This window comes from Ptiloglossa arizonensis, chromosome 8, assembly GCF_051014685.1.
Source record: "Ptiloglossa arizonensis isolate GNS036 chromosome 8, iyPtiAriz1_principal, whole genome shotgun sequence".
NCBI lineage: Eukaryota > Metazoa > Arthropoda > Insecta > Hymenoptera > Colletidae > Ptiloglossa > Ptiloglossa arizonensis.
Window position 1 is genome coordinate 12,194,631 of NC_135055.1, and position 72,089 is coordinate 12,266,719.

The following is a 72,089-nucleotide window of genomic DNA, read 5'->3' on the forward strand; positions in this document are numbered from 1 at the left end:
GATCGCGCTCGTCCTTGCTTTAAAAATCTCAGAAACCCAAAGAATACTTGTAGACGCCGTTGTTCCTCCCTCGAGTTGAATAATTTTGAAACACTTGCGAAGAAAGCTCAGTATTTGAGAGGATGGTATGAAAAGTGAACGCTTTACAGAATATATTTCGCTCCTTCCAAAATACTCGAGTACCTGCATTTAGTTAATGATTCTAGAAGAGCTCAAGTTGCAATTTCACCACTTTTGTCACGCTGTCGCCTTCTTTGGTTAACACACTTGTCAACGGGCACGGAAAATGGCTAGCTACGAGTCACCCAATTCAAAGTAACGAAAGCAAAGTGTCGGCTCTCGTCGTAACGACTATACCTAACCTCGAAACTTAAAGCAGTAGAGTCTGTCGATGTTGGTAAATCTTAATTTCTTGAGTGTCGACTGTTTCCATCAACGCATAACTTAAGCCTCGAAAATTGAATATTGTTCTTCGAATCTTGCATGTAGATATATAAAAATGTTACGTTAGGAAACTACCTTTGGGTAATTATTGTGAGTAGTAACAATGTAGCAAGTATTTTCATATTGTTTTTAACGATATTTTTATTCTTTTTGGAAGATTTTATACTTACGATAAATTGACAATTATAATATACAGGATATTCAGAAAGTTTGTATTAAATTTGCACCTGTGAAATAATCATTATCGATATTAGTAATAATCTTGCATCGACGACCTTGAGCCGATGTACTTCTGAATCAATTCTTTTATTTACATTCAATGTGTGATGGAGAAACTCGCGATATCGAATATTCGTGAATAATGAAAATTGATTTTACGTCGTGAAGATTTATCGTAAAATGTTCATTAGGCATTCTTTACTCCCCTCGGCGAGTACTATGGACTCTTTTTTTTTAAATGCCCTCTATATCAAGGATTTATTTCAATTTTGGTATAAATAAATTCTCCTGCAACCGGTTTACATGACAAAGTGTGTACACTTGTGTACATTTTACTGTAATTAGATTTAATGTGTAACAGATGGGGGAAACGGCCCAGGGTATTCGCAAACCATAAATTTAATAACATATATTTGGCTCACGGCTAACGCAAATAAAATATATTGCGTATAATATCGGTTAAATATTTAGTGTGTCAGAAAGTTCCAGTAGAGGGTGCAATAGTTGGAAATAATGGTAAAATTGCATACTTAAGGGAGTCGAAACTTGACGTATCGGTAGATAATGTAATCATTCGTGTTAGAAATATTCCAATTATTGTTCACATTTGCATACTGTTGCGCTGAAAGGATGTGACGTACCAATAAGTACATCATCGTTGTTTCGATAAAAGTAATTGGACAAAATAACAAATTTGGAACGGATTGTCACAAAGAGACTAAGAAGAGTGAAAAATCAAAGACTTGCTTGCGGTATCGATAAATAAAATAATAATTAGTAGACGGTAGCACGCTACATTTGTATAATAATGATGTATAAATGTTTCGACCATAGTTGTTGAGAGACGTCGCTCTGATTGCACTTCGACTTAACGAAGTGTAATGGTGTTGAGAAGGTGATTGAATCACGACCAAGTGTTTAACGTAAACTTTAATTTATTTACACGGTGGAAGTGGGAGATTGGTACATTAGAATGTTACATTAGACTGTAACATTGTGCGTAGAAAATATAATTTTTCGTTAGAAAAGTAAAGGTGACCTTAAACTCTCCTCTAAACTCTTTTCAAACACCTTATCAACCCCTTCAAACAAGTCCAAACCGTGTAATTCATTTTTCGTAACAACTATGTAAAATCGTCGAGTAATTAAATACAAAATATTAAATATTTGTTAAATACAAATAAATCGTTATCGTTTGAAATAATTACAACTGGAGAATCGACCGAAATATGTATATCGAATATTTTTGCTATACTTTCGCAAGGATTAATTGATTACTCCCCTTTCTCGTGAAAACGTTCCCAAAGCGAGAACCCTGTCTCGTGTAACTCACAACTAACAAGTTACAAGTATTTCATCTACAGAGCAGCCCGTATCGATGATCCGTGTATTACAAACGACCCAAGTTACTTTCACAACAGACGCACGCCCATTCTCGCGGATTCGTTACGACCGTCGCGAACAGTGTCGATAAATCATCCGGATTCGTAGTTTTTCCCAATACGTGGTATCGCTCAGGGATACAGCAGCGACGTAAATTTCACGACGACCCAAATATCTTTTACTCGGCCAGGGTGCATCTGCCGCGACCCAATCCCGTGCCAAATAAAACGCGGCCCGACCGCACGGACGTCGAAAGAAAAGAACGAGCAAATGGGTAACGATTACGGGACCAACTTATCTCTAGGGACGATGCTTTTCAATATTCAGCGAATCGTCCGCGATTAATCGGTCGCCGATAATTTTCCAATTTCGAGTCGCCCCGAAACATTGGTACGGTTTGTTCAAACACGACACACCTCTTAGTGGAAAAAGGACCGCGGAAGGGCAACGTATCGCCGACACTCCAATCGTGGATATACGAGGTCGGTAATTCTTTTTCTTTTCTTTTTTTTTTTTTTCATTCCTTTCCACTTTCTCTCTCTCTCGATCGCCAACCCTCAGCTGGAAACGCAATCGAGCCGCTTTTCGATTCACTTAACGGACGGTATTAACTCACGTAACGTATTATGTCGGGATGTAAATATACAGTAAAGTATCTTTACGAGCATTCCCGCAAGTTTGCTCTTATCCGGGCGATAAAATTTACAGCGTCTGGCAGGCGGTTCCAGTTCCAGTCTACCATTGTGCGCGCGCTTCTCGCGGCCGCGTTTGCATCCCCGCGACTTCAACGTCCCTCGTCTCGTCCGGTACCGGTTGTTGTTTTTAACATTTCCGCGCCTATCGCCCGCGTTGGCTACGTCCCGGACGTGACGTCACGCCGTGGACTCACCGTGATTTCGTCGCCGATTCGGGTTCTCCGTTGTGGTCCCTTTCGTCTCCTCGAACGGGGCGAATTTCTACTTTCGAACATGGCATTTCTATATAATGGAACGAGTTACAGGGTCACTTGAAAGCGACCAATGGAGATTTACGGATTTGTTCGTACGCGACGAACGAACATCGGAGATTTAATTGTGCGTTACGAGTGTAAATTGTGGATTCGGTTACACGTAACGAGTGGAAATCGTTGATTCAGTTATACACGATGGGGTAAAGGTTATCGATTTGTTTGTAAGCAACGAATACGAATTTATGGATTTGTTCGCGAGCAATGAACTAAAATCGTCGATCTTGTTGTGCGTGACAAATGGAAAACGTAGATCGATGAATTAAATATACAGATTGGTTTGTAAATAAGAAATAAAAATTATACGTTTAGGTGTTCTTAACGAACAACAATTACGATTTTATTTGTAAGTAATGTATATATTTATGTTCTATATGCGGGGTACATATGTGGCACGTGTACGTGTGGTGTTAGTGTACTTTGTGTATAACATACGTATATGCTCCACGTGTAGTGTTTGATATTTAGGCATAGTGTGTAGAATAATGTGTACATGGTATTTGTGCAGTGTGAGTATAGTATCTGCACAGTTTGTGAAGTGTGACATTTGTAAAATGTGCGTTTGAAATATCGTTTATGTAATGTCTGAACCAAATTCCTATCTCGAACAAATTGTTGCTCCCCACATTTATTCCTTATCCGTCGTTCGAATAAAAATTTCATCGTATACGATTTTAGTACAGATTTACTACTGCATTCGTGTCAGACTTGAACGTTACTCGAATAAACATTCGGATAAAGATTCATTCGACTAAATTTTTATTTCGACGAAATATTATTCGTTATTCACGAATGGTATTCAGTTTATTCGATACTTAACGCGAGATTATTCGAATAAAATTTCATTCGAATAACACGGATGGAATCGTAAAAGTTGCCGAGAAGTGTCATCGAATGCGAATCGCTGTGTCGACGTGGCCCTGGAATCGCGGTTTTAGGGCCATGAAAAAATCGGTGAATCTTCAAATGTAGCAAATTTATATCGCTTCGACGACAATACGAACGCAGCCTCGCAAATCTCGACAAGAAAACGATCCTCGAATTGAATCTCGATACGATGCTTTCTTCGAAGAGAAACGAATTTGGAATAAGGATTTATCTCAATTCCTCTTGCTCCGGTACACAGGATACGGCCGAATTCGCAATAGAACCTGGAGAGGACGACTTATGCGAAAATAAGTCGCAAATGTGGAAGAAAATTTTTCGTAACTGGCTTTATTTCGGGGAAAACAGCTTGGAAAGTTCACCGGTTTCGTGTGCACGTACAATTAACCAAGTTTTAGTTCATCGAGCCATATTTAAATCCTCGGTGAAATTCATAACTCTAAAGAGAGCTCTTGTTAGGAAAAAAACATAAATTCCTGATCATTTCTACCTACGGTTTTTTTTATTTATTTCTTGTTACAAAAATCTTCCTAATATATTAGGTTGTTCGGAAAGTCATTTCGTTTTTTTGATAAAAATGAAACACGATTTTTTTTAGAGTGTACAAACATTTTATTAAATTATATATTTTCCATTTTGGAAAACGAAATGACTTTCCGAACTATCCAATATTTCTTGACCAATGATCGCAGTAACATTTGCTTCAGCTCGTAACACGTATTTACAAATATATATATTATTAATTGGTATTCACCAATTTGATATTTACCAATTATACAAGGTGATTGAAAAATACATGTTCGTACTTCAGAGGGCGAATCTACGACGTAAGAGAAGTAAACATGCTGTATGAACTTATGTCCTATATACCTTAGTTCTTGACTTGTGGATGATCGAAGAAAACATTGAAAGTGTCCGATTCGTTCTTTGATATTTTTATTTCAGGACTACTTAGGAACCATCGTGTATACAGCTGAAGCTGTGTAAAGTTAAGAAGTTGATCTCTGGAAGAAATTTAGGATCGTGTCCAGAGATCTGCAGCCAAAACTAAATAAAAGTTGATACTACCCTCATTCCTCGATAACATGGTGCTACATTCACCTTAAGGGCGTATTGTGGTAATCCGACCTAAAAGAATCCATTTCTTTTTACATCTTTTCAATCGTCCATAACTCGAAAAGTAAAGCACCCAGGACACACGCTCGAAGAATATTTGTTACCCACCTTAGTGCTTGGATTCAACCCCCGAAGTATAAAGATATATTTCCGAATCACCCTGTACATTACGTACCGCGAAACTGTTCATTTTAATATTACGCACACTGGTGCGTTACTCGCAACTCCAAATGGGTCGATCGGGTCGTATACGTACTTCTGTATCGCTGTCAATTATTTTTCACGAAAATACTCCATCACTTGCCACCCCAAAATTGCGTTCGAGAGAAAGACAGGGCGAACAACGAAAGTAAAAAAAAAAAAAAGAAAACGAAAGCGTGTTCAGCACAAAAGAAACTTCGAAAATCGAACGTCATCGTCGTGAGAAAGGAACTGTCGGATAAAGGAACAGGGTGGACGTTGTCGGCGAATGAGGGGGGGCAGAGTGGGAAGGGGAGGGGCAGGCATCGCGTTATTAGATACCAGATCTCTGTTCGAGCGTGCTCCCAAGCAAAACGCGCCGCCAGCAGAACGGCGCGAGTTAAGTTCCGGGAAGAGGCGCGAGTTCCAGGAAGAGGCGCGAGTTCCGGCTACGCAAGGTGTTCGACTCGGTATAACGTGTACAAATACGAGTACCGTGCAGTACCCGAGGAATGGTTTCAGGTTGGCCCGCTGACGACAAATGTAAAGCTGCGTTCCAGGAGTCGGATTTATGCTCGGGAATGCTATTACAGCTTCGACGTCTACTTCGTGGACTTCCACGTGTTGTTCTACGCGGGTAGCATCTGCGCTTCTGCTTTTCTCTTCGTTGAGTTCTCGACGCGACGATAACGCACGAAAGAAATTTTCATTTTCCGCGTATTTTTCATACATTGTTTCGACTATTTCGAAGATACTCGATATTAGCGAAAATAACGAACAACGCGCCGATCCTGTTCGGTGCGCGGACGAAATTTTGGTTCGGTATTGAACGAACGAACGTTTTGAGGTTATGTACGGTGAGTGGCTAAAATCTACGAACATATTCGTTTAATGCGTCATGAAAAGTTTGAGTAAGAATGTAGGGTATTGTAGGACTCTTATAATAAAGACTCTTGTGTTTTTGCTTGGTCTTTGAATTTTTAACGTGACGATAAATATATAAATGGAATGTTTGTTTCCTGTGGTATTGTTTTAGCTGTTTGAAGATACTTGGGTTTAACGAAGAAAAGAAACAAACAGTGCGCTGATTCTATTTGGTGCACGAAATTTTGATTCGATATTAAAAGAAGACGAAAGTTTTAAGGTTATGTATGAGTGGTAGAAGTTTAAATAGATTCGTTTAATACGGTGTGAAAAGTCTAAGTAAGAATGTAGGTTGTTACAGGATTGTTTACGTACTATAATAAAGGGCATTAAGTGTATCGATGAAATAACAGTATTCAACATTTTAAAATAGTAGGTCACCTCATAATTTAAGTAATAATACTATATTTAAACGTTATGATCTTTCGGTTTACTTTAGTGAAATTGGTAGCTTAAGGTATTAAATGTTACTGAAATTAATAAAGTACGCTGTAATCTTTAAAAAAATATAGTGCAATGATTTCTCGTGTACTTTAATGTCTACTCTGTTTCCTTTAAAAAAAATCGAATGTCATTAAGAAATTTCAAAATCACCCAAATTGTACGTTTCTTTAAAAATACGTATAATAAAATGTATTATTCCCGTTTCATGAATTAAACGAAATTGTATCTATAAAAAGCGATAAAAGGAGAAAAATATTTTATGTAGCGTAGTGAGATGTTTAACCAGGTAGACGGGAATGACTGTACGATTTCTTTCAATTTTCTGTTGTCTAATCTATATCTTATTGTCTGTCCAATTAGTGCGTTCTTTTATCTACGCCAGCTTTCTCCAATTATTATTCGCTGGCGTTAACAGTAGTTTTTAAAGGAACGTCTGCCGTGGAATTCTTAGAAATGAAGGTTTCTTTTCCAAAAGAAATCACTTTCAAGAGTCGACTACGTTCCGAATCGATGATCTTCACTGTTCATAGAAATTCTGTTACACTTTGACTACTATTTTCTCATTACGAAGCCTTATTATTATTATTATTATTATTATTATTATTATTATTATTATATATACATTCTTTTATTTGTAATAATTTCTTTAATGGAGTATACTTAAGTATGTACAGAAGCACCATCAAAATCGAGCTTACCTGGAATTTACCTTTTCATTTAATTTTATTTAGCTTAAGAAATTGGGCAGTAGATGTTAACAGCGTTGTTAACGATTGACGAATCTTTTAGTGAAAATACTTTATGCTTAGATATTTGTTCTCAGAGTAGTTTCGTTAAGATAAAATTAATAGAAAGTTATAAAGTAATAGGACAAATTATATTTTATTTCTGATAAAGTATAATATACTGTATTCGTTAATTTTTCTTTGTAACTATCTTTTGTTCAAATCTTTGTATTATACGATTGTTGTTTTTCGTTACTCGAATTCTTTTTCACTAGAATAGCGACCGTAGTTTATCGACTATAATAATCCGTCTATTAGAAACGTGCAAATACTTAATAAATGCAGTTTGACCCATCGGTGAACGTGTTAATATCGTTTGCTCTTTCAAACGTAACATGGATTAACCTGAGATTCGATACATAAATTTACATTCGATTCCCACAGTCTTCTTTCCGTACATAATTTTCATTCGAATAAATTTTTGATAGAAAATTTTATTCTGGAAATACTCATCTTTCAATTACAATACAAGTTTCTATCGAAGACAATTCGTGAATACAAAACAGATTCGAATTTAAGTCACTACAGTTTCAATAGTAACATTTTGTTTATATTTAGGGGTCGATTTCTTCAAATACTTTAAAGAAAGTATTCTATTAATTTATCAGTAAGCAGCTTATAGTTTAGACACAATTATGCATGTTCGAAAAAGACTTCTGTTATGGTTGCACTTAAGATAATAAACTATTTTTTTTGGAACCCGATTTTTTGGAACCAATTTACTCTCGTTAAATATACTTCTTTGAAAATTAAAAATTAACCCGAAGAAGGTCAGAATAACAGTAACCGAAACGTTTCCACTTAAAACAATTTTTTCTCCGAAAGATCACGTTCTTTTCATTATCTCAATTCCCGAGAGCGAAAGAATTTATCAACTTTTTCTAAAAAGCTTGAAAAAGTATTCTCGAAACGTTCACCAAATACGAGTAACCTAAATATTTCCAATTAAAACGATTTTTCTTCCAAAAGATCACATTCTTTTCAATATCTCAAAAATTCCCAAATGCGAAAGAATTTATCAACTTGTTATAAAAAGCTCGAAAAAGTATTCTCGAAATGTTTCCAATTAAAACGATTTTTCCTCCAAAAAATCACATTATTTTCAACATCTCAAAAATTCCCAAATGCGAAAGAATTTATCAACTTGTTATAAAAAGCTCGAAAAAGTATTCTCGAAATGTTTCCAATTAAAACGATTTTTCCTCCGAAAGATCACATTCTTTTCAACATCTCAAAAATTCCCAAATGCGAAAGAATATATTAACTCGTTACAAAAAGCTCCAAAAAGGATTTTCGAATCGTTTATCAAATACGAGTAACCTAGACTTTGTTTCCAATTAAAATGATTTCTCCTCCGAAAAATCGCATTCCTCTCAACATCTCAAAAATTCCGACGACCTAAGAATGTATCAACTCGTTACCAAAAAAAGTGAAAAAAATATTCTCGAAACGTTCACCGAATCGGACTCCAAATCTCTACGAAAGTCACCATACTTTCCTACAAACGTACGAAACCAGGGTAAACCGCAAACAGCAGCGTAAAGGTATTTTCGTGTCTTCCGTTCTAACTTAACGAGTGTACCGACCTAACCAGCCATAACCGAGGAAAAGAATTCACTCGAATTCCCATCCGCCTATTCTTCCTGATTTAGTAAGTTCGCCCGAATAGCGCGGCCGGGTAGGGGCGGGGCGGAGGGGTGGCGGAGACGAAAAAAGAAGAAACGAAGAAAAGAGAGGAAGAAATCTTTCCCCGATTAGGTACCCGAAGGAACGCTGGATGAATTCTCTCTGAAACGGCAATTAAGCCAGCCATGCATTTTCTGGGGCGCTCAGCCGGCGAATTTCAGCTGCGCCTTCTCCGAAAGCAACCGGGCCACGCTCGCGACGCCGGACGAGCAGGAGCAGGAATTCCTGCAACGTAAGTGGAGACAAGGAATTCGATCGAAGGAGTGCGTCTCTCTGGCGCCGTTGCGTCTCTGCGTAGTCGAGACGGTAGTCTGGGAACGTGCCGTTCCGGGGCGTCCGTTTACTTAGTAGGAAAAAAGAAAGGATAGATGGAACAGATAGATTGCACGGAGGGGAATCTTACGAAAATGTGACCGCGATCCGTGGGACCGAGATAATCTACGATGTCACCTACGTGGCACACCGGAACCAAACGAAACCCCTAATAAACCTGGTCAGAATCGCCGATTACGAAATTCTTCCCGTAAACCCCGATTACGAAGCTATCGGGGCGAGTACTCGCGTGTTTAATTACGCGGACATTTTCTTCTGTACCGTTCCGATTTTAACGAGTTTTTAGAGAACGGTAGAGGAGGGGTCTCTGATAGGATTCGTGGAACATTAGACGTAGATGCTCGATCATTTTAGAGGAACGGGTAATCGGAGTTTGATGTACCGTGAGTTCTAGGATACACTATCGTTCGCACATTTGGGTTTACTTTGGTTTTTGTTCGATTGCATTGTGTAATTTGTGGAAGGTAATTCGAACGATTTTGTTATTTTAATATAGAATCGAGCGGGGTGGATTACTTTCTTATCGTTTTCTATCCGTGTGTATTTTTGTTTATAAGTGTCCGTTGAGACTACCAAGGCTTGTGTTCGACTGGAGAATATCAATGTCGGAAGAATAGTTGTAGAAGTTGTTAAATTAATATTGGAAAAACACCACTGAAGATATTTACGATTGAAAAATGAATTCAAAGGATGCCTAGAATCGAGCGACGAAGAAATCAAAAGGATACGAAATTATTCTATAACGTTGACTCGCGCGGGAACTATCCGTGCCAAAATAATATCGAATCTTTTAAATAATGAAACAAATCATTTTCCATCATTCTTGGGCGATGATCCGAAGCATTTGACGAGCTATTATCGAGACTGCGGCGATGCAAATTGCGTAATCGTAGCGGTGAAATTTATAATACGGTGATGAGAAATTCATGGAGAGCTACGTTCGCGACAAAGAACAACATACTTTTCTACTGTATTAAATAACATCCTACATCCTGTTTCGAAGAGAGATATATTCTCGATGTACATCCCAGATCACATTGTAAGCAACAATTCGTATCTTTACAATTATCGCGTATCTACGCTGAATATTTTACAGAGTGCAACCGGGAGCTGTATTCCATCGTCCTGCAAAAGCTCGATGAAATCGAGAGGGGACGGTCGAGTACTATCCTCGCGAGTTAAATTGCTCGTTACAATTGGAGAAGATAATTTATTACGCATCGATGTTCGTTTAATTTGGCAAGGATCGTCGTCGTAATCATTTTGGAAATTCCGTTGAGCCATTTGGCAGGGGGTAATTTCGAAAGGAGTACACTCCGCTCGGTAGGGCGTGAATCGGGGTCGCGCGGCGAGGCGAGGCGAGGCGAGGCGAGGCGAGGAGAGGAGGTCGGCGCGCCACGGATTCGCCGACGAGGCGAGTACGCATCGACGGAACCTCGAACGGGAGCGGGAAAATCGAGCTAGGCTCGTTCTTAGAATTCTGCGACGGAGATAATATCGAGCATTCGGGACGCGGATTTCCCGGGAGGAAGGAGCACGTTCAGCGCTAAAAGGTACACGCCGATCGGTCCGTAGATTCGACGTCTGCTCCCCGGAGAATCCGGGAAATCTGGCCAGAACGAAGGAGAGACCGTTCGAGGTAGAACGAAGAGGTAGGAACACGGTTAGAGGATGATGGAAAAACGAAGAAAAATGTGGAACATTGAACAGAAGAGAGGAAGCGAAGAAAGTGAGAGCGTAGTGTCTAGAGGTAGGACGATCGTGGAACAAAGAACAGGGAGGATGCACAAGCGGAGAAAATGGAGGAGGATCGAGCGGGTAGTAGAACGGGTCGGGAAAACAAAGCGAAAGACCGACGGGAAAGAAAAGAGGCAGCCACGAAGGGGAGATCGGCACCGAGAGTCCGAGAGGAATTAGATTTGCTCGCTGCTAGCCAAGCGCGACGGACAGAATGCAACGCGATCCGCCGGTAATTCGAAACGCGTTCCTCGGAAACACGGGGAATTATTCCTTTGCCGCTGTTCCCGCTATTGCCACTGATGTTCCAGACACTATTTCTGCTCCCGCCACTCTATTCGTCGTTGCTTCCTTCGCATCGCTGTGTCGCGAAGATGCTCACCAGGAACGTTTAAACGAGTCGTTCGTCGCTCGCCCGTGACAAACAACTTGCGTCCGCGAGGATTCATATTTGTTTTCAGCCTCAACGAGTCGTTTACGAAGAGAGATAGCTTTTTTAGCGAAACAGCTCGATCGAGGTGGCATTGTTTCTCCGATTCGTAGCGATCTGTGTATAGCGAACACCTGGAGAGAATGCCCTTAGATGAAATTTAGGCCTTTAGATGGATTATAACTTGCGTAGTTCTAGGGGTCTTACCCCTAGCTTTTGTCAATGAGGATTCACATTTGTTTGAAGCATCAACGAGTCGTTTACGAAGAGAGATATCTTGTCAGGTCGTTTTTAGCAAAATAGTTCGATCGAGGTATTCTGATTCGGTTTCTCTGATTCTTAGCGATTTGTGTATAGTGAACACCTGGAGAGAATGCCTTTAGATGGAATTTAGGCCTTTAGATGGATTATAACTTGCGCAGTTCTAGGGGTCTTACCCCTAACTTTTGTCAACGAGGATTCACATTTGTTTGAAGCATCAACGAGTCATTTATGAAGAGAAATATCTTGCCAGGTATTTTCTAGACTATCGACTTTCCATCGTGAAATAATTGGATCTAGGTAGCATTGTTTCTCTGATTCTTAGTGATTTGTGTATAGTGAACACCTGGAGAGAATGCCTTTAGATGGAATTTAGGCCTTTAGATGGATTATAACTTATGCAGTTCTAGTCTCAACGAGTCGTTTACGAAGAGAGATATCTTGTCAGGTCTTTTTTAGCAAAATAGTTCGATCGAGGTACTCTGATTCGGTTTCTCTGATTCTTAGTGATTTGTGTATAGTGAACACCTGGAGTGAATACCTTTAGATGGAATTTAGGCCTTTAGATGGATTATAACTTGTTCAGTTCTAGCTGTCTTACCCCTAACTTGTGTCCACGAGAATTCATATTTGTTTCGGGGCTCAACGAGTCTATCTTGCCAGGTCTTTTTGATACTATTCGATTATAACTTGTTCAGTTCTAGGGGTCTTACCGAACTCGTGTCCGCGAGGATTTATACTTGTTTCGAGGCTCAACGAGTCTATCTTGCCAAGTCTTTTCGATACTATCGACTTTCCACCGCGAAATGGTTGGATCGAGGTAGCATTGTTTCTCTAATGGAACGCTTCCGTAGTGGTCTGTGTACAGTGAACAGCTGGAGAGAATGCTTTTAGATGGAATTTAGGCTCAACGATCGAAATTTTCGAGAAGGGTTACGTCACTATTGGTCAAGATTTTTTATCGTGTGTACAGGTTGGCCAATGAAAGACCGAAGGGTTAGATAAAGTCATAATTTGTTCATTTTCAATAAATTGACGATATTAAATATTTTTTTTCTCAAACAGAATCTTACAAAATGTAAAACAATTTAGTTACCGAGAGATTGAGTTAATTTTCGGTTAACGTTTTCAGGAGGAGAAACATTGCATGAAATTTGATAAAGAACGAGAAGGGTATTTAGTCTCTCAGTGGTCATCCCGAAGTAATTTGAATTATTATCGTCACAACGCAATTTATGGTCCTAGTGACAGGTTCCTTCTGCAGGAGAATATTACTCAGATGCATTCTTTGTAGCTGCTTTCAATACATTCGCAATCTCGACCAAACTTTCTTGCAACGACAAGTATTATATTATATTTTATTATAATCTAAAAGAGAAGCCTTACTTGCTTTGGCCGGCAAATTATTTTTATAAAAAGAAATTGTCCAATTCGAGCTTTCTTGCTGTCTTCTTTTGTAAGTTTCCATTGATTTAGAACGAATTTTTATTTGTGTCATTTCCGTACAATTTTATGCAGAGTAAAATAACTCACAATTTGGATCAATTGTAAGTACAATGTACACAGTATCTTGTCCTAGTAGATAGGGATCGGTTCTCAATGAAAAAGTAAATCGAAACTGTACAATAAGAATTTGTTGTGCAAGGCATCATTATCGAGGAAATCAATTTTAAAAATTGACGGGGGTACGAGTGCGATTCAGTCCATTATTCATTATTTCTATTTAGGTTGGTGTTTGTCAACTTTTGTGGCGGTATGGTATTATATATTTTGACTGATTCCAACTGATTAAAAGATAATACCACAGCACCATCAATGTTCACAAACACCAACGTAATTAAAAATAATGAGGAATGCCAGCCGCGTTAGCCAAGTCGTACTTAATGCCAAGCACGCCCCACGGATTTTCAACATTGATTTTCTCGAAAACCTGGATTCGTACGAAAAAACTTTTTCTACATTTTTCATTCGTTCTTTTATGAAAAATTACCCATTAGCCGTTAACACTATATTTCAAGGGATATCCTGCAAATTAACGTACACATATCTGAAAGACTGATAAAGTACAATTTAAACTTTGAAATATATATCGAACAAAGAGATAAATATTTTAACCAGAGCAAAATTATCAATCGAACAGATTTCGGGATATAATTTTGTATCCGTGGATATCCCTTTTCTGCGTGTCCAAGAAATAAGATTGCAACGGTACGATTACATAGTTGAATTATAATTTTTATTTTTATTTTTATGCATAAAACACGTTGCTTCGTGACGCTTCGTATCGCACGTCGATCGCGCGATTACTCGTTATAGAAGTAATTAATCGTAATGTTACACACTGAACTATAATTTTGATATATAAAAATGTCATATCACCTATTCCTTCTACGTAGCCCGTTTCACGAGTAATTAAACAATGTTTCGTGAATATTATATTGTAAATTGGTGCTTTCTGAATTTTTCACGTCACATATTCATTATGCAATTTTATAAATTGCACCGTCCATGATCGATTAAACCATTTTTACATATAAATCGGTATACTAGAAGTAACAATAACGGTAGTACTTTGTACCGTATAGTTGTCGCACTGTTTTAGAAGTCACTCGTTTCGCGAACAAGTGTACAAAATTTAACTGCAAAATATTACGTGTAAATGCTTGATGAATGCTTGTGAAACGCTACTTTGTGGCTTTCTTTCGCGTGGAAATAAATGTGTCTTACAGTAAAATAAAACAAGCCAGAGCTTGTCACCTTGGCTGTATTAAAAATTCGACCGAGTGACTTTTGTTTCCAGAGTGAGTAAGTAAGTAAATAAGTAAGTACCGCGACTCTTTGTTCGCGATCGAAGGAAATTTTTTCCCATCGGGATCGGCGGTGAATAAGAATGCCGTGTTCTTGCATTACGTTGCTATTTATCGTCCCGATTCTATCGTTCCGTGTAAATCGCGGTGCGTTTCTCAAACATTGTAATTCATTTAACGCATCGGTTACACGTACAACAAATAGTTTCCCTGATAGATGGTAATTCCAATATTGATTTGTATTGCTGCAAATAACGGAGCTCGAAGAATAAATACTCGCCGAGGAATCGCTGACGTTACTAATAACGCCACGGTTCACAATTTACAACCGTCTATGTCGGAAAGTAACGTAACAGGTATATTTGCGCTTAAAGAACCCTACTTACCATTAAATACGCTACGCGTATTTATTACCAGCGAGTGGGTAATAGGTGTTTCCATAAAAATTTACCTTTTTCGGTACTTTTGACAGAAATATAATCGTATTACTGGAAACTTAACGCCCGTCATTATTTTAGGGTAAAGTAATGTGGAATCATAAATGAGGTTAGATTTAAAAGCAGCCTCTACGAAATTACACTCTGTTACGATGTATGTTTCCTTTTACTTTGTTTAATTAAGACCTTACGATGCTACTGTAATTATTACTATTATTAATAATAATAGTAATAATAATAATAATAACGAATAGAAAATAATTCTAATTAGCGATTAATCATTTTTGTTTAATTAAGACGTTACGATACTACTGACAGTATTACCACTGCTGTTACTACTACTAATAATAATAATAATAAATAGAAATAATTCTAATTAGTGAATAGTAATTTTCTTCTTGAGACATTTAAATTCAAAGATGACAAGTCTTAATTTTCACGTAACATTCAATCCTAAATTTCGAAAACGAGATAATGGTTAGGAAGGTAATTTTGAAATTCGAAAATTCAATTAATTATAAAACATTGGCAATAGATGGACGTTATTCCGTAAACAACGAGATAAAATCAATCTTTGAAAATATTTCCGACAGTATCACAAGTCCATAGCAACGGTCGTAATATATTTCTCCGCTTTTAATCAACCATTCTATAGCCACGTAAATAAATGACGACCTTTAATAAAACAATACGTTCGCTTAAGCAAAGGAATTTTTTACTACAAATTGATTCGTATCTCCTACCGTCGAGACACAATAAAATTAAACACAAAGAGCAGCTTGATCTTCGAGAATCGATTTTACCACTTTAGAGCTATCAGAGACAAAATAGTGTACCGTTTAAAAATGTTCTCCAAGTCTCGTAACTTTTTAAATTTCCCCAATTACAAATCCAGCGTTCACAGAATCTTTGTGGAATTCTATTGTCGTAGAATTTCGAGTAAGAAGTGTCCAATTCCTGCCACCGTGTATCTACTTAACCCTAAGCATTCTAAATCTCGATAAAGAGCGAAACAAAGCACCACGACCGCTATTGTAACCTTTAGCCACGATCACTGGCTTCATCGATAAATGCTTATGTTGTTGCAGATCACCACGGAGACAGGAAATGGTCTTTAAACGCGATAAACGTCCTCTGTGCAAGCCCTTGATTTACAACCCGTTCGGCCTACATCGTCGCCTTTGTACACCGGAGTTCCATGCACGTTGCCCGATACTCAGGATCTACGCACGTAATCAGGTTCGATAATGACTAATTATTCGATAAAATTAAGCCTGTCTGTCCGTTCGGTCGTAAATAAGGTAACCTAACCGTAAGACTGTTATCGTCATACCCGACTGTCCTTAACTATTCATTACTTCGGTATCTTCAACTTAAGGTTACAACGCTATTGGGGTTCGCTTTACTCTTTGTCGATTTGTAGCTCTCGAGTGGTGAAAACGTCTCGCTATCTTTACAGGTTTTATTTTTCTTTTAACCATATGTATATACTATGTGAACGATTTTGTGTTTTTATGAGAAAGGTGAAGAATCGATTTTATGTAAGTTATCGGGAACAGAGTAGACTTCGTCTTTGGGAAAAATTTGACTTCTAAAGATGTGAAGGAATGAAACGATTTAAGGAAATGTCAATAGTTCGGAGATGCAGTGTGTGTAACCGTAAAGGAATAAATATCGAGGTTATTGTAGGTTAGGTTTCAAATTGTATAACATATAAAGTTGATATTATATGTGCTTCATTTTTAATAAGATTAAATTATGCATAAACGATAAACTTTTATTTTTACAATCGTACAAATATTTATATGTTTTAATTTATTTTTAAAAATTGCGTTTCAAAGCTTCGTAGTATTTTGTACTTGAACTTCGAACTTAGTAGGTGTTCATAAAAAATCCATGGACTAGAGAGCATGGATTGGCAATATTGAAATATTCCCTCAGAAAATTAAACAAGGTTTTCAGCAAATGCAAGCAATATCTGGACCTGTTGAAAGTAAAAGATCAGCAATAAGAGATATCAAAGTTTTCATCGAACCGCAAAGTAATCAATTTTGAGGTTAACTTTTAACACAATGGCGACACAATTAGCTACACCTTGTTTATTACACATTTACCTACCCTTGTTTTACTTTTATTTTTTATATCTTCGTATTTTCGTGTTGTTTTAGTAACCATACATGTTTAATAAAAACATTCGATAATAATAATAATTTTACGAAGGTAAACAAACACAATTTACTACACCAAAAACTTCTTCAACTCCAAAACATGATCAAAACGAACATACATTTATACAAACTGATTTCATATTTACCAAGTGTTAAATTCATCCAATTCAAGATTAGGACAGCAGTTTACTTAACAATAATTACAACTCGTGAAAATTCATATTTCGAAATTCTATATCAACGAATACCCAACACCTAGAGTCCAAACGTTCCAATAATTCGCTTGTTCGGATTTAGAATAACGATTGCAATCATTGAAAAATTATATTTCTTACATTCATCCCCAAAATCGAAGTCCACTTATCGCGAGACATCCGATAGTCTAGCGACAACAATAATTCGCTGTTCGGATTTAAAATAACGATTGCAATCATTGAAAAATTATATTTCTTACATTCATCCCCAAAATCGAAGTCCACTTATCGCGAGACACCCGATAGTTTAGCGACAACAATAATTCGCTGTTCGGATTTAAAATAACGATTGCAATCATTGAAAAATTATATTTCTTACATTCATCCCCAAAATCGAAGTCCACTTATCGCGAGACACCCGGTAGTTTAGCGACAACACGACATCGAAATCATTTGCTTACGCAATCTCGAAGCTCCACGGGGCCAGTAAGAATGCGAACTTAATTAGTTCAGCGGGTAACTTTGCATCGGAGTTTATTACCGTCGTGAACTTGAGAAATACGTAACGGAACGCGATTCGAACGATACCCGCGTCTCGTTCCTGGAGAAACAGGTTTGACTCCATTACCGATCGAAAGACGTCGTCCCCGCGTGCAACGATTAAGTAATTACCGCAAATTGGCCTCGACATTTAGCCAGGCCCAATATTAATCGCTAATTAGCGTCCACCGGGCTTAATATTAATCGGCAATTAATTGATCGCCGGCATTCGCTCTGTTAATATCTGGCCGTTTATCTTAACGATTTCGATCTTTGGCACCGGTGGCAAGAGAACCGCGCTTTGCCGGGGCGCTGATTAAATCTCCCGCAAGAATCTTGCGCCCGATTTCTATGAAGGCTGTTATACATGCTCGTAGCTGTCACCGGCGACCGGTAACTTGAGCAGTCAATTTGTTTCTTCGACCAAATGAAACCTCCCGGTTAATTTCAACTGGTAACAATTTTCTTTCTTTTCCACGAGGAACACCATAAACAATGCACGAGAAATCTTAGCGCGTTCAATCGGAATAGTCGAAGGTGCTGAGTAAAGTTTCCTTTATCGTTTCGTTGCGTTGTTCGTTCTATTTTTGATCGTCGAATTTAAAAATTGGAAAATTACTTTGGAAAGTAGACTTCCGAAGATTAGATTCCTTCCACGTGGACGTCGAATATATTATTCAATACGGCTAAGATATTGGAGATAGAAGGTAGTTCGCGTAAGAGTATCGTAATTGGGTGTTTAGAGCTTTATAGCGGAATTAGAAATATTGAAAAGGAAGATTTAGAAAACAAAAAGGAGCGTTCTGTACTTGTAACGAGTACTGCGCGATATTTTGAAGAATTTTGAAGAATGAGAAAGGTATATACAGTGTCTATGGTACATTTAGTACTACTTGGATGAAATTAGAATCGAATTAGTCGTAAAGAGAAATTACGATGGAATTGAAAGTTTCGTTTCGTTTCGTTATTAAAAGTAACTTAATATCTCGCCGAGTTTGGTATAAAGATGCAATAAAACAATATCTACGGTGAATGTATGCACTCTATTAAATCGATGAGAATAAAAAGGGAACCCATCCACTGTTTATGGCCGAAGGAACAGCGATAAAACAGTCGAATTTGCGCGAAAAGTAGACTTTTACGACTTTGTCGCACGAAAGTAAAATGCATAAAGAAAAGTGCTCCGTAATCGCTCTGAAATGTATTTTGAGATTTAAAGCAACGCTTTCATTCGGAAGAGACAGCCACGAGTTTGCGACAAAAGGGATAGATGGATTATTAAAACAAAGAATGGTGTTTTATCAGTGCGTTGTAACTTCATTTTGTTTTTCCCAAAAGGCGGACGGAACTAAATTTAGTGACCACTTTTTACGAATATTCACATCACTGGATATCTCATTTAGTTCCTTTCCGAGCAACTGGTTTCCTACTGTAGCCGCAAACTGGAACCTTTTTGTGCAATAAAACAATGTACCAAAACCACCGTGAAAGTATGTATTTACTGTTTATATTCGTAAGAGATTTAATTTTAATTTCTAGCAAACATTGCGTACAACGCTCACGTGCAACGCTTACAAGCTGGCTTTCTACATATGTATTTCCACGAAAAGAAGAATACGTAATTTTTAAAATCACACTCCAGATGTGAAAATATTTGGCAGCGCAAAATTCGTTGCAACGTGAACATTTTTAACAGTGAAACACGCGTATTGATTTCGCCGTGAAACTTGTAACCAGTGTTGTAAATAAATATGTTCCGTTCAAGGAGCGCGTAAATTATGTTTAAATACGGTGATGATTGGAAAGTTACTAGCGATGAAAATGTAATATTGGAATAATCAAAGCGTTCAATTTTTAGTTCTTCAAAAAGCAACGATGTTACTTTGTATTTTCTAAGACAATAACCGAACGACTTAAATCTCTGTTACATATATTTTTCAATCGATACATAATATGGATAATTTAAAAGTGTATTCCAATGCAGACGCGGAGAAAGTAATTTTTTATGCAAAAATTATTTCAGATACCAGATTGTGTTATTAACAAAAAACTCGAAAATATTAATTTGTACAAGTTGGATTATAGTCTGGACTGGTAGAAGTTAAAGATATAAGAAATTAGCACCAATCTACTGGAGCAAACAATTTTTAAGATATTAGAAACTAAAGACCTTATTCTTTAGAAATATAACGTTCTCTCCTCGTTGTTTTTTTTAGTAACCTTACTTCTTTAACGCAGTAACAGCTGGTGTCCAATCTCAACGTGACTCCACCCTCATCCCCACCACAGTCAGACCACGCCTTCGGAGACCGTTTCTAACTAGTCAAACTATAGCCCATTGTAATCTGACATTTCTTCGCATTTTGATGAAATTTTTCAGGAGCACACATCCAGGATTCTAATTCCAAAAAACACACAGAATATGTAAACTCGATTTTTCTAAAGTGATAGACCGCTCCCTCAGAGACCTTTCCTAACCTGTGCTCCGTAATTTTTACAAATTCCAGCAAAATCCTTCAGAAATACAAACTCAAGTCTCTAAATTCCAAAAAACGGACAAACATAATTTTTCCAAAGTGATCAGACCACTCCCTCAAATATCTCTTTTAACCTGACGATACCTGTGTTCCGTAATTTTTACAAATTCCAACAAAATCCTTCAGAAATACAAACTCAAGTCTCTAAATTCCAAAAAAAAAAAAAAAAAAACACACACACACAAAGTAGACAAACCCGATTTTTCCAAAGTGAACAAGACCACCCCCCAAATACCTCTTTCAACCTGTCGATACCCGCGCTCCGCAATTTTGACAAATTCCAACGAAAGATCTTGGAAGCGGCACACACCGAAGACCAAGCCCCGTAAAACAGAGGGAAATAGGCAAACACAATTTTTCGAAAGTGTCACGCTAGACCACCCCCACGACCAATCAATCAGCAACGCATCGATGTGTCTCAAAACACTCGGCGACATTCCATCGCACAACAGGGGCTCGGAACAACGAGAGACGCGCACAGTATTTCCCCTTCCCCCGTGCGACACCACGTCACAGCATCCAAGCGAGATAAATGGAATAGCGTGCAGTATCTCGCGATCTAACCGGCGCTCCCACATTTTGTGTATTTTTACACCGTAACCGCGTGTTGCACCGCCGTCTCTACGGTGTGTCTCACCGGCCTCCACCCCTCTCTCTCTCTCGTACCCTCTGCCCCTCCCGCCCCTCTGCCCAATGTGTGTCAGGTAATTGGGTGTGAAATGAAATCTAACGAAAACCCTTTTAGGCGTGTGCACAGTCGCTCGCTTGTGGACAGAGTAGCCCGGCCCATCCCTCTGCACCTTTCACCACCGCCCCTCTTCCACCTAGCTACCCCACCCATACCCCTCTGGCCGCCACCGCCGCCGCCTCCGCCGCCGCGCGCGGAAACGAGTGTACACCGCTTTTTCGCCTCCGTCCTGCCTCTCACGGCGTGTGTGTATCGCTATCACAGGCAGCCGCGCGCGTATCGTGTGAGAGGTGGTTCACGATCAAATAGTTTCCATTTTTTGTCAGCGCCATCAGCCGTCCTTTCTCGTCTGCATGCCGCGGCGACGGGAATATTACGGGACGATGGTTAAACTCCTCGTTCACGCTCTCCACTCTTTTGTTCTTTGTTGCTTTCTTTTGCCCCCGTGCTCGCCCCCGCCCCCCAGCCCGCCCGGGCTTTTCCTACTCGCGCGATAGAAACCATTTTTACCGGGGCGAATTCGGCCCCGGCCTGGGATCGGCGGGGGCTTGTTTGCTTTATCATCCAGAACCAACAAGTTTCTGTTTCTCCTACTTCTTCGTTCCCCACTTTTTATTCTTAACCGCGGAACGAGCAATTACGAACCACCGTTGAAATATTATTGAACGCCACGAACTTAACACGATGGCTGATCATCGTCGGGACGATTTCACTCCACCGTTCAACGCGATTCGACGGTTTACCGATCGTCGCGGTACAAATTCAACACTTTGCGATCGTGTGGCGAGTCACGGTCTCCGAGTAACCCATAGGAATCTTTTTGATTTTTTTCATTTCCAAGGAAATTTTCGTCCATTGAGGTGAAATTAATGCTTTGCACGATACGCGTAGATACGAGATCCAAATTTGTTCTACGATTCTTACTTTCGATTTAAACCATCTCTCTCCGAGGTTTTTAGTTCTTCGTGTGAGTTCTTCGCGAGCAAAGGGTTTAAAGGATTCTTTGGATTTTGATGATAGAGTACTGTTTCTGTTCGTCGATCTTTCTGTGATCGAGTAACAAGAATTGAGAAAGTATTTGTTGCTTCGGCGCGAAGTGAACGAGTCAAGGAATTATTTTGGCGTTTCAGGAAGAATTGTGGACACTTTGTTAATCGTTGAGCGATTTTTACGAATCCGCGCAATATTTGAACACGCGATTAGTGGTGCATCTTCCAATATTACATACAGGTCCCTTGTAACTTGACCACCTCGAACGTCTCGCTTCTTTTTCCAAGGGGAAACATATTCGAATTTTTGTTCCAAAAGTCATATAAATATTTCCATGTCATTTTCATCATCGCGGAAGCACCATATTTATCGTAACCTTCGCCACAGAAACTCTGTAAACGTGTAGACAAGGAACTATCATAAATAATCACGACAGTCGTTTCAAAAATTATTTTTACGGTTCGAGATTTCAATATTATGAAAATGAATGTTGCGATTGTATCTCGAGCGTTGGTATCTACTTTCGAACATTCTTCGATCGATTCAGCGAGACTCGGTTTTCAAAAATTCACTTTAACCGCAAACTTGAACTTCGTGGTCGCGTCTGCGCGTCACGGGTGTCCGCAAGTATGGCTGTGTACTTAGTTAGTCGTAACGAAGCGATGAATCGAGGAATTTCAGGAACGATTATCCGAAAAGCTTTTAGTGGCATTGCTTGAAAGGCACAGGCTGATGTTTATACGTGTCGTGTTTTACGCGCTTGCGGGAAACTCGTAAAAGTTTCCTCGGAGATGCACCGTCAATATGCTTGGCCATTTTTGGGCGAATCTCCACTAAGCTTCTTAGTATACCGTATGCACGCGGACCGTGTAAAATGCAAAAAGCTGAGCTCAGCCATGCCCGTTATTATTATTACGTTAACCGGCTGAGGCTAGATTGCGTTTTACGCTCGTAAATCGTGACGCTGCGCACGTAGCTAGCCACGACGATTTTTGGCATCGTACCGGGGGAACGAGCTACGAGATGGAAGGTTTTTCGAAATTCGAGCTTACTCGATGCTCGACAGTCGTTCCCAGAAAATTATTCAGCGTTTACTCGTTCCGCGTTGCTACCTTTCCCTGCCTCGTCGTTTTGCTAGCGACGCCCGAGGTTGTAAAACTGAAGTATATACGAGGTGAGGTAATAATAATTATTACGTTCGAGGTCTACGAGAGCGGAAGAAAAAATTGTCCAACAGTGGTCGAATAACGCAGAAAAGGCTAGTCTTCGAATAAATTAATGGAACGATATTATTCTGGTTGATACCGGTACCTATCGATTCTCAAGCATCGAAATAATGAATTGTCATTGGTATTGGGAAGATGTGCTTGGTGAGATTCTTTCGATTACTTTAACAAGATAACGATTGTAGCTGGTCCATCGTCAGAATTGGACTTTAGTGGAATAACTTTGAAGATATATTTGCTTAAGTTATGCGAGTAATTTATTCAAATAATTATTATTCTTCGTTTGTAATTCCACGATAGACACTGTATACGAAAATTCATTGAATCTTCTGCTACAAAGAACTAATCTGCGGTAACGTGCCCCACATTTATTAACCTGATTTGGAATGTCGTAAGAAACGAAGGAAGTCCACAATCCATGGTCTTTAGAGTTTATAGAATTTATAATAAAACTCGGGTAGAAACAAACGGTTGTTGCAAACATTGTATTAACAGGAGACGAAGAAATTGCACTTAGTAGTTGTGGGTTAAGAAGAAGAGTAAATTTAATCTACCGCCAGATGATACTTTGTAGACATTAGTTAACCTCTTCAGGGATCTGGACACATTGTTTAGAAGCGTTTGATAATTGATTCGGTCGAGATAAATTTATTTTTAGTTACCGAACGAAAGTAGTCGCATCGTTTAACTTACAAAACTACGTATTAAATTTTCTTAGCATCCATCGGTACATACTTAACCTCATTTGCGTAACATAACCTAATTCTTCTTCTTACAACACAATTATTTCCGAATGCATTTTCCAAAATAAAGAAACTGCAGTAAACTTCCGAATAAATATTTATAATTAAAATTCCCAATGATACAACTTCGCAACAACGTCGCAAGATTGTCAGGTGTCGTTGGTTAATATCAATTTGAGATTTTATTTACTTGGAGCAAAGTAATTATTAATTACTTATTAGAAATTGTAACTATTTGATCGATAGAATCTGCGTTTCTTCCAAAGTAGATCTCTGTAGCTTTCATTGGTAGATTCTCTGCATAATTTACATCATTTGCGTAAGGTAGCTTTAATTTTTCCTCTTGGAAAAGAATTACCTCTCGACAGACTCTCCTAAAATAAAGAAACCGCGGGACTCGGTTCAGCAGCGTACCAAAAACAATATATCTCTCTAGACGGAAGTAAATGAGACATGGTACCTAGAGAAAACTTTCACCCGCGAGGGAGGAAAAAATGGCGCTCAAAAACCGAGTAAGGTTGCGATCACCAACAGACAGAATATAATCGCGGCGTTTACGATTCGAGCGCGCGCTGACTAGCGATGCGTGTTAATTACTACGATTTTATCATCCCAAGATGTAATAACAACTAAAACCCCCAAGGGGTTTCGGTAATTAGAAGCTCGATAAACAGAGCGAGTATCGTTTTTGCAAAATCTGCATTATGCGATAACGAGCGCGCGCGTGGAAAAACTGAAAATCGTTAACCGGATTTACGAGCGGCCCTACTACGTCGGCCATGACCGTAATCGAAACTTTTTCAACTATCCGCACTTATGACGCGTGCATTAGATCGCGTACCGTTGCTTAAGTGGTCTCCTGTGATTGTAATAAAATTATGATAATTTTCTTATAAACTGAACGGGCCTACTTTGTGGCTATAAATCGCGGATTTCTAATCAAAATTACCACGTGATCGTGTTCTGTTTATAATTTAATTTCTACTGCATCTGTTAGGATTGGACGAATACCATGTCAGGTAACGATTGCGTACAAAAGTAATGGAGAGATTTTAAATTGAAAGGTTTCGGTAGAAAATTGGATAATTTTTCAAGTATAACAATTTTAATTCGCGTTTCAAAGACAGTATGGCGCACAAATGATTCTACACTCTATACTAACGAATGTACCCAGGATAGAACCTCGATACTTGCGCGCGAACCTCGTTTGTTGCAGCACGTTAGTAAGTGGATAGGTCATTTAGGAACAGACATCATTCCTTTCGTTCGAGAGAAAAACAGATTGTTGGAAACATACCAACGATTTATGACCAAACCTAACCAATGACATGGTCAGAGTTGATCAAAGTACAATGATACCAATGTACAGCGAGTCTAATCGCTGATAATTAGTAACCAATAATCACAAATAGCCAATAACAGGGGTAATATTAAACAAGACTCTAAGAAGATTAATACTGAACGTTACTTTCGATTACGATCGATTTGTATAAAAATATAAAATACTCTTATGAAGAATGGCTGACCGAATAATTTGATCCACTATAAAATTACTCGAAATTAATCTTCGGATTTCTGAATCAATGTTTTCCTAACCTTGAATCTCTTACAAAAAATAACATCCAGCTTCTTTATTCATTCTCTGAACGTATCCCAAAAGTTACAGTGAAGAAACACTTGCTACCCTTCGAAGCTACCCTCTTTACAGCTACAGAGGTTAGAAAGTGTAAGCGACACTTGTTTTTAGAATCGGATGCCGCCATCCAGTCGATTTCGTCACAACTGCGTACACAGCTTTAAGCAAACCCATAACACGACATCATGGCTGGGTGAAGCGTCTTGTCTTGACTCCTCTTTCGGTTTGTTTTATTGGCTCGTAAACGGTGGTAGTCTCGGTTGAGCGGAAGTCAGCAGCCCTTCTGTCTCTGTGAACACGTATTCTGTGTCTGCTCACAGCCTTTCATTTCGGTTTCGACGAGGATGCCAGGGTAATGCAAGAAAGAAGAGGTAAAAAGTAGAGGAGACGAGCGTTTAATCGTCGATATACGGGGTGTATCAGAACTGTGGTTAAAGTTTCAACGAAAGGAAATTACAAAAACGAACAAAAGGGTGTCGAGTAAGCGTAGATCCGTAAAGTAATTGTTTTCAGGATATACAACTTTTTATTTCCATGTTAATAACTTTGTATAATTACACACATCGTATTTTGTATATTGAAAATGTAAGTAAGTGATGCATGTCGAGGTTACTTGTAATAAATTATCAATATTGTGTACTCTCAATATTAGTTTGCGTACCTACGTTTAATTAGAATTTTCTCTTATTTTGTGAATTAATAAAGATTTTACTTCCAGTTCTGATACACTCTGTATATAGATTTTTAAACAAAGGGTTCAGAATTTGAAGACAAAAGTAAATGAAAAACAGATAGGTTGAAAAAGTAAGATTGTTAGAATTAAAGGCGATTTTTAGAATTAAAGAGATTCAATTTTATGAATTGTATTCAATTACTATCAGAAGTATTATTCAATACAATAATTTTTAATTATTTTTTGCTCGTGTCAGAGCTGCTCAAATTTTATTTCATCTTTTCGGAGCGACAAGAAAAATGATATTGTCGTACATCTTACGTTCCAATTTTCTTTCATTTTCAATTTACACATTATAAATTATGTAATTCCAAATACAATTGACACGAATATAAAATTATATCTGCAACTATGTCGCATATACAATTCGTATTAAGAGTATAGTTACAATCTGTATTAGAAATAAAATTACTATCTGGCAATGTTGCAAATAATTATTATTATCCTATCATCGTTCTCGAATAAGTGTCGAGGAATTTGAACGAAACCCAGAATTTTCGAAAGAATACGCATTTTCGCGATACTGAATTAATTCCGTGTGTGTAAATGGAAGTACACTTGCAAGAACATCGTTTGTACAGGTCGAAGCACGGACACGGTGAGATAAAAACCATTTATTTATTAAACCGATTTATGCGTTCGGTCACACCTCTGTAAAATCGAATCGTTCTCGCACGCTTCGTCGCGTTGCGATGCAGTAATACCGAACAAAGATCTCGAGGGCGGCCTTCTCGCTTTTACGCGATGACCAGCGCGTGAAACCGCCTGCATTCATCACGAAAAAATGACCCGGTCACGCCAGATTCCCTCCGAATCTCTCTTGACGCTGATCTTTCATTAAATTTAACGCAGCTATGCATTTACACCGTCCGGTTCTTATTGTTTCTTTGCATCAATACCTGTCGGATAATTTTACGTTTAAGAATTTCAGTATAACGAAAAAACGTTTCTAAATAGCCACGATCTGAAATAATTGTACAGAGAATAACGGAGGAACGTGAGAAATATTTCGTCCAGAATCTGATGACGCTGGAAAAGAAATTTTTATTTTGTTTTCATTTTGAACGACTCGAGTCACTGTAACGAAACAAACGCTAGTTCGAGTACGCGAAATCATGACGCATAATATAGAAAGCACGATGAAAGAGCGAGATACGGGGAGTCGTTTTCCAACCGTAGTGTTTAAGGTTTTCAAGATCGTGTGAAGGTCAGAACTTGTTCTTTTCTAAGCTGTGAGCTACCATTTTGTCCTTTCGTCCGCACGATGACAGAAAAGAAAACGTAGAATTCGAGACACTTCGAAATAATGGAAAGAGTTTAATACCCGCATGAATCGAATTTTTTGCTACTTTGTTTATTTTGTGTAAAGAGTGTCCTCGAAATTTGCATCTTCGGCTCCTGAAACCTCACTGTTGTAGTTTGTTATTATCGTATAACACGATCGTGCTGCGCCTAATTATGCATTAATAGCAAGGAGGACAGCTAAACGATACGTTCCCAAATCGATGGATCGGACGTGGGGGACCGATAAATTGGGCGGTGGGATCACCAGACCTAACACCATTAGGCTGCTTTTTATCTCGGTACCTATAAAGTTTTTGTACTTATTTGGCTTCTCCCCTTTATATTTATATTTTCATTATTACACGCTTTTTCTAATCATCTGACGTGTCTATTGTTCTCTTTGCTCTCACTCTCTTTTCTTATTGTCGTATGGTGACAATATGTTCCTTTTCGGTCAAAAGTTCACTATTCTTGTCTGAATCGAACGATGCGAAACTGACTGGTAGAAACCTCCCAAATGAATAAACAAATAGCTCGTCCAAGACTGTTAAAAGCTCTCGTTCGTCAAATGGCAACCAGAAACCACTTTAGCAATTGTAGAAAGGAGAATGCACAATGCAAATGTAACGAAACGGATAATCACTTTCGATTACTTGCTAAGAAACTATAACATTTGCCTTTAAATGAACAATTTTTTCGAAAGTTGGAAATAAAAACACATATGCATATTCACATACATATACATACATACTCATACACGTAAATGCATAGAGCTACCAGAGATGATTTTTGTCGCATCACCTTTAGACGGTATTGTAAATTCAAACGTAACGAAACACATAAAAACGATAAATAAATACCTCGGAGTGCCGCAATAGTATCCGTTCGACGATTAACACGGCAAGGTGAAAATTAAAAAAAAAAAAGTTAACACCGAGCGACCGAGATTTCGATATCCCTCGATACTCGGAACAAAGAGCTCACAATTAGTCCAAGTAATTGTTCGAATATCGTCAACGCGTAATCGTATCAATCCCATCCCTGTTCACGGTTCCTTGTATCTTCCCTCGCGATCCGACAAAAGCTTTCGTAGTTCCATTTCCAAACTCCATTCCACCCACTCGTTATCCATCGGCTAACAACCGTATCAGCTTCTCAATTACACCAATTATAAATCGCATCGTTCAGTGTTCCCCCATACTCTTGTTCGTCAAAATCTCTTTCGCTCGCAACGGCCCCGCGTCGCGGATCGGCGCAATTAAGGAGAGTCAAGCATGTGCAGGAACCCGACGTTTCATTTAACGAACACAGACGCGGGCTCAAAATCCGAGAGGAAAAATTCTCGTCGCGGGGCGGCGGCCTCCGCGTCGCAATTTCGCGTTTTTCGAAGAATAAGGCGGTGTCCTTTATCACCGGCGTCGTCGTCGTCATCTTGTTGGCCTCGCCGCTAATAAACTCGAAACCTCGATCGATCGACAGAAACGTCCCCCTTCTCTCTGTCCCTCGTCCAACCACCCCGTTTCTCTTCTTCCGGACAGCTTTACCGGCTAACAAGCCTTCGGTCCTTCTCTCCTCTCGCACCTGTTCCGCGAAGAAATCATCACCGTTTCTGATTACGTTCGTCGTGACAAACGGAAATAAAAGCGGACCCGATAATATTCTCGTTGGATTCGATCCACCGCCGTCTGGAAACGTTACTCAGACACGTGGAAAAAAACCGTGCGAATTTAATACGGAGATTCGACGGAAAAGCGTTCCTATTCGATGATTTTCGAGGGACCGAGTACTCCGAGCGAAAGGAATTTTCGAAATAAGTTTCTTCCGGGGAAAACGATACTCGATGCGAGTGGATTTGGATCGAAAGTTGTATTCAAGCGAAAGTATACCATACAAGAAACCGTGACAGTGATCAGGTCTTGTATTTTATGCACTCGGTAAACTCTCTGCTTTCGGTTCTCTTTACTCTCGATACGTGTCTTCATTTCCTGCTCTGGGTTTTACGTACCGAAGATGGTTGGATTGTTAATCGATGAACTTTCTTTTCTGGTTTACCCAGACGTCTCTTACGATTATTGCACACCCGTTCTTTTCTCTGATCGCCACTCGCATACAGTGGATCAAGAAAGTGTACACTGTATTACGAGGAAATTCACCTGATCTGCAAATCTGATTTTAACGAAAGTTTGTGTGCATGTAGAGCATACTGGATCGCGTGTGACAGAATTTTTTTGTCGACAAAAAATGTTCTCCAGAAGATAAAACTAAGACTCGAAAATTCAACACTTCTTCGTTGTTTTGATACAATTTTTCTTTTTTTGGAGGGGCGGACTTTTTTCACAGTTAAACGATAGAGCAATAAATCTGAACATTTTTTCGAGAAAATTTTTGCTGTATCTCGTACGATTACGAAGTTATAATAAAAAAATGAATTCGTTGCAAGCTCTTTAATTGTCTGAAATCGGTTAAAATCAGATTTTGCAGTGCCACTTTCTCTTCGATTTTTCAAATACAACCTCGTAACAGTGTGAAATAGAGCAAAACTTTTCACATGAAAAATGAAACTAATTATTATGCTCTACGTGCACACAAACTTTCTTTAAAATCAGTCATACAGGTAAGAAGACTTTCTGTACAACACAGTGTGCAAATACTTTTTGGAGCCACTGTATATTACATTTAATAATACAACAAATCAGAATACTTGCATTTGTTGGCTCTCACATCATCTTACACTTTTTGGAGCCACTCTATGTTACATTTAATAATACAACAAATCAGAATACTTGCATTTATTGGCTCTCACATCATCTTACACCTTTCTAACCTCTAAACATGGAAAACCAATTCCATATTTAACATCCGACAATTAGGTTTCGATCGTTAAATATTACCATTAAGAAAGTACCGTTAAAATAATTTGTAAAGAAAACCCAATGAAATAAAAATCAAAAAAATATAAGTCCACAGTAGTTAACGTTAAAATATAAATGTTTTACGTTACGGTGAGGTAATTTAAGTTTTGGATAATCAAACTTTCGACTATTATGACCTTTATTGGAGCGAAGAGGAGAGTAATGAATAAAAAGGATAACTTGTTACGTAATCGTGGACAACGTGATATAACCATTGCCATTACCGAGATTAGATCAAGATATAAAAATAGATTAAGGTTATGCTTTAAAGGACGTGCCGTTACGTCAACGGTATTCAGCGTTACCTCAAAAAAAAACATCTAATGTTACGTCAACGTCTTCAAACATTTCATAACAAAAAATCGTATTCGTATGTCGTGTAATTGTTGGCATTAAGTGACTATTAAAAATTCAACTAACGCGACTTATTGCTCGCAGTATTCGAGTTACACCCAAATTACCAGTTCATCTAAATATTTTATCAAACGTTTCTTATACACAGTTTGAGTCCTCTTCTTCGAAAATCAACGTAACATTAATTAACCCAAAATATGACCGAAATTACCGATTGAGAACATTTAGTTGGCAATGAAAATTATATAAAAATTTTCCAAGAATATTTTCATTCATCTTCGAGTAACCATGATATTTAAATCTTAACGTTTCTGACCTATTTTCCAGGTAATTTCGTACAGAAAACCATGCTCCGAACGACAGGAAAGCAAAAACATTCCAAATACTACACGATTGTACAACTTCCATCGATCGTTGTAACTTCAATATCTAATCCACGTAATTTACACAACCATCGAAAACTTCAAATTATTCTTCCGCTCGTTGAATCGAACATTACCGTAACGCGTGTTGTTTCTTTCACTGCGTATAATTTTGTTCGCGCATTACCAATTTAAATATCACCATATTATTCTTCCAAGAAGGAAATTCTACTCGAACCTCGATATAAGTTTCCTCGAGAAGAAGTAATTAAGCTCCACGATCGTTCGTATTTACCTAATAGAATACCCGTGCTAAAAATCCAAGATATGAAAAATTCTCGTCGAACTTTTTCCGCGCTGTCGAAAACCTCTGTGTGCACAAACATACATACATACGTACACCGACCGGCGTAAAAGCACCGAACGAATTTTGCGATTGCAATTCACGTTTCGAACCATTACGAGGCGTCCGCGGTCGTTATCAACCGGGAGCAGAAGAAACGGCGGTCGTCGGTGTATTTAAAACGCATTAAGTAGAACGAGATTCGTTGATTGCTCGAGCTGCCAGGGACGGTATTCTCGCGCAAGTACGTGGCATCGTAAACGACGCCTATGCTCTCTCCTCACCGTCGTGAAGCGGGGGACAGAAGAGGAGGAGTAGGAGGGGCACGATAACGGGGGAAAGCGAAGGCGAACAAACGACGACTGTCGGGGCCCCGTTCTCCGCTACGCCGTCGACGTTTGACGAAGCTGATACGAACGACCACCCTGAGTTCGCGCGTATCAACGTGGTTGCAGAAAAAAAGAGAAGAAAGAAAGAAAGAAAGAAAGAAAAAAAAAAACTCCTCGTGCATTCCAAACATGCAATACGCGTTGTATCTTTACGACCCGAGCGGCGAGAGCAAGGGTGTATACTCTGTCTATCGCGAGAGGGGGACGGAGAAGGTGAGACGGTGATGTGGTAAAAATCACGAGCGCCGCCGTTTAATTTATTAAATTAGATATCTGCGTAATTGTAACGCGGCGATAGCTGTGCCGCCTTAATGGTTTAATTCGAAAGGAACGGCGCCACGGAACAACGTTTCCGCAGCGGCCATCGGTGCCCCGCCGTCTGACGTAATAAACGTCCGAGTGGCAGAGTTATTGGAAAATAAAGAAACACTCGCGGCCTGTGAAACGACGTTTTCTTTTTTTTTTTTTTGTAGCTCGGTGAAATGTTCCCGTAAAATTTGTTAACGTTTTACGCGGTACGGGGCCCCCGATACCGCGTGCCCCTCTCACCACGCGGAGATTGATAAGGATACCAACCGAGAGGAACGGAACGAAGGTAACGACACGACGAGTCCTATCTGGAGCAACCCTTCTCGAGGTTCTTAATTGATCAGCTGCCCAATTAAAAGCACCTGGTCGGTTCACTCGATCGATCGTGGAATCGAACCGTGCCTTTCTCGAGATTCGAGAGTTATACGTGTTCAACCGCGGACGTTGGAGCTGCGCGGATGTCTCTGCATCGATATCTGAACTTATCAATTTGCTCGTAAGTATATAGAACTTGTGTGTAAATAACGTAGGGGGCTGGAACCTATTTGCACAGTTAACGATGGGAGAATTTTTATTTCTCGAAGTTATTTCCCGGTTGAAAATACCTTCGTGTTATAGACTGTTCTAATAGCCGAATGTGTTTCGATTTGGTTATTTCATCGTGAGTATATAGAACTTGTGTGTAAATAACTACAGTGTAGTACTACACTTTTCGATCGAACTTGTTGAACAGTACAGTGCCAGATTTCTTAACGGTACTACATCGAACGGTACCATTCGATAAATTTCATCGAACGACGAAACGTATCGAACGACCTATTGCAATTCTATGTAAGAAAATCGGTTGTGCAAAGTGCATCGCAGGGGTGCAGCGCAGAGTGCTGTTTTACGATGCTGTCTGGCTCGTTGGACGGCCAGCTGCTCGCCAGATTTTCGAAAAATGAAAGTTCGTGTATTTACGAGGGGGAGTAGCAATCTTGTCCCTTGGTACTTGCGACGGAAGACGATCGTAGCTCTACGTTCTTCCTGGGCACGAAATTGCACGCGGAACGGAGACGTCTTCGTTTCTTATCGTTCGGTATCACCGAGACGTTCGGTGGTCCTGTTGTCAAACGACGATCGGTGGTCCAGCGAATATTTAACAGCGATGATAAACGGCCTGGTCGATTAAAGGTAATCCTCGATCGGCGAACTCACACCTGTATTCCCGGTAATAGACGGTTGTCCGTCCCTGCGGACAAGACCGGTAGCCGAGCGTACACGCCCATCGTACGAAGCTCGTTCCCCGCGCGATACAACACGGGCATACTATATACACGGGGCCGCGGCGATAGGGTGGCATGCGAGGTGGCTCACGCTTATGCATGCTCGCAGCATCTGTTGCTACAAGACAGACGTTCCCGGCATTACGTTACGACGTTACGATCCCGTAGCCTCGAGTGGGCCACATATGCTGCCACCTAGCACGTGTGCTGTGCCCGCCAGATCCCGCTCACGGACCGCTCGCTATCCGAGCTCGAAAACTGCCCTCTGGTTCCTTCGGTCGTTTATTTCCTTCCCGTCTCGAAGAAGGTCTCTGGGTGTACCGAGATAGTCGACGCGTGGAACAAATATCGAGATCCCGTGAAACAACCTGGAGACCAAGTTCTCGAGGATGTTCGCAGCTCAGGGGCGATAGGTGTCAGGTGCTGAAACTTGACATTAGTATTTCGGTACTTTGTACTTCGCTCCTGGTTTTAGGCAGTATCTTAGATGTTCAGTGGTGTTTGGTCTTTGGAATAGATATTACGATCCCGTGGAACCTGGAGATGAAGTTCTCGAGGATGTTCACAGCTCAGGGGCGATAGGTGTTAGGTGCTGAAACTTGACATTAGTATTTCGGTACTTTGTACTTCTATACTGGTTTTAGGCAGTATCTTAGATGTTCAGTGGTGTTTGGTGTGTGGAACAAATATCATAATTCTGTGGAACCTGGAGACGAAGTTCTCGAGGATGTTCACAGCTCAGGGGCGATAGGTGTCAGGTGCTGAAACTTGACATTAGTATTTCGGTATTTTGTACTTTGACACTCTCGATTACACGTTGGTTTTAGGCAGTAGCCTAAATGTTCCGTGGTGTTTGGTGTGTGGAACAAATATCATGATTCTGTGGAACCTGGAGATCAAGTTCTCGAGGATTTTCGCAGCTCAGGGGCGATAGGTGTCAGCTGCTGAAGCTTGACATTAGTATTTCGGTACTTTGTACTTCGATACTGGTTTTGAGCAGTATCTGTGTGTCCTGAGGGGTTCAGTACGTGGAAGAAATATCGTAAACCTGTGAAACCCTGAGACAAGGTTCTCGAGGATGTTAATAGCTTAGGGACGATACGTGTCAGGTGTTGCAGTTTGAAATTATTAATTCGGTACTTTGTGTTTTGATACTCTCGCGTATCCTCTGGTTTTGAACCATGTCCTGGGTAAACTTAGTCGATCATTACGAAGGACTTGGAGCATTTCGAGTTTCGTTCAAATTTGAGATGTACTCGATAGATTTCTGGAATTTGTATATCATCTGAATGGAAGATCGTTGAGAGTGATTGAGAATTTTTATATTAAATAGAGAGTTAATTCGTCGAAAACAAATTCTATCTTTGAAGTTACTTTTCTGAGCTACGTTAACCAAGTTTGAGTATTTGTATCCGAGTCAACGAATGTGTATCCTCTAAGTTTCGAAAAAATTCAATATATTATGTTGCTGATTATTGGTAAATTCGATTAGACACGTTTAACTTATCTTCTTTTTGTAAGAAGGTACTTTCTGCGAAAACGTGTCTTTTATTATTTTTACAGACTAATTTCATACTTGTACTTATACATTGAGGACATGATCTGTAAAGTTTGTTACATCCTGAAGTGGTAACAGACTTGTCACAACTTCATCTTGCCCATAGCTCTATAAACTAAGAAAATTCATTCGACAAATAAATCGTTAAAATAATTATTACTTCTTTCTTTTCGATACTTGTATTATTTATCGTTCCAACTCCACGATTATTACTCTACCAAAAATAATAATTTTCCATTTTTCTTGGCATTTATTTTAATTTATAATTTCAATCCCTTGATTATTATTCCATTAAAAAAGTAATTTTCAATTCTTGTTTAGCAGTTACGCACCGTTCCAACTTTTCAATTATTATCGTTTGGACGAAACACGGGATTTAGATTCGACGACAGTATCAGGGACACCAGCAGTCCCACGTGCGCGATCATGTAGCTGGCATTAGTGCGTCATGAAGGGTGCTGCACACACAGATCGGTGGGTAAACATCGCTTGAAATCTGAATCACGGTAGCGGGAACGAGCATCCGAGTTCGTTTTGTGACGTGGATCGGCAGACGCGTCACGATTTTCTTTCCTTTCCTCTTCACATGTTTTCACACGACCGTCTTTACCTACTTTTTCTCTAGATACCTTTTTGATCTCTGCTATTTTTCCACCCATTCCGGTAACTACCTCCGGATAGTATATTTAGCGTGCCCTTGTGAGTGTTTATTTCTTCGCTCTCGGTTCTTTTTCTTTCATCGAGAAAAAGGCAGAATTGTATAGCTCGTGCGCATGAATCCGTGAGCGAGGATCGAAGAAAACCTTGCCGTGGCAAGATACGAATAACCATTACCGGTCGTGACAACTGAGATTGGTAACGAACCGAGTTCGGGACAATCGAGTGAAGTATTCGTAATCATATTTCGTACGACAAATTTTCACACGTTTCGTATATTTTTAAGAACTTTCGTTTTCTCCGATTCCGTTCCACTGGAAAAGTAGAATCCCACTTCGGTGGAGGTAAAGGATACCAACGAGTAGGAGGTAAAGGATACCAACCCATCGATAAGAACGTTCGTTCCATATCTGAGAGTAACTTTTTCAAACGCGTTGCCTTTCTATGGACTCTGTTTACTTTTCCTGTTCCACTTGTCGATTTCTTGCTCATTTTACACCCTCGTACGTAACGCTAAACACCAGTGGAAGGGTTCGGGGATTATAAAGGAATGGACACGCTCTCCGAGTTCGGAAACACGTGTAACCATATGTGTAGATTCCATAGGCGCAATGCGGAAACGACGTCACGATACACTGTTGGCGCGTATATATTTTGGATTTATTCGATGTGTGACGCGCGGATGACGCCACGTAGTAAACGTTCAGACCACAAATTGGCAGAATTGAGTTACTGCGATGCGTAGCTAAGGGCTGCTCCATCGTGCCATAACTCACCAACGAGAACGGTTTTACTTGTTTTCGCGTTCCCTTTCGACGTTCCGTGTATTCTGGAACTTCGAATTTCCGCTCCACACTTGCGATTCCCATAGCGATTTAATTATTTAATTCGTTTTTAGTCAAGGAAGTACTTTCGTGCAGCGAGAACAGGCAAGGAAAGAGAGGAAGAAAAAGAAAGGACGGGAAATAAAGGAAACAAGTAAGCGTAGAAAAAAAAGGGAACGAAGAGAGAGGGAGAAAGAGACAAAAAAAGTTCTTTTTTTTTTTTTTTTGAAAAACAATGGCGCTGAAATTGTATATGAAAAATAAGCATGAGTACCGTATTAAATTTCTCGACATTTTAACACACAGGTAATTTACGGTAGTCTATCTACTGTATACTGTTATTTTTCCGAATAACGTACATTAATGAACAAAAAAGAGGTCCCTTATTTGACATTCATAAATGTTGCTCTAGTTAGTGCACGTGTAACATATTGTTATTGTTTTGTCATTCTCGTATGCCGATCACACAATCGAAAATAAATCAAAAAGAAAAAAATTGTGATAAACTGGAACAAAAAATTATAAATTTATCGCGTTCAATAAAATTCATTCGAAATTGTAACTTATACGAATTTATCACTTCGTTTCAATCTAACAGAGTTGACGTAATAAATAATTCGCATATTTTTGGTAAACTGTGAAGAAAAAAGTTTCTATATTTATCATATTTACTCGTGGTTTTTTGATTGTGAAAGAAACATATTGAATATTTTATTTAAGAAGAACAAGTAGTAAGCGTTTTGAAAAAAACGTAAACACAAGCCATTCTCGACTCCTTTTAAAGAATATTTTGATATCGAGTAAAAGGTCAACGATCTGTGCAATATTTATCAATATCGTTAATTCGAGATACGTTTTCAAAAGCTTAATAATTGTCGTATAACTAAATAACTGAATTAATTCGGGTAGAATATTTGTCAGATAAACAAGTGAAAATATTTTTTTTCAGCTCTTTCCAAATCAACGGATTGCCCGAGAGTAAACAAACTTTTAATTTAAAAATGATAAAAAATTGAATATTAAGGAGTAACATACAATTCAGAGCGTAAATTTTTATGTATATTTTCCTAATTGCTTTTTCAGATCATCTACCGAAAAAAACTCGACGGAGAAGTGATTGATAAATTAATTTGATAAATATTGACGCTGAATAATCCAAGATTTCCCAGAACGCGTTCACTGTATCGATTTCAATAATGTAACAATTACGCTACGAGAGTTCCCCGGTGTGTTATTTTGTTGGATAAAGAAATTGTGTTTTTATGATAGCTGGTTGTAGTCGGTACACTTTGTCGTTTGTTGCGAAATAAAAAAAGAATCTTTATTGTATTTGATGTTCTCGCGCGTAAAGCTTTACGAAGATTTAGCTCGAAGTCGGGATCAAGATTTCACTTACAACAGCGTTGAAAGATCGTTTAAAAGGTTCAGTTTCAATGGCAAACCGAATAAGAATGGGACGTGATACAATTTGCTCTCTTTGGAATTTCATTTTGCGAACAATAAAAGCTTTCGAGGAGGAGCAGCAGCAGTAGCGCGGCTTTTTTTTTATTATTTGTCACTTCACCTGCGGATATCGATCCTGCTATTCATCGGCGCGCTGCTTATATGCATATCAATGATGAAAGCTTCGTTCAAACCGATCGTCGAGCGCGAAGAATACAATTTCGATTCGTTTCGACGTGAATTATTGGGAAAAAATTTAACGACTGTGCATTGAGTCATCGTAGAGCTGCTTAACGCGCGTCGCTTGGAATCGATTTTTCCGCGAGAAAGAAAATACAGAAAATTGACGAAAAAGTGTACGCAACATTTTTGAAATTTCCTTTCATCCGAGTGTCGAATATTTGATCGCGTAATTAATTCGTGTCTGTATCGTCCCTTAATTCTGCAGGTAAATTAAGAATCAATGGCGGGAAAATATATTTGAAAAATTCTTCAAACGTGTATTCTAAATGTATATTTAATTTCGGTAAAAATGCATATTCCAATCTGTTCCAATTTAGAGTTTATCGATAAAATGAAAAAAAAAAAAAAATGTCATATTTTATCAGCATTGCATTTCATAATGAAATAAAAAGTTTAAAATATTTAGAAATTTGCTGTTTTCTAATACATAAATAATTATAAAAAATTACCAATTGTGCCATTACTGTTGAAAACATGCAATGTTTCGATGCAGATAACGCGAATAAAATATTTAATTTATAAGACGCGTACACATAATTGTATCTGTATATATTCTCGTAGAATTCAAAGCCTTCAATAAGTAATTAAATTGAATACGATAACAGGTGGAGGGTCGCTAAATTGTATCATGCAAACTTTCGAAGGTTGTATTACCTGAAGTGACAATACGGTCGAGTCACGGACTCGAAACAGTTTTTATTACCTGGGAAATTATTTTCACTTTTCCGTATTATTTCCACGCGCCAGCTGTAGCGTGTTTACAAGCTGTTGTGTATTACTTCGGGGACCATTTAATAACAAAACTTTTTTTCAAATGTTCGCGACATTCTAGATATCGTGATCCCACTTTTAGCTATGGTAAAGTTTGTCATTACGTTCCCGGAACTCGAGGCTTTGTATTAAAAATTTTTACGTTTTTCTTTAAATGTTTAAACGACAATCTACTAAAAATTACTAACACGGTGACACTAAAGATAAAGTTTTATATAGTACTCTTTGCAAACTTTATAAGATTTTAGACATACAATTTCGTTCTTCTTCGATAAAGAATATAATAATCCGTAACATAATTTTGTAATATATTGTGCAAGGAATATAAAATTAACATTATTCTACAATTCTTTTATTTGTCATCAAAATACTTAGTACCTCTATAAATAATAGATTCTTTTTCTGTATATTGTGTGATATTCAATATAATGCAATTCAGCTCGAATTAAGTTGGGCATATATAGTATTATTTTTTTATATTATTAGATCACAATTTTTCAGAATTAAATACACAAAGTTTGTGAATTTTTCAGAATTAAATACACACGTTTCGTCAATTCATGTTCCACTAATCTACATTCCACGAATCCACATTTTGTTAATCCACATTCAGTTAATCGACGTCCTACTGTATCTCGATCTCCAGCTTATCGCGTTTCGTAATTTTGCATCAACGTCCGCCCCCGAGATCCTAGAAAACCAATTTTCTCTCCGATTGAAATATTTTCGGAACGAAACTAAACCGATAGATTTTCCTCGGGTAAACATTTCGATTAATCGACGTTCTGTTAATCGACGTTCTGTTAATCGACGTCCAACTGTATTTCGATTTCCAGCTTATTATGTTTCGTAATTTTGCGTTGCAACCGCCTACAAGAGCCGGGATCTTCAACCTCACTCGCGGCCGCTAATCTTTCGCCGGATAGAACGGGCTCTCGAGGGAGAAGGGAATAAAAGATCAGCTTCACAATCCCGACGAACCCCATATTTCTGAAATCGCAGTGCCTACGTAATGAGCGGACAGTGGCCGGGTAAAACGCATACAGGCGTGCTGTAAGGTTAATCTAGCGGGGTTCTCGTCTTCCTCGCGCCGCCACGCCGCGCCTGTTCACGTCTCGCTCTTACCTCACTGACAATAAGGAAGCAGTGGCGCGGGTCGACCTTCAAAGATTGCCGGCGCTGGTCAGTGCATGATAATTATTATCGCGCTCGCGCTCGCGAGCACTGATCCGCGTGTACACGCGCTCCGGCCATACTCGTAGCTTCGTTTTTAATCCCTTTTGATACAATGTCGCCGAGAGGATCGGTAATGAAATTCACCACACTTCGACGCGCTACGCGCTAAAAATTTATGCTGAAATCACGCATAGTATTCTCGATCTTTTAACCACGTCGATAGGAGAATGCACGGTTTAAAAATAATTACACCGTGTTTAACGATGATCGACACGTGTATAGTTATAAAGAATATTTTACTCGAACATATCGGTTCCAATCTGGCCCATTTTTGCCGAGAGTCTAAAATGTTTAAAGAGATATTAAATGAGGAGCGATGCGAAAAGTACCTGGATCAAAGTGGTTGAAACATTTCTAAATATTCTAATATTTTATAAGATTCTTCAGTATTACTTTCTTATTTCTTTCTTGTATTGTACAATTTTTGTTATTATAATATCAAACTTGTACTTTTTAACGTTTCTAATAGCGTGTAAACTGCTACATTAATAATTTATAGTTTTTAATAAGTGGTACTTTTTGCACTACTCTCTCTCCTTTATATATTGTTTTAATATTCCTTTCGCAAACTTTCGAGATTAGCAATTTTACCGGAAAGGGCCCAAATCGACGCCTAAACATTGAAGCATAATTATTTAAACTATTCTATACATCGACCATTACCTTTTCTCTATTAATACGTAAAATGTCGAACAACTTTTACACGAATAATTCTTTCAACGATAACCGCGAGCCAAACTTTGCTCAAACGTTACAGTAGGTTGTTAAAAGTAATTAGAGATTTTGTTGTAGGGACAATATATTAAAACAAAGTTTTCAAGTGATTTTATTCGAACAAAGAATATTATAATTATTTAGTGCTTCGCGTTATATCGTACATAAGCTTACCTAACATCTTTTTTTCATACTTTAAAGTGTCAATTACAACTGTGCATAAAAACACTCAAAAACATTTTCAAGCTGTGTGTCCTGCTTTAATTTGTAAAAACGTTAACCTGAATACTGTTTCGTTAATTTATATTCCTCGTTAAAGTGGAGTACTCTGAAATTACTTCAGAGTGTATTTTTATGCACTGTTAATTTAAAAAAAAAGAAAATATTATATACCGTTTCACCAAGTTTCCTCTGCATTACTTTTTTTCCTTTTTTGTTTAAAAGCAACGAGACGCTTTTAAAATGTTAATTACATCTGTAATTTCTGCACTCAAAGGACCGTCAGCCACTCCCTTCTTCGTCGAAGACAATAACCGAATATTACGTATTTTCTTTTCGTTGTATAATTTCTCGCGGGGTGGTTCGCGGTTGTTTGCAAATTGTGCACCCATGGAGTATGTAAATGGCGATCGAATAGAAATGTGCGTAAATTTTTCACGTCTGAAGACGGCCCTGTGCATCGAGCCCGGACGAGGAAAGACGGTTACGGTTCGGAACGCATCCGTCCTCGTGTGCAGATGCACGCACGCGTGCATTCGTGGGCGAGATGCAACGGTAGACAGCGTTTGCATCATACTTTTATCGCCTAGGTTCCGTCTTCCTCCAATTTAATAAAAATAACCGGAAGTTGTATCACACTGGTGAACTCGCCGCGAACGCCGGTACTAACGCTACAGCCACGACTATTCCGAGTTAGGTGAGCGAAAAGAAACGATAGAAATTCCCTGGCGAAATTAATTACGTCGCATTGTGGGAAAATATGAATCGCGTGCCGGTGAACAATTTTAAGAAATGACAAAAGTATTCCTATCGAACGAAACATCGCCCGGTAGATTAATATTTATAGCGAGTGTTCAGCTTGTTCGCGATCTTTTTATTTCAATCGAGCAGAGACCGTCAAAGTTCTAAGTAACGTTGAAAAATATAGAGCACGATAATTGAAAACTTTTGAAAAAAAAGAAAATTTTTTTATAAGCGTTTTAAATGTTCGTAATGTGAATTGGCCTCAAAGAATAAGTTTTTCAAAACATATACATCGTGAATCTTTTCTTGTTTCAAAAAAGTTCTCTTGTCATTCTCAATTTTTTTATATTATTTGATAAAAATTCCCCTTCTTTTTGTAATTTATAGCTCGTTTGTTCCAGAAATAACACTTATTTTTGCTATTTTCGTTTCTTTTACTCTGAAAGAATTTTCTCGTTTTTGTTAGATTTTCTTTATTTGTCAGTCATATTTACGTATGTACCGATTAAATTTTGAAATTCAGATGGTAGCTTCTATGCAGCGCAAGGTTGAGAATCACTGTTCTGTAACGTATGCACGCGTGTTTGGGACAAATGAAAGTAAATTAGAAGTGAAGAAATTAGAATCAGAAAATATAGCCCCGATACCATTTAATTACTCCTTTATCAATTTCGCTTTATTTTAACACGGCTCGATTAAAGAATAAACTTAATTTATAAACGAGGGTCGTGAAGTCTAATTCAGAAAGGAAATACCCATTGTGTCTAAATGTGATCGTTTGCAGTTCCACGATTATTTTTTTCTTTTTTCAGTTTCAACAGGCTGAAATATTTGTTAATTTCACTGTTCACAATATGTTTTTAAAATAACTTTGACATCTATTTCCAATTCGCTTAACCATGTTTGGCAAATATCAAATATCAATGTGTTATGACCAGATTGCAGATTTTATGCATTTATGGTACATGGTAATATGGAAAACGTGCACAAAATGTATGCAGAATGTATTTCATAAATTAATATAGTAATATTAATATTTCATTTCGCATTGATGCATACGTTCTGATTACGTTTAACATATGTTTCGCGTATTGGTACGCACCATAAACCATAAAATTCGCAATCCGTTTATGACATTTATCATAAGACAGTACATACAGTGGTGGCCATAGCAATGATATGGTTCCAACTATCAATGTTTCTGGTTTAATTTTCACCTGACATTACAATTTTGATTTACATTTAGAAAAACATCGTTTATTGCAACGAAACAATTTATTGTGCTATATTTGCAACGTATACACACATCCAACGAACTCCATTTCTAAAGCGTAAGGCAATTTTAAAGCCATTATTCTACATCTGCATACTACATAGAAATTACACCAAACAACGAATAAAAAATAGTCACAATTTAGTTTGGCATACGTACTACAATAATCTCTCTACGTGACAATACCTATGCTCTATAATTACTACATAACGTTACTCAACGTATTCCAAAATTCTCGAAACGTCGTACTAACGGTCATCCGTTTCAAATAATAATAAAAAAAGAAAAACTCACATGTACGCTCAAAATGGCAGTAATCTGGACATATCTACTCCATAAGTTCTTAAAGTAGATTGTACACCGTAGCAGCCGATATCTGGAAACTTTTTAATTACATTAGAACAGCGTGTCCCGCAATCTCTGGGCACGTGCAATGGCTCGCATAGTAAACACCCTGTGCAACTGTTTCGATTCGGGCGGAATTGTTCAGAACCGTGACCGAAAATCGAGATCAAAGTCCCAGAAGCTCTGACGCGTAGACCGCTCGGGCATCGCGCGGATGAAATCGCGGGGCAGCTCGCCTCGTATTTCAAGAAGGGTCCACCGTGGCAATTTCGTGGTGGATTTACAGGCGGGACCGTAGGTAATACTTTTCGCGGAGGAAATTCCAGAGGCTAACGCCGCTCCTAACGCGCATACCATAATGATCGGTCAGCTTTTTGCCGCGAACCAACCGAAGGATTCTAGTTGTCGATGGTGTACGACAACTGCTGAAAGCGGTCGGGGCTCGTTCCTCGCCCGCTCGTTCCCGCCGCGGCTACGACCACGCTTGCAATTCTTTGCCAACCGTTAAATCGTTTACAACCTGGTAGCTAGTAAACGAACCCTGTTGCCGGTCTACGGACCGGACCGGACCGTGGAAGGCATCCTGGACTTCTCTCCTCGCTAATCACGGCCACCGATGCCTCGTGCGATTTATGAACCGGAGATCGAAATCCCGACACTCGTGCGAAACGCTTGCTCATTGTTGCTGATAGCCGTGCCCCTGCAAGAAAGTTTCGACGGTCTTGCTTGATCGCTCCCGTTCGGCGTATTCCGCTTGGATTCAACGCTGTCGGCAGCCTCCGTGGCCTTGATCATCCGGACACAGAACCATCCTTCGGTTTGCGTGGGTTTCGTTCGACTCTCCTAACAGTTCAGCTACTAACTAACGTAGATTAATACTAACAATAAGTTGAATTAAGTAGATTAATACTAAGTAGAATTGAGTAGATTAATATTAAGTAGAATTGAGTCGATTAATGCTAAGTAGAATTGAGTAGATTGATGCTAAGTAGAATTGAGTAGATTAATACTAAGTAGAATTGAGTAGATTAATACTGAATAGAATTAAGTAGATTAATAGTAAGTTGAATTAAGTAGATTAAGGCTAAGTAGAATTGAGTAGATTAATGCTAAGTAGATTTGAGTAGATTGATACTAAATAGAATTGAGTAGATTAATACTGAATAGAATTAAGTAGATTAATAGTAAGTTGAATTAAGTAGATTAATACTAAGTAGAATTAAGTAGATTAATTCTACTTTTTGATTATTTATAGCAATAACTGTCCATCATTTCAAGCAATAAATTTAGTAGACTATATTTTGCAATGAATAATCGGTAGATCAATGGAAGCTCTCCATGAATTTTGATAGAGTTTATTTGGATGTATAAGAATTTTAATACCAGAGAAATATCTCGTTGCTCCGTTTATTATACAAAGCTGGTTTCAATCTGCTTGACAGTTGGTTCTCGGATTATTTGCAATTACTGTTGTGTATAATTTTAATTGAACAATTTAGTTAGTCATATTTTACACAGAAATCAGAATGAAATGGAAGCTTCTGTCTCGACAATTTCATTTTAATTTTTCGTTGAAACATATGATCGACTAAATTGGTTAATTAAAATATAACACGGGGATTATTAAAATCGGTTACGACAAACGACTGTAAAGAAAGAATGATCAACGAGAAAGAAGTACTGAAAGAAAATTTATCAATGATCGAAAAGGAAACTTACAATAGTTATAAAAGTTGATATTTATAAAAAAATAAATACAAAGAGACTAATTCGCCTTATGATTCGTCCTGCTACATTTTCATATGACGCGAGTTACAACTTTACAACGAAAGCACAGTACAGTTTCGAGTCACGACATTCGTCGATAAATAACCCAACATCGATTGGTTCGATTACAGGAGATCTTAACATTTCGAAAAAAGTTATTTACAAAACAAATAACAACTGTATTATGCGATGACAACGCGAAAGTCGTAATTCGATGTCACGTGGAAATTCGCTTTCAGAGCAACCAGAATACATTTGTGTTCTTGTAATTCGTTAATCGTCGCACGAACGAGCGAAAATTGTAAAAATGATCGTCGTTCAACACTGTTGTTGTTCCGTTACAACATTCGTTGTATTTATATTTCATTCGGAGCAATACTGTTGTCGATTCCATTAACAGAGTCGCGCTCCTTGCGCTATGTTCTCGGCTCTGTAACGACCGTGAATTTTACCATCTTTCGCCGCCTCTTTCTTCTTCTACGAAAGGGAATACGCCTGTGAGTTTTTACTAACGGTTTAGTCATTTAGAGGCTCGTATTCCGTAAACGAAGCCTCCGCCGTAACGCGTTTAAAGCCATCGGGCGTTTTCTTGGCCCCTAATGATAGAGAATGACGCCCCGCGTAATTTGTGTCCATTAGGGGGGTTCGGTGGATGAAAATTGTCGTACATACGATTTAGTTATTTCGCTAATTAGGTAATCAGCTGGGTGTTGAATGATAAATACGAGGATTTCAGCGCGACCGTTTCGCGGAACGAGGTGCAATCTCGACGTCCTTATTTCTTTCGTGTTTCATGATTTTTTCAAACTCATCGCGAAATGGTCGATCCGTGGACAACGAAGAATGCTCCGGCCGATACTTCTCGATTTATTTGCAAATTCCTTCGTTTTCTCGGCTCGTATTACATTTTTAACGATTCCGTTGAAATATTGAGCGGGATTTTTTCGTCGCTTAATTTCAGAATCGCACGCGATATTTCGGAACTATCCACGGAGGCGTAAACGGTTATTAAAATTCAATGGAAGAAGCAATATACGTTCGATATACATAAATTGGTAAATTGATCGTCTTTGAGGTATTCAGTTTTCTTCATTCGAAGGTAAATTACTCCGTTTACGACTATACGTACTGTAGAATGACTGAAATATAGACACAATTATAACTGGTTATTAGGACTTAGTAAAAAAAAAAGAGGTATATAGATTCGATTAACCTACATTTGCAAATTCATCGTCTCTGAGATATTTTATCGGTTTGTTTACTCGAAGGCCGTTTACTTTTTGAAGAACTACACGCAGTATGGGACGAATGATATCTGGAAAGATCAATTTATGAATGATTATCAGATTTTAAACGAATAAGTTTCGTTATGAATTACGATCTTGTTGGAATTGTTCACATTTTCAGTAGTATTCGGTTTTATTCGATTATAGTATTTCTAGACTATTTTGATTCTATGTTTCTTGTTTGTGTTTCGTTTGTAATGACTTTCTTGGAACGTACTTAAATTGTGTGCTATAGTACGCGCAAAATGAATAGATCACTCAAATTTATCAAATTACTATCTCCACCGAACTATTATACAGGCAAATGAATATAGTGTCAGAGTCGGTGAATCACGTGACTCAGAGTCCAATAGGGGACCTTGAATGGTCAATTAATTTTACTCCAACTGTACATTGATGCTAGCATCGATACGAATTAAATTATCCTTATTTGAACGAAGAAGTAACAAATGTATCTATCGTGTATGAATATATAAACGATAGTTCGAGGTGTAGATTTTCGATTCATGGATATATAATTTTCAACTTATACAAATCCGCAATGCTATAAAGAAAGCTTTCTATACACATCGAAAGAGTACGTGCTCCATTTTCTTTTCGACATTTATCGAGATGTCAACTTGATATGTGAACAAACAAAATTACAATGGACAATAATAACATCTTTCTTACACCGTACAAAACGAAAATACATGTACAGAGTGGTGTAAAAGGAGGCTCAGCTGTGCTGCTATTAAGCATAACCTACAATTACGTTTAACCTGTAGGTTAGGAATTGATATTGACTCATAGGCGGGAGTTACGATTCTGTGTCTTTAAAGAGGTTAAGAAACGAGTTCACAGTAACTCAAATTTAGCGATACATATTTATTAACAAGGTTCCATGAACAATAACAGCTAATCTGTAGGTTAGGAGTCCATATTACCTCGTGAACGAAAGTTTACACGTTTGTATCCCTACAGAGAGGTTAAAGAACAAACTAAAATAATGTTTCAAAACATCGTACACCCTGAATTTAACGTAAATTTAACGATCAAAATTTTTGAACAAGTTTATTTCATCCTCTTTCTAAATTTAGGTCACACGAACCCTATTCCAATATCTGTCAGGACTATCGTAAAAATTGTAAACAGTTACACCAAGTCTGTAAGTTAGAAATTGATATTCACTCCGGAACAAGGTTTTACGTATCTGTGTTCCTACAGATTGGTTAAAGAACAAGTTAAAGTACTATTCGTAAGCTTGTGTACCCAACCAGAAGAAAGAATGGCTTCGAGTGTAACTTGAATTGATAAAAATTTTCGAAGAAAGTAATATTCGTTATCGATCAGTGAACGATTGATCACTGTTCCGAAAACGTAATTCGTAACGTGTAAAAATGAAAATTTCTCTCCCATGGTGAACGCGTCGTCCAGATGCAATCTACGTAGCTCCCCGCTGTACAAGTTTCCGCAAAAATCTCTGCCCCGTTTAACACAATATACAGGGATTGGCAATCAGAGGTTACCTCGCGTCATCACCGAGCAAAGTCGAAGCCCGGGTAGCGGGAGCCGCGCATGCACCAACTTAACAGCTTGTTAATAACGAAACGCGGCGCGGAAAATCAAGCGTGCGGTTATTGAACGCGCTCGAATATCTGAAACTGCGTTTAACGGGCGCGCTCGGGTAATTACTCGCTCGGCTAATAGACGTTCAAATAATCGAGACTCCATTATAATATCCCCGGCTTGGTTTCGCGCGCGGAAGACGCGTCGTAACTCCTCGAGGCCGGCGCGGCGTGGCGCGGCGCGGCGCGGCTCGGCGCATTAAAAGCGGAAAAGCGGAGAGTCGTGTGATAATTAAGAAAGAATACCGTTCGACAGCGCGAGGCTAATTAAACATGTTTCCGATGAGAGACGCGCCGCAAAACGTGTAATCTGTCTTAACGAGAGACCCAAACGTACGTATCGCGTAATTACGCGCGAGTGGGGGGCCTTACCCCCTCCCTCCCCCCCTTCGTACCCTCGCCTAGCTGTTCTTGCAACAATGTACACACGTAAGCGATTCTAAACGCGTGCTTCTGCACAACGAAGAATGAATCTTTCGATTCTACGAATCCGTAGTACTTCCTCCCACCATGGACTCGCACCGCGTGCGCGCACCCGCGGCAACGTATTTCGCAGTGCGTGAGCAGCCAACTTTCCTGGAACCTATCAGATGAATGAACAAGATACGCATCGTTCGCGAAGTACAGGAAGAGCGTAATTCCTCGGACCTAGCAACCGAGTCCTGCCATCTTCGGCTAATTCCGCGCCGATAAGCGCAGATCTCGGTACGACTTCCGCCATTACGATCGGAGATAGACGTTCGACGGTGGTTACTATCGACTATTTCTCGACGTTTAACCAAGCGTGGATTATCATCGTTTCGGGGGTATTTTGTTTTATTTTTTGTTTTTTTTTTCTTCTTTTTTTTTTCTTTTCGCGGAAAATTGTGTTCCCGTACGGGTTTCAACGTACGAAAATCGTCGCGTTGCTCGTTTTTTTTTTTTTTTTTTTTTTTTCTTAACGAGTCTATTAATCGCGGTACGGTGGAAACTCCGTTATTCGAACCTCCGTTACCCGATCCACCAACTGAACGCTCTGCTATTCGAACGATTTATCATCTCTACCGGGCATGTTCGCGTAGAATTCTGCAACTTTCTTCCGTTAAAATATTTATATTCAACGCATCGGCGGCACCGTGACTCGCGTGGATTTTTCAAACGTACCAGATCTGCCCGATCATTCGCTGGCACGAGCTCTCGCGACGTGGTATTCAGCGAAGATCGAAATACCAAACGTCGGATACTCTTGTCATCGTGATCGTTTCATTTTAATTCAGGACATTTTGTTGCATCGAGTTGCTACTCGAATTTTTGTCAATGGTGACTAAGAACTGAGGATCTCGAATTATCGGGCCCTGAGAGCTAAAGGCACTTTGAGAGACTTTTCATCTGAAACGTTTCAAGAGAGGAAATTGTTATTTTTATAAAAATGTTACTATTACATATTGAGGTTAATTTTCTGTTTGGTCGATACATATGAAATGTTCAATTGTATCGGGTCGTTCGGAAAGTCATTTCGTTTTTCAAAATGGAGAATATGTAATTCAATAAAATGTTTATACACTCTAAAAAAATCACACAATAAAAAAACAATTCTTCCTCGTACTATGAAATCAGTTTTTAAACCACGTTCCTCGATACAAAGGTCAACAGCGCGAAGGTAACCCAATGTTCCAATGTTCCAATGTTCCATCGATCCGGTTCTTAAACCTGTATACAAATCTACACGAAAATAGGGATCGTGGTAAATCGTTGGAGCATTCACGCATTTATTCGCGTCGATTGGCGAAAAGTTGTCGCGTTTCATAGAATGACGAGTAATCTTACTGTTTCCGCTGAAAATGTCCCACGGTTCTTCGATATCGGGTCGCATCGTCGGTTCCGCGTCGAAAAACGTCGGTACCCGCGCGCTGAGAGACAGATCGTTCGTGTAATCGATTCAAAAGCGTTCCGCGAGATAGAGCCAGCCGGGGACCCGACGCACAGAAAGAAGAAATAATTATTCCACGACCGAATGCGCGTATCGAGCCGAGCGGTGAGGTCACCGAGCAGTTATCAAGCCACAGGTCCAATGAATTACAATGTTGTGCATGCAGCCTACCTGCCGGCGTCCTTGCACATCAGCGCAACTCCCCATCGGAAATCAATGAAATCCGCCAAAAACTACTCCGTTATTGATACCGCGCTGGTTTAAATAGCACGGTCGGCCGTTTTCCGATCACGGTTATCCACACGACCGAATGGCGACACGTCACCGTGAGCGGAGAAAACGGTTCGTCAAATCGAACGTGTCGTCAAGATTGCCGTGAAAACTACAGACAGTGGGATAAGAAATTAAATAATACTTCCAATCGATTGATAGACGGAGGTGAACAGGTCGATACGATATTTACCATCGTTGATTACGTTACGATTAAATTTGCATTCGTGGATTTGCGTCAGCATGCATCGGTGTTCGATATATATATTTAGTTTGTTCGCAAGAGGGAAAGAGACGAGGTTAAAATTCTGGAAAGTATTAGAACATCGATGAAAGTAATTTGAGAAATATTTTAGAATTAATGGAACCGGACAAACGATAATACGAAAGTTTAGAGACATCGCGGTTTGATGTTATTTGTTCGGAAGTGTTGGAGCACAGGCTGGTTTCAAGGAAATTATTATTTTATGTAGATTATGAATTTTTCAACCGCTTCTATTAGATAATAATTGTAGGTACGTTTTTAATGTTGGGAGCGGGCGAGTGATTAATTGAGTAATTACCGTAATCGGTTAAACATATATACGAAATCGTCACGGTTTTGTATCACGGGTACGATTATGGAAAGATTCTCATTAGTTTATTTTATTTTATTTAACGTCTTTCGTGCGCAAAGTCTGCGGTATTATGCGTTTAAACATTAACTTACCGCGAAGGATGAGGTATAGGAAAATGAAGTGTGCAAGCGACGATGTATAGTTCATTACGAGCGGAATAATATTGTAACAGAAACCGGACAAGCGTTAACTGCAGAGGGGTTAAAATTAATAGGTACAGGCTGCGAGCAAGGAAAAATTTGAAAAATAATCGCGAAATGAAAATAGAGATATTGCGATAAAATTTTAATAAAGATATTCGATTCTTCTAACTACAATTTCATTAATTACAAATTATTTCAATAACGAAATAGGGCTTCCAATATAATTTACAGCCGAAATTCAAATTTTCTACCGTTCGAAAAACTTTGTATCTATTTGTTAGAAAAATGTGTAAACGTTGAACGGAAAGGAAGTAAAGATTCCAAATTAATGAAAATATCCTACACGAAAATAAATATAAGAACCGGGAATCACTGCTCGCGCAGAAATAATATTCTTCGAATCTAACGTCGGTAGAAGATCAACTTCTATGTACGATACGATAAAAAAATACGTCGGTTGTACATAATAAAAAAGAAAACCCTAAAACGACCTTCGACTTCTTCCTCCCCCGTGCAGATATAAAACGAAAAAAGACATTCCCGAATCGAGCCACGGATCGCTCGGTTATTTAATATTCCATGGAGGCAAATTCGCAAAGGACAATTCTCCCCCAGATATTTTCGAATCTAAAAGAGCCACGCATTAACGGGGTTAATCCGTGGGCGGGCTGTCGAATCGCGGGCCATAGTTCTTCCCGTGCAAATGGCGTGGAAAAAAATGGGGAGTGAAAACGGTACACATTGTCGAAGGAATTTGTATCGCGCGATCGTTTCACCGGCGAACGATCAAAAGCGCGAAAACGCCGGTGAAAAGATCGCGGAACCGCAGAGAGCGAAAATAGCGGGGTTCCGTCCGCGACAAAAGACACTTGCATCCCCCGTAACGTTTACGCCGCGCGCTGTTTTAGGAAGAGGGGGGGTGCGGGACAGGGGCCGGGAGTAGGTAGGGAGCAACGCAGCGGCGTTTCATTGGACAGCGGTGTCTAATGCCCACAATTCCTCTTTCTTTCTTTTTTTTTCTCCCTTCTCCTTCTCTTCTTCTTCTTTTTTTTTCGCGTAATCTACGGAACGCGCGCGCGGCTCCCGCCAACGACGGAGCACACAAGTCCCTCTCTCCTTTTTTTCTTCTCTCTTTCTCTTTCTCTCTCTCTCTCTCTCTCTCCGTTTCTCCCTCGCTCTCGCGGCGAGGCGCAACAAAAATTGCCGGTTACACGCTCCGATACGTTTTTTCGTCGTGCTCATTGGAGAACGCCTGTCGCAGCAAAATTTACCAGAAAGCCATGCACCGGTCCGCGCGAATTCCTATTTTTTTGCCTAGAAAGGGTGCGCACACTCTGGCCGCTGAAAATAATCCAAAATAAGTCACCGGTATCGATCGGGTCGGAGTAAAAAGAAGGAAAAGCCCAACCCGGCGGCCACGCGGCTTGGCGTGTGTGTTTGCGGGCGCACGCTACCGGCGGCGGCGGCGGCGGCGGTGGCGGCGGCGGCGGCCACCGCCGTGCCGTCGGACGCACACCGACGTTCGCTCCGAAACCCCCTTCAGGCCGGCCCCCAAACCTCTCCGCCGCCCATCGGCCACCTTCCGTGCTTTTATGTTTCGTTTATCAGGCTTAACATGCGACTTTTCCTAGCTATTCGACCGGCGGGTGCCGGCGCTTGCACCACGGACCACGATTATCACGATGGGGGATAGACGCGAGGCGTTCGATCGCGCATCTGTTACAATTTTTATTGCATCGAGTTCGCTACTTATGTGGATAATTCCTTATAAAATTCCGCGTAAGTCGAATACAGTTGAATTCCACCGAGGGTACTCGAAGTTGTTCAATAAATGTATTCGAGTTGTGATGAATAATCAATTTTTCGATCGTTTTCGAGGTTAGGATCGGAATCTGTTATAATTTTTATTGCATCGAGTTCGCTACTTATGTGGATAATTCTTTATAAAATTCCGCGTAAGTCGAATACCGTGCGTTGAGTTACTTTGAGGGTACTCGAAGTTGTTCAATGGATGTATTCGAGTTGTGATGAATAATCAATTTTTCGATCGTTTTCTAGGTTAGGATCGGAATCTGTTACAATTTTTGTTGCGCCGAGTTCGCTACTTATGTAAATAATTCCCTCGAAAATTCCCCGTAAGTCGAATACCATACGTTGAATCCACCGAGGGTACTCGAAATTGTTCAATGGATGTATTATTCGAGATACGACGAATAATTAATTTTTCGATCGTTTTCGAGGTTAGGATTGGGGGATCCAGTAGAATTTTTATTGCATCGAGTTTGCTACTTACGTAGATAATTCTTCTTATGTAGAATATTTTCGATCTAACTGGATACCTTCGAATATAATAAATTTTGAATCGTTTTTACAAAGATGGATATAAGTTTTAACGATATGTTGATAAATTAATTTAGAAATAAAAATAGTATTTAGCAGCTCTGTGTGTCAAAGTAGGAAAAGAGGAGGGGGCAAGCGTTTCATTCGGGGCCTGCTAGGCATCCTAGCAGGCCCTGCCTTATACGCCGGAACATTGGGAGATTGGTAAGGGACCGTATATATACCGATCGGGGCAGGTACGGGAACTTGCGGGAAACGGTCGGTGGTCAGTTTCCCTCTGGTGGCAAGCGTGAGAAGCGCCGCCACGAGTATGTAACTGTTTTTACGGGATAGACCATTCGAGAAGAAATTCTTCGTGTTAAAATGAATCGAACAAGTGGAATAAAATTCTTTCGTAGAAGACTTCGTTTTCAAGAAAATCAGTTTCGAAAGTGTGGGGTTCGCGCGCGATCGAGTAGACTCGATCAATATGTCCGTCCATTGCTCACTATTTCTACTTGATATTTGCAAATATTTCAGTGGTACAGTATTCTTTGATTTTCGTCGATATTGATAATTAGTTTAAATCGGTTAAATATAATAACGAGTAGACTACGTATCTCACGAATGTTCAAAATTGATTCCCTCAAAAATGAAGCCTCGATTGAAAAAATTTGATTCCGTATTTTCGATTTATTTTCGCACGAAAAATTCCCCTTCTCCCGATTGAAAATGTTGATCCACCCCGTATAGTCGCAGAGTGTGAACATTATCAATGTTTGACTATCGAATCTTCCCTCGTAAAGTGAATTTTAGATAAAATATGGATAGGGTTCGGCGAATAAATAACGTAATCTGCGATACCACCCAGATGATCGTTTTTTTTTTGTCACGTTTCTAATTAAGGTTCCGCGAGCGTAGCGTCTCGTATCTTAGAGAACAGGATCTCCAGTGAATCAGATTTTGTATCTTTCTTGTACCCTTTAAAAGGATTGATGAGTATTCTATTCGTAAATTATGGTAAAAAGTATGTGTTATTCGAAACGAGAAAATTACTTCATCTTTAAAGTATTAAGAGTTCTTGTAGTTTACCCCTTTTCCTCTAGTTAACTTAATTAATGAGCAACACTTGATGGTGCATCGATTAAAATGTATAAGTTGTCGAGTACCGCGCTGCAGAACCGCGGAGTCCAACGCGTGCGATGCTTTTATTTCCCTTTTCCTTTTTCCACGTTTTTCGAGTGCGCGCTTAGTTTTTAATTCTATGAAGCATTATGGTTTCAAGGTGTAACCGCCGCTTTAGCTCATGATTTCATTCCGCATGTACCGAGGTTTTTACGATCCAGTTGCTTGCCCGCGATCAGTGGTTTGTGTACTTTTATGGGCATACTTTTTTACATATAATTCCAATTTCCCGTTTGGAGGGAAAGGCGAACGAATATTTCTAAATAATGTTAAAGTTTGAATCACCTGACTACGAATGCGTAGCATGACGTTAATAATAATTAATTATCGCAAAAGAGTTGTAGGCATGCAATATGAAGAATTAAATAAAATATGAAACGGAGAAGTAGAGATACAGTCGGGAGGCAAAGGGAACGCACAGTTGTATTCTGTTACCAACCTAACCTGTTGGTTTATAACCTAGACGGGGAATCGAATTTATACGAATTTAATTTAAATTAACGACCACGTATAAAACTAACATAACGAACGTAAATAAAATTAATACAACGCCCAAATTAAAATACTAAAGAGAGAAAGAGAGAGGAAGAGCAGGAAATACGATCGAATTTCTTTAAAAATATAATATACTACGCTTATGCATAAAATATCTGATCAACGATGTATGCATATCTTCTATAACTCTCCGTCATCTTCCGCGTTATTTGTACATTTCGTTGGCAGGAAAACTTCCGTTGTTAGTAATGAAAATGTAACGCTCCTTTTTTATAGTAATTATCGATAAATTTACATTCCCCGCTCGTTCTGAAATCTCTTCGAACACGCTGTAATATTTTACAAACATTCTGTCGGCGTAACACGTCAAAACTATCAATTTGAAAAACAGAAGTGTCATAATGTAATGTTCTTCGAAGATATCGAAATCAGTTTAAGTATATTTAAATACTTTACAGTCGTCGTAAATTGATTGTTAATCCGGAAGATAGAAATCATCGATAGATTCTCTCGGTTCATTTTCTGCCACATTTACCGTAGTACTATTTATACCTGTTAAGTTTGTCGTGCATCGAATTGGCTCGTTACTTATATAAAATTAGAAATCGTTCAGAAAACGAGTATCAAAAATCGTGAACGGAGTCAATGATTTCGTAGAAGTTCTATTCGTTCTTATTTGCCAACATGGAACTCCATTAATCTCGATACATTATGTTCTCCCTTGATTCTCCCATAATTACTCATACCGTGTACAACTTTCCCTTCGGTAAATAGTCAATTAATGTAACGAGATCAGGAAATTGCTTTTCATTGAATTACAAGCGTTCCCGTTATCAATTATTGCCAAGAATTATGGTAATGGTTAATTAGGCAATCTTTGCAAACGTTGCGAGCATCTTCTCGTCCGAATGCGTGTTTCGTTTGAAAATTAATCCCGACATCAAAGAAGAAGAGGACGGCGCGCGTGCAACCTTGTTTGTAAGTTTTGCTTTTGAGGATTGGAAAAAAAATTACACCTCGTTAGTATTCCTAATAATACGTTTTAATGATTATCGCGATACAAAGAGATGCCGGCTCGGTTTCCAAAGCAAGCGTAAAGGTTTTACAGCTCGTAGATCCGCTTCTCCTACGAGAATCATTAGTTACTTTCTACTATAAACATCGTGCAACCCGATCTCTCTATACGGCGTTTTGTACGTAGCTACGATGGCATTTGAGGTGTAAAAATTATTTTGCATACTTTTCGTGTTACACGTGCATTGTCGAAAGGATTCTATAAACCGGAATTTCGAGTCAAGAATGTTGCACAAATTTTAATTGCACTGATCGATGGACAATCTTTTCAATTGACAATACCTTGACATCAAAAAATACCGATAGTCAAAGTTAAAGTATTTGTAGGAAACGTTTTTACTTTTTGGTACTTGAAGGTCATTCTTTTTTTTTTTTTGAATATATTCCATTGTATTTAATGCTTTCAGTTATTTAAGGTCAATCATCGTCGCAAATAAAGAAAACTAGTTACATATGTATAATGTTGGTAAGTTTATTAACTGCAAAATTTGGATAAATAATTTTATGTCGTTTCTAGTATTATAGTTTGAAACAAAGTTCTGCATAAAAATGGAGGTAGTTGAAAATTACTTTGGAAGGTGTTTCAATTGTGTTTTTCATTTTTATACCATTGAAGATGACTCTTCAGTGGTAGCTTAATTGTTAATGGTGATTACTTGATTATCGACAAAACATTTTGGAAGTAATAATTCCTTGTAAAATTCCCAAAAATACGTATGATGTAGAACTCACCGTGTTTCTTGATACATCGCTGCGAGGTATCTATTTATCATCTTCAGGAAATAGTAGGCGAGATTTATGACTTTATTAGGAATTTATTGGAAATTCCACTTGGAGGGTTTCCGAAATTTAGCCCTCCATTTTCTTCCAAAATAATACCTAAGAAAGGGAAATATAAATAGAGTATACAATTTATATTTGGTACGATAAAATACTTGTAGTATAAAGTATAACTAAATGTCTTATTTGTACGTAATATGTGTACAAAAATTTCTAGATAATAAAATTTCTCTTTCAAGTTTCTTAAGCTTCAACTTTAGTTTTGTCCTAGAAATTCTTCCATCATAATTAAATGTACATTTGTTTTCATTTGTTGCGTATTGATTAAAACCATGCATTTGTTATGGCGGTATTCCCAAGGAATTTGTACAATTAGAAAATGTCGTAATTTCGATCAACGTCAAGAATAACTTCCTTTAAAGAACTCGGTACTTTCTTTTTCTTAACTGAAGTCCTTTTCGTCTAGATTTCCCACAGGGAAGGTAGAGTTAACTCCCTCAAGAAAAACACGTACAAATATAATAGATGTACACTCTCGTACAAATTTCTTCAGAATGTATGTGCCTCGCATTATTCGTAAACTTATTCAAAACTCGTTAAATGCTTTTTATTCGATTTCAATTATTTTTTACTAAATTCACTTTATTTTGCCAAGTTTATCGATTATGCTTTCCGTTATTAGGGATCGATCAATCATCGATAGTTGGTTGCTTCCATTTTCGTGAAACAATATACGTAATGATTATCATTCTTGTCATTTCTTTCACAATTACGATTATTATTCGCATTTACACCAATTATTTTGAATAAAAATGAGTAACGTAGTGGTCACCAAGAATATAAATTAATTAAATGCCACGGTTATGGTTTCTCTCTAGGGAAATAACAAACATCACAAATGAAACTTCATTTACAGGTTATTAAAATGCGTTAGAAAGTGAAAAGTCGTCTTTTCGTACAAATGATCACAATTTTTGCAATCAATTTTACAAACTGCGTTCATTTCTTCTAGACAGTTTATACCGTTTTCCTCCAAGTTTCCATGAAAATTCACTGTTCCCACGATTAGTTCAATAAAATGTACGCTCATAACGAAAAATAAACCTTTCGCGTTGTTCATTTTTACTTATACACAGCGTGTAAATAATACCCTTGTTACGCAGGGCGATTCTCGTAACGATCGATACAATTTTCAGGCGGTATATCTGCCAGGTCGCCGTACGAAATTTATTACAAAAATAACCGCGTATTCAACCTGTAACAAATCGCGATAATAAAAATTACCACGACTCTGTTTTCTCCGATAGAAAATCAAGGATACCCTAATCTCTCTAAACGGAACATCTTTATTTCGTAATACCATCGAAGTGATCGTTACACAACTTCGATTCGTAAAATCGACGTAAATTCATCTCTTCGCAAAATACTAAATTTCCCACGCGTTGAAAGAAACGTTCGATCCATCTTTGCAAAAATTTATATCGACGAAAATCAAGAAATAACACAGAATGCCACGGATTCAATTTCGCTACAAATTCGACTCGATTTCGTCACATATTTACCATAAAGGCTCCTTGTGAAGGAGTTTGCATCGATGTTGCGAGGGATTAATAAATTTTCAATCTTCCAACGAACATTCTCTCGCACGGTCTCCGGCGTGTCTACCTATTAGTTCGGATAATAGAGTTCCCCGCCGCACATTCTTCCAGCCACGACGTTTCCCTCGTCTCAAACATAACGTCTCAAACTTCAAAGTGACTTCCCGTTCCCGGACGCGTCTATCGCGTACCCCCACCCCGGTCCACCGCCGCGTACCGCCCGCCCATTCCTTCCCCCTCCACGTTTACACTCCGCCCCCTCGAAAGAACCGTAAACCTGGTCTCGTCCGTTCGAAAAGACAACGACGACGGAATTTATCCGCGCTTCGGCCCAGCGTATCCGGAATTATTATCTCCGGTTGCGCAGCTACCAGCATGGAATCCATCGATGCGGTTGCAGCGCGCGGCATGGAAAACCGATGAGCGAATTCCTCGGGAGACGAGCTTACGCGTCACTTAGCCGTGCACGTGTGTGTGAATTTATATGGGGGCGGGGATGACGTCCGGGGGTGTAGGATCAACGCGCCAGCAGTCGATCGAGTACACTATTTTCAGTGTTTCGTCACCAATTTCCCACTTTTCGCACTCGCGATAACGCGACAGAGATAAATAAATCACGGGAAAGTTCACGGTGATTCGTGTCGGTGCATTTCGCGAAGGAAAATTTGGAAATTATTTTAAGGATGACGGATGATTGATAAAGGTGTTTCGTTTTGGGTTCTTGGAGTATACGACTTGTTGCAATGCTACAGATGCAATTGCACGTGTTCGAAAAGGAGGCGATTTAATGTTCAATGGACTCGATAAGGGCAGAGATTGGGTGAATGGTTTTCTAGTGGTGTTATTTGAAAAATAACAATGTTTCCTACGTGTATCGGATAGACTAGAATATAAAGTTTATTATAATATACAAGGATCTCACGTACCCAGTAGTATATCGAGGTGTAAATAGGAGAATGTAAGGCCAAAATATAAAGAAATGTATAGTAGTACAATTTAATATGAACGATGATACTGCCGTGTGCCTTTTCACGAATCTCGATTTAGAACTGAGAAAACAGGAAGGGAAGTAGGCAAACCTTTGGCCGTGCAACACTTGATTGACATTATCGTTGTATTTGTTCCAACAAAAGTAAAATACACTTGAATTAAGTAATTTAAGTAATAAGGTGAACAATTTTTAGAAAATTTAAAAGTATTTTTAACAGAATTTAAAACTTTCTCACTAGAAGGAGGTATTTCTTTCTTCGAGACTGATCTGAAAGTCAATTGCCTTGGAAAAAGGCTTCTATTCGAGAGTCTAGCGTTTAATAGACTTGGTGAGGACAGTTGTTAAGGGAATGGACGTCTAGTGACGTTATGTAGGGACGATATATCAATTAAAAACAAAATCAATTATAGTTACCAGAGTTTACATAATATAATGAAAGGGTCATAGGTCACAGTTTTGGTGCATTTCTTTCTTTAAAGAATTTTAAAAGTATTCTAAAGAGAAAAGACATTTCGTTTTAGACTGTTAGCAGACTAGTGATTAAACAGGCCGTGCCTCGGGCGCAATTAATAGAAAATAAATTTTGACTTTTAAATTTTGTAGCAAAGATGTAAAAGGAAATTAAGCGTTTCAACCCGGATCTGCAAATAGACTCATTAGCGGGGAATTTCCAGTAGAGTCGTCCCTACGGTGAGTGTCACTCAATTGACAATCTCTAATTAAGGCGAAACTTGACACACGGAGAGAGTATTGAAATATTTTACACGCGTAACTTTTTCTGTCGCTCGACATTCGTATTCAAGGAACAAAAAACAGTTAAGCTGTGACTAGAAAAATCTATTCAATTAAGTATCTTAAATCCAACAACGATAGAAAAATTTAGCGTTCGACGAGCAATCGCAAGGTACGATTAAAAATTTCGCTACATCGTAGATGGCGCCACTGTGACCAATAGTTCGCTCTTTATAAAACATTTGTAACTCTTCCGCGAGCATAAGTTCACGAATCTTTGCCGAGCATGAAACAAATGTCACGAAATAATAAATTTTAATTGTATCACGATAAAATACAATCTTCAAACTTTATTCGATACGTCCGTCTTTGATTACAAACCAACCCGTCCCGAGCAGTAACATCGTAGTAATCTCTCTAAGTAAACACTTTGATTTCGAAAATAAAAACTACGCGTTTACACTTACCCAAAAATACTCACTGTTTCAGCAAGTGAAAGTTTCGGTGACAAGTGCGATATAGACTAGAATATAAAGTTTATTATAATATACAAGGATCTCACGTACCCACTAGTATATCGAGGTGTAAATAGAAGAATATAAGGCCAAAAATATAAAGAAATGTATAGTATAATATTCGCTATGTGTCCAAAGAACACAGAAGAATATAAGGCCAAAAATATAAAGAAATGTATAGTATAATATTCGTCCATTCCCTAAATGTATAGTATAATAATCTTCCAGCTGTAAAATTCTCTCGATCCGTCGCTGCGTTAGATTTCGTTCTACCAAGAATTTTGAAAAAAAAAAATAAAAAAGAACTCGTTAGGATCGATGATCAACCACTGGACGAGGTGACCATAAATTTGTGTACGCGTGTCAGCGTACACGTGTGCACGCCAGTAGGCGGAAGAGTAAAGGGAACAGGGGCGACACAGTGGGCGGATCGATATTAAAATAGTGACCGAATTCCAGCGTGCCGCAACCTACCCTAACACCCTCGGCTCACCCTTAAACTTGTCTTCTTTCTCTCAGCGGAACCGCATTCCCGTTTTACGCCCCCTTACGAGATACGCTTCTGCACGGAGGGTCCGTTGGAAAACTTTCCTCGTAGCGGAGAGGAAGGAAAACAGCTCCATAAAGTGGCAGCCGAAATTCAGTGCGCGGTGAGAGCAAGAGGAACAGAGACAGAGAGCCAGGCGTCTCACGGACTCAGCTGAAAAATAACAGCCAGTATGCCCCGAGGAACCTACCACGAGACCTTAAGGTTTGCCATTCGGCCGGTCCCGTTCGTTCTTGCGCCGTATTTACGAACTGCCTTCTGAATGGTGAATCTTAAACGACACCGCTTCGGGAAGATCGAGTTTAGCGCCAGGCCCTCCTGGGAGGGGGTTGGAAACTCCTCAAGGTTTCGTAACGCGAGCCAGGCGTTTTGGAATTTCAAGAAAGAGCTTCGATTCGTCGAGTACCGTCACGGTTAATGGATATTCTTATTTTTTTAAAGGCGGTTTCAATTTTTTCAATCGCTCGAAAAATGTAATCGGTTTTTTTGTGATTTTGCCTCGTGGAATAGTTCTAACCATGTGAAGCCAAAATTAATTATCGAGAAAAACAGAATATGCTGTAAATAATGTCACCGGTCAAAATTTTTGAAATTTCAAATAGACAAATTTGAATAGACACGTTTCTATTGTTCTTGATTTTCTTCGATAGATACACTCCGATTTGTAAATCTTTTTGAGTGATTCGTGTTGCGGAGGTATTAGTGGATTGTAAGTAATTTCGTTTTCCAAAATGGACGAATATGTAATTTAATCAAATGTTTGTATACTTTAAACAAATCGTGTTTCATTTTCACCGAAAACAACGAAATTACTTTCCGAACAACCCAATATATAGCGTTAAAGTTACTATAAAGATACTGTAAGCGGGTAAAGAAAAAAAGAAAATATTGACGTTTATTTTTCTTTTTCTCTTCAAAAATACATTTTGTACTCAAATAAATACGTTTTGTATAGATACTGTGCAATGGAATATTATGGTCTATGTATCAAGGGAATAGAGAAAAGATAAATCATTGATTGGTTGGATTTTTCTTTTGCTTTAGAAACGATACGTTTTTGTTCTCTGTTTGGTGCTCGATGAATACATTTGAATTTTTCCGAGTGATTCGTTTTGCGAGGAGATTGTACGGCACGTTGAAGTGTGTATGTTAAACAAATAAAGGAAGGAATAGAATACTGGTATGTTCATCTAAGAAAAGGAAACACACCGAGACAGAGAAATAAACTTGGTCGTGAAATAAGTTTAAGTCCAGAACGACTTCTGCCGAGTTTGACTTTTGATCAACCCTAAACCTTTGACTAGACCCAAACTCGTTTGAAACTTAAATTTTATCAGATTTGGGGTATATGTACACGTAACATGTATATAAGAAGAGTGGTGGTTTATAAAAGAGTACTGTTTATAAATAGTATTACTATATTTTCGTTTACGATAGAAGCATATAAAATGTAAACCATGCACGAATATCTGTCTAATAAAAATAATCGGCTACTATATCTACCTAATTAATATTGCGAAAAAAAAATGGAAAGTTTTTCAGAAAAATATTTCTTCTTTTCTATTTAGAGAAAAGATAAATATACCAGATAGAAAATTATAAAATTAGAATTTGAAGAAAATTAATTTCGATATACATTTGTCTCGTTAAATGGATAAAAGTGGTTGAAGAAAAATATAAACGGTTTCTGTAATTTTCCTCGTAGAACAGTTACAACCAATCGAAGCCAAAATTAATAATCGAGGAAAGCAGAATATGCTATAAATAATACAGCCGTTCTCGTACTATTAAGAACAGAAACAAATAACGTAATATAAAGTAAGAGCAAACATTCTGAAATAAATACCAACGGTCTTGTTACGCTCGAAAGCATTCCGCGTTCGGATATAAATTAAACAAACACGGTTTTTTTCCAGATCATGGTAAATATACATATACACAGATGCAAATATCATTAATTTTATAAAAACGACGCGTAAATATTACACATCTATGAATCTCCCACAGTTTCGTTCTTAAATCTATATTACCTTGCCAAATAAATGACCAGTAAATATTGAACAGCTCCAAACGTCTTATAATTTATAACAGTGTCGTATTGTATCGTCAGATAAGAGAGGCGTAAACACCGTTGCATCTCGAACCGAAACAAATAGTTACCGTCCAAACATGTCAGAATCAAAATACTTGTAACACCTACTAACATTAATTGCGTCCATTCTGCTAACAGAAAGCTATAATTGTTACAGTTTCGGCGTAGAAGCACCACGGGATCGTGTCGACGTGGTGGTGACGGGGTAACGCGAACTGGCAAAATACTCAAAACGTGTATTAGACACGAGTTGCAAATTACGTGGCAGTTTCAACGCAGCATTGTTCTAAGGTATGCAGGGACCAACGTCCGTTTCAGTTACACCGCGACAGTTAGGTATTTCAGTTCTTGAGATCGGCGTAACTTCGTGTCAAAGTTCGAGTTCGCTCGCACGGCCACCTGTAAAACGTGAATCAAATTCGTATCGCGAATTACACCAGCGTTAACGATCGACGTTTCGTCAGCGTCAACGAAAGATTCCTCCGATTCGAAAAGCACTCGACCCACGAGCTCACGGAAATTAAAATCGAACTCAATCGAGAGAAATTTCATGTACGAATGTACGAGAGTTTTCTACTATTTGAAGCCGAGTGAAGTTGTACAGAAATACTCCTCTAACTTTGGTCGATTGACGTTTCGTCAGCATCAACGAAAGATTTCTCCGATTCGAAAAGCACTCGCCCACGAGCTCACGGAAATTAAAATCGAACTCAATCGAGAGAAATTTCATGTACGAATACACGAGAGTTTTCTACTATTTGAAGCCGAGTGAAGTTGTACAGAAATACTCCTCTGACTTTGGCCGATCGACGTTTCGTTAGCATCAACGAAAGATTTCTCCGATTCGAAAAGCACTCGACCCACGAGCTCACGGAAATTAAAATCGAACTCAATCGAGAGAAATTTCATGTACGAATGTACGAGAGTTTTCTACTATTTGAAGCCGAGTGAAGTTGTACAGAAATACTCCTCTAACTTTGGTCGATTGACGTTTCGTCAGCATCAACGAAAGATTTCTCCGATTCGAAAAGCACTCGCCCACGAGCTCACGGAAATTAAAATCGAACTCAATCGAGAGAAATTTCATGTACGAATACACGAGAGTTTTCTACTATTTGAAGCCGAGTGAAGTTGTACAGAAATACTCCTCTGACTTTGGTCGATTGACGTTTCGTTAGCATCAACGAAAGATTTCTCCGATTCGAAAAGCACTCGACCCACGAGCTCACGGAAATTAAAATCGAACTCAATCGAGAGAAATTTTATGTACGAATGTACGAGAGTTTTCTACTATTTGAAGCCGAGTGAAGTTGTACAGAAATACTTCTCTAATTTTGGTCAACCGTTATTCTTCGTTCGCATCAACGCATCAGTACACTGTACTGATCATGGAAAAATAAATTTTTGAGACACAGTTGACAATGATTTGAGAAAAGACACATTTAACAATCTCAACGCACGTGGTACACTCACGCGTTTATTTTATTTTATGGACGTTTTCAAGTTGTTCCTCTTGTTCAAAATACACATTTCATAGAACAAGGTCTAAGGAACGGGTCGGTATTTTTTTTTTCTTTTTCGAACGTTTTAAATCATTTTAGTGCAAATTTAGTGCTGTACTTCATGGAGTGCAAGGTTCGCAAAATTTTCTTTTACGGTTTCCAACTTGCTCCACCTTTCTAAAACACACGTTTCGTAGAAAAGGGTTCGTGGAACATATTTTTTTAAAAGTCGTACAGTATTGTAAACAACGTCTACGTAATTTAAACCTCAAGATTTGAACAACGATGAATTTGCAGTTCTTGGATTGCATTTTGCACGGAGCAGTTGGTAAGTTGGTATTTCGTGTTTCTATTTTCTTGTTTCAATTATCTTGAAAGAAGATTCAAAGAAGACCTATATTTGAACGATACTGTTCACTATGGGAAATATAAATTTTCAATCCTACGTTTCTAGAAAATAAATTTGTTACTTGGAATTGAACCTAGGTATCAATACTTGGCACGTATTCCCAAAACTTTTTTCCAGGGGAAATACTTTCCTTCGATCGAAATAACGGAACTCGGAGCTTCGAAACTTTTTCACAAAAAAATGATCTACCACGAAACGCGGCGTGTCACGCTAAAATAAATGAAATTCGATAGAAAGGTCAGTGAATACGTCAAATTCGTTGCATCGCTTCGATTTTGCGTAACTATAAAATGTTTCGCGTCAAGTATTCAAAGGCCATACCGAGCGAGACTCCGTTTTTTCGTCGAATTTCGGAATTCCGTGCTTCGTGTCGAAAAAAAAAACAAAAAAAAAACAAAAAAAAAAAACGCGAACGTTTTTTCAGAGACGCATGGGAAGAAAAATAGTTACTATTGACCACTCGATACAGGGGTCCTCGGCAGATTTCATTCATTGTTAGTTTTCATTCTGCGAGCGCTATCGTTGTAAGTGGTTCGCGTTGTTCGTGAAGTAAAAATCCAATTTTCTGCAGCTTTACTTCTATTCTCTACACACAACTCGGAGTACGTTTACGTATCCTCGATTTTTTTCTTTTTAAAACTGTACACTTTCGGCAATATAAGGAATCAGAATTATTCGAGGTAAGGTAATCAAAAAATTTACCAAGTGACAATACATCTACTCGCAGCTAGGTAAAAAATTCTTATTGGATAATTTCTACGGGAATACTCGAGTCGAAAATTATTTTACAACGATGACACTGCAAACCAATAAAGAACTCTTTCCATCATTTTCATGTGGAAAACATATTATTTCGTCCGAGAGAGGTAATCTGTCCTTTAAAAATTTACGGGGCTCGTACAACATTATTTTCAAATATTCTGTATACCTTATTTTCATGGCGTGAAAAACGAAGGAATTATTTAAAACGCGATGACTCACCCTGTATTTTCGTGCAATGTGTATTCTTGTTATTCTTCCCAGTGTCAAGTTCTCTCTAGTGAGCAAGGGCACTGGAATTTTTTTTACAAATTCTAAGAAACGCGGTCAATTATCTACAATAATCCGCCACGTTTATCATTTTACTTCACGAAGCGTTTAAAGCAGTGACCTTCGACGTTAGAGGAGATCAGCTACTTCCGCGCGTTTTGCAACAAATCCGGTATAACGGAAATGTATGCTGCTGCAGCGCCTTGTTTCGTAACTTCTAGTGTTGTAGATTTCTCTCCGTATTTCGTGAAAAGAAAATCTAACGAAAGAAGCCGAGAACATTCAGGTTTTCGCGAGGAAACGGTGCAGTGAACCTTAAAAGCAAATGAACTTGAAGATGATTCACAAAGTGTTTCGACGTTACCTTTAACTATAAATAGCGGTTATTTATGTGCGGAATAAAGAGTAAGATTTTTAAAAAGAATCACTATCGACCTCTGCGTTATCATGGAAACGAGTAGTAAATAGTTATATACATTTAGGATTGAAAATAAAAATTTCAAGAAGACTCGTCATCGACTTCAGAGTTGAATGGTAAGTAGACGTATTTGAAATCAAAAATATGATTTTAGGAAAAATTATGGTCAGCGTCGGTGTTACTAAAGAAATTGACAATTTAAGTAGACTGTTTGTATTCAACGAAATCGTTTGTTCGACGAATTAAATCGAAATGACGAATGGTTAGAAATAATGTTTGCTATTAATTTTGGAAGCAGATCGAAAGCTTCGCTGAGACAAGTAAAGGATTGCATACGATGGAGAGTAATTAAAAAAAAACAGTGCTCGCAAAAATGGATAAAAAGTGTCTAGTAAACGCATCTGCAAATTGTCTTTGACGAGGTTGCAGGCAATTTTTTTTTGTTGCGAAACTAATTGTAGACAAACGACGATACGTCATGACCATGACGCACAGGTTGACCTCCTGTGTTATCAGAACGTAGACGGGTCAAATATTTGTTTAAATGTAATGTTCATTACGTAATATTCGGTGCATAAAACGAGACAAACGTTGTGAAAATAATTGAACAGTCTCTTCGTCCTCCACACTCTCTCGATACTCTGACCTGCCTGATCTAATACTTTTCTAACCTAAGCTATGCACAGCTGTCAAAGCAACGAATGTTTCAAAACGACTGGATGTAATTTTCAAACATATTCATGTTCATTACCCACGCCTCTGTTTCTTTTCTTTGTGTTTTGAATAATTTTTTCTTCGATCCTTACGTTGCAAACTATACATTTTCTCGAATCATCTTCTACAGTATACGTTCTTTACTCGCTACATCGAAGCTTTCAATTTGCTCTCAAAATTAATAACAACGACTGATAAAAATTAAAATTAAAATGAATAATAACGATTAGTAGATTACTTAAACTATTTTTACAAGTCTTCTACGGTGAATCGATACCGTTCATCCGAAAGAATTCATTTCTAAACTGGAAAAGATAGTTCCAAGTCACAAGACTTGGGTGTTACTAATAAACATCCAATTCAAGCAAATAATTATTATCAATCTTGGTTCCCTCGTCTCGAAACAATGAGACAACAATTTTTAAAACATATTTTCTTTCATTTGAAAACACAGTCGTTCGATCATCCATCATCCCGAAAAATTCTTTTCTCAGCTAATCGAAGTAGACAGTGTTGCACCGAAAGCATTATATTAGGTTGTTCGGCAAGTCATTTCCTTTTTTTTGGTGAAAATGAATCACGATTTTTTTAGAGCGACATTCTATCAAATTATATATTCTCCATTTTGGAAACCGAATTGATTTTCCGTACCCAATAATTATCACCGAGTCAAATTCGATAGGACGTTCGCGTAAGATCGAACGAACCTTTAACCACGGCTAGGTTGCTCTCTACGTGTATGCACGTACCTGATCGCGTTCACTGTTGTCTGCGTTCATTGCACGCAAAAGCATTCGAACGCAGCGAGAAAACGTCAGAGTTCGGATAAGTATTGGGTTCTTGGCGCATATTTCCCACGTCATTAGTGTACCGACGGTATGAACTTTCGAGCAATTCGACGGAAGAGCATCGTGATTGCCGGTGGTTGCTGTGTGTATCGTACGCATCGCGTTTCTAGCCCGAGCATTTTAAAAAGTACCTCCTTGCTGCCCATTATTCGAGTGCTTCACGTTGCAACGATATCGAAACCGTAACGGTTTTTCGTGCATCTGCGATTGGAGCGGATGAACCGGACGGTGGTTTCCATTTGCACAGTAATGCAACTGAGTGTCGAACGATAAAAATCGGTTACGGAACGGTACGAGGTAGTCAGTCTGCGAATGTTTGTTCTACGAAAACGAGCGCGGACTATCTGCAACGGAAATGTGATTTGTTTGACCTGGCAGGTTCGAAGTACTTGAAAACTTCTCGCTGAGGGAAAGAAATGGTTAAGTAGAAGGTGTCCGGGGGTCACGGGAGTGTAAATATTGTCAGTGGATGGTGAATGGGAGAAATAGATTTTTGTGCAACGAGTTGTTCACTGTTGTACCTAATACGTGTGCGGTCAATTACAGAAGCTTACGAAATTGTCAAAGTTTCTACAATAATGGAAAGATGAGTAAAACAATGTAGAGCGATACTTTTTCATATGGATCTTTGTTCTTCGAAGATTCCTAGTGTACGTGTACGCTAGAGTATATTGTAGACTAGTTTTCGTTGAGTTTGAGCTTATAAACAGTAGCAATGTCATTGCTTGTTATCATATCCGATTCGAAAGGTAATTTCATTTCAAAGTTTATCTCTTGTTTTTAATATCTAAAAATAAGTATCTTTAGTATTCAAGCGTAGGAACGAGTGAAATCCTAGGAAAGTGTACGCGTGTTCTACGAATATTTAACGTCGATTTAGTTGAAAATAATTTTGAAGAAATGTCACTCTACATTTCCGACTTATTTTTTCATATAGATTCATCCCTTTTGGTTTGTACTACCAGTTGAATAACAACCCGTATAAAAATTCAATTTGAGACTCCTTTTGCTCTTTGAAAATTGATGTCAATAATGGAAACGAATCTTTGGTTATACGTTTCAATAGCAAATGTAACTTCATTTAGGAAACAAATGTAACGTTGTATAAAGACTCGTTACCATTATCGACATCTCTTCGATACAAGTTTTAATGCAGTAACGGATAGCGATAGGATTGGTACAACGCATGTACATGTGTATGTTCGCAATGTATTGTTACAATTTATGTGTTCAAGCAATTCAAGACGAATCGAAAGAGTAACGATAAGCAGATAAAGTGGATGCTCGGTAATTTTGTCGGAGATTTGCACGCCTTGGATAAGACGAGATTCAATGGGTTAATTAGACGGAGATTGATAATTAATTGAGAATTAATGGAGATTCGATAAAATAATACACTGGTATGGCTCGAAACTGTATTGTCGGTGGTCAGAATTTTGTAGACAACGGAACTAGTCAGAAAATTGATAACTTCAAGACATGCGAAATAAGCTGAAATGGAAGATGATTGTTCAGTCGTTCCCTATCTCACCGATCGATCACTTTAACGATTAGGACATCTATCAGCATCCGAGCATTGCTTTCCAGAGACTTACAGAATCTACTTGGACAATAACTAGATCAGACTTGTAAAGTTGACTCGAGTTGAACCCAACAGGTCCATCGTTTTATGTTTAGCCAGATAATCACTTCGAGAACCACAATGTCTAATAGACCCAACATTCGAGCATTGTTTTCCAGAGACCTCGGCACTTGCGCCAACAGTTAGTAAGAATTCTAACTTCGGCCCGAAGAAAGTCCTCGTTCACGTCCTTGCGAAGTCCACGTTACGTGTCCACTTCGTAGTTTCACTTCCAAGAATCGCTATCGGTGTTCAGCCACCTAGATGCCGAGTGTTGACAGTGCCAACTGCCAGTACACACGCTGTCTCGCGTACCCGTGTAAGATCATTCTCGGTAAAAACGACAACAAACCGTAACGTTTAGAAGCGACCGTTCCTACTTCCTCGTTACTTTACACCGTGTTACGATACATACACAATGTTATTTCCCTTCCTCAAATCCACAATTTCTTTAAAAGCCTTCCGTACGTATGTACAATTCATCCGAACGCTGACAAACTTTGCAAGACAATTTCGATCCTCGAGCCAGCGTTGCTAAAAGAAAAATTCCAAAAAATACACATCCCTTGTTTTAAGATTGTGCACAACCCTGCGCAAAGGTTCCATCGAAATCCAAGGACACTCGATAGATGTTCCACGCGATCTCTACGTGGCTGTTTCAGACTCAGCGGTCTGTTTCGCGAATATAGCGATCGTTCTCCCGACTGGTTCGCCCCGGAAGGGTATAGCAGAGGGTCCTGTCGTCGATCCACGAACTCGCGAGATATCTCGCGAATCGATCGAGCGAACGGACACGACTGTTCGATAGCGAGAGCGCTTGACGCGCTTTCCCGGCTCTAGAAAGGTCTCTGGCGGCGACGGTTGCGGCAAGTGTGCGTTAAAGAGGCCGTTTAACCTTTTACCAGGTATAAGCGGGTCGCATGCTCGCAGTTCCCACGCGACGGATGTTCCGCTGCGCCGCGAGGGCCGCGCGGAGGCCGTAGGGCGCTCAAAATACAATTTATCTATAGCACGTCGTCGCTTCCACGCCGATAATCATCCGACCGAGTATCCGCGGCGGGCCTCCGCGGGGAACGAGGTCGCCAGATCGACCACCTGATGGATGACTTCTCCTCGGTGATCGTAGATCGATCGGATTACATCGAAATCATCGACACTGCCCGCTCAGCAATTCACCGTGCGTTTTTCTTCGTTCAGGCTCCCGCTGACGAAGAAATCGGAGCACTCGTTCGTTGGAAAGGCTGCGTTTCCAACGATAGCCTCGGGAACAAGAATGATTACTCTTGGTAGCAATCTCGAGGAATATTGTCCAATTAACGTGACCGAAATTGGCTTGTTCGGAATGTCGTTTTGTTTTCTTTTTATTTGGGGTGAAAATGAAACCAGAGATTTTTTTAGAGTGTACAAGTATTTTATTGAATTGTATATGCTTCATTTTGGAAAATGACTTTCCGAACAACTGAATATGGTTTCAATGTCTGCGAGAAGTCCGAGCAAGTATTACTCGAAACTGTTCGCGATTTACTTATAAGCTGTAGTGTATTTTCTATAATCCGGAAGTGATCTTTTACTTGGAATATCTAATGGGTCGAGAAGTTACGATAGGTCGAGGAACTGATACACGTGGTAACTTTCGAAAATTTGTTTGGAAGATTGATATACTGTTTTAACGGACCTTTGTGTATTATAATCTAGAAGTATATACATTAAAAATTTACTTTGTTGCGGTAACAAGTTTTGATTTGTGTAAATCTCGTGTAAATCTCAATTTTGCGAAGCAACATCACCGGAACTAACAGAAAATATATTTAACGATTGTCTACTTAACTTTAATTAACATTTAA